At 43.6% G+C, this 72,089-nt stretch overlaps 1 long non-coding RNA gene across 1 annotated transcript; it reads right to left on the bottom strand.

The window, feature by feature from the left end:
- Nucleotides 1-50,643: 50,643 nt before the first annotated feature.
- On the bottom strand, nucleotides 50,644-51,583 carry LOC123114272 (uncharacterized). Its single transcript, XR_006456479.1, has 2 exons — nucleotides 51,353-51,583; nucleotides 50,644-51,259 (listed from the first exon to the last, which is right to left on the bottom strand). It is a non-coding gene; the product is annotated as an uncharacterized lncRNA (long non-coding RNA).
- Between the last annotated feature and the right edge of the window lie 20,506 nt (nucleotides 51,584-72,089).

Raw genomic sequence — 72,089 nt, 5'->3', positions numbered from 1 at the left:
ATCCAATGTATGCATTCCTCGCTAACTGTCTCCAATTAATGTGTGTTTCATGCAGGTTTTTTTACTTCTCAAACATGTATAATGTGTTTCACACACACAACATATAGTGTAATCATGTTTAGACATTAATTGCATATAAACCATGCATTGTTTGTAATTAAAGAATCTATGGATCACCAATGTTGATAAACTATATAACATTACACGTGTGCCCAAATTCAAATGAATATGCATGTTTGATACACCAATTTGCGTTATGATATTATCAATGTCGTGATCTTCAGTTTAAATATTTGAACCCCCTTTAATCCAGATATTCGTCTCATATAGCTATCACTCATGTTTATATAGGACTATCTCTCTAGACCTATACGCGTTCATCGTCTCTCAGGTATCTCTCGTGCTACCTGTATGTCGACAATGATCTTTTATCTTTGTAACACACTGACGGTACTCTCTCCCTCGACCTTCATCACTCTATCTCTCTCTAAGCATATCTTGCTCCCTGCTATGTGTCTCTAACTATGATTCTCCATGTGGAATATCTTTCTCTCACACAAACACAAAACTTTGTCTCCCGGGGTCTCATTTCTCTCTACTATTCCCATGTGTGCCACTCGCACACCCCTCATACAGAGATGTCTTTCGCTCCTTAGATATGAGAACCTACGACTCTTCCTCTTAAATATCTCTTCCTCACACACAAACACAAACTCTGTCTCCCAGGGTCTCATATTTCTCCATTGTTCTCTTGTATGTCGCTCACACTCTCTCTCTCCCTAGAGATATCTTGTGTTCCCTCATATGTCTCTCTAGCTATCACTCTCTTTGTGAAATATCTTTCTCTCTCGCAGACACAAAACTCCATCTCTCGGGATCTCATTTCTCTCTGATATCTGTTTGTATGTGACTCACATGCACCCTCTCTCTATCTCTCTCACACCCACACACATAACTCAGCCTTCTGATCCACTCGACTCCTATCTCTAACGCACACTAGCTAGCATCTTTATCTTTCTATTTATCTGTTTCTCCATCAACCTTCTTTCTCGCCCTCACTCTTGATTCCTATCACGCACACTACATATGTTTCTCTCTACATGCAGTCAAGTGCCCTCTTTTTATTTTTCTCTCACACACACATATATAACTTCACCCTCTGAACCACCCGGCGGTCATCTCCAACACCCAAACTAGAGGATGTCCCTCTAGCTAGCATCTCCATCTCTATATCTATCTGTAGTTTCTCCGTCAACATTTCTTTCTCACACAGAGTCTTGCTTCCTATCACCCACACTATATATGTCTCTCCATACATATGCATTTATAGTTTGATCTCTTTTGCGCAATCGTTGTGCCTCACTCCCTCTGCTCGCCATAGATGCATGCTCCAGCCCACGCCACTATCTCTTAAAGACAAAAACACATGCTCAATTGTCGGGCTTTCTTCCCTGCATTCTCACATGCATGCATATTTTCATACTGATCCGTCTCTCCCATGTCGTTGATCTTACGACTTATGTCTTCTTTCTTTTATCTCGATCATGCCCGCGCACACACACATCCCACGTATACATGTATACCTCTGACACATGCATGTTTAAGGTCTCTATGTCTCCATACATAGTTAATTACCCTCAATCCTAAGGCCACATCGAATCATTCTCCTCTTGTGTGCACATAACTTCCGCCTGGATGGGTAAAACACAGAATCACACTTAACAATCTCCTTCTAGCTACCCCCCCCCCCCCCCGCCTCTCACTCTTCCCCTATATCCCTGAAACCAATAAGACCATCTCTTTGTTTAATTCCCGCCTACATGCAGCATCGATATATAGTAGTCTTCCTTGGTGTCTCTTGAACAAACACGTTCTCTCGATGTCGACTCCTCTCACGCGCACACACCTTCTCTTCCCTCTCTACGGGCATTTTCTCTCTCGCACCCCATCGTAGGTGGCCTCTGCCATACACATCACCTCTCTATGATGAAGCCATGCACACTTAAATTACATCTGCCACCGAGGACCCCGCGACACACACACACACACAAACACACACACACACACACACGCATGCACACCCACCCACTCCCCCCCACACACACACTAAGACTCCATCTCTCTCACACACACACACACACACGCATGCACGCACGCACACCCACCCCCCCACACACACTAAGACTCCATCTCTCTCTCTCTCTCTCTCACACACACACGCACTAAGACTCCATCTCTCTCTCTCTCACACACACACACTAAGACTCCATCTCACACACACATGCTCTAGACGGAGCATTTGTTCCTACCACCCTTCATCCAACCTTACCCGTATGATAAACAATCACCTTAATTTACTTGCATAACATGGACAAATTCCACTTTACTTTAGTAGTCAGCAAATTTATCATCTGTACCCTTATAAAAAACGAGTTGGCGATGATGGTGTGCCTGCCATCTTGTAATACAGACCGTCTGATCTATATCTGACGTATAGAAAGCAAACTATGATAATTTTACAAAAGATACCTGCACCTCTCTCCACATCCTTATCTCCCACAACCTCATTGCTCGGAAATTTAAAAAGGAAGTCTCTGGAAAAATCTAGCATGGTTGCCGCTGCCGCCTGCTGGCGCCGTCCATCCCCATGCCTCCGCCCATTCCAACCACCAGTCACCACCACGCTCCACTCATCCTCACCTTATCTCTCATCTTTCATTTTTTCGATGACATTCTCGAGATACCAGTTTTCTGATAAAATTCTCGAGATATCATTAGTTTTTACACATGGGATTACTCCTGCATGGGTCAATCACAACAGGTGTTTTGTAAAAAAATGCATATTGATGTTCCATGCAATGCACAAGCATCTTTCTTGTAATTATATAATGCAAATCACGAGCAGGAAGTGACTTTTTTTACACAACCACGTTAACATGGCCACGTAAATCACTAGCTAAAGTAAATACCATTATACTTATATCCCGATGCAAAAGGTTGAGTACATGTCCAAAGAGTAGAGTCGCACACATGCACTCTGTCTCTCAGAATCTCTCTCTCTCTCTCACACCAGTTACGTGACGCCCACTTAAGCAGACATGTATGTTACAATTTGTACACCCGTGGGTACATGTGATGCTGCGCATGTATTTAAGCCGGAAGGCGAACCCAAACAACAGCTGCATCCATTCCCCTCCCGCCGCCTCTTCTCTGGTCACCGTCGCCCGGTATCCATGGCCCGGCCGAAGGTAACAACATACGCCATACTCCCGCCGCAGCGGCACTTTAATATGGAAATTTTAGTGGTCATGCATGCATCTTTTTGTGCTAGCACTCCTATATAAGGGTTGACCGGTCGCTTCCCACAGACGTGCGCGGGCGGTGGAAGAGGAAGGAGAAGGGAAGTGGGCTGTCGTAACTTTTTTACCACAATTTCTTAGGAAACTGAGCGCAATAATTGAGTAGTTTTGCAAACTACCAGTACTACACCTGAAACGGTTCAAAACCTATACTCCCTTGCCAGCGCACGCTTCCCGTGTGAAACGGTCAGCATCTCCCTGGAGCGTTAGTGCCGCATTAATGCCCGGCCAGAGCGGAGGCGACCTCTCATAGGTGTCGGCTTTGAAGTGGCGCGACGGCCGAGAGAGCGCCGCTTCTTGATGCACGCGACTGCTCCACATCGAGACTGGCCATAGGCCCTGTTTGATCCATGGATTAGAGTTAGTTTGAGCTAGCTGGGGCTCAAATAGCCCTAAAGTATCCAAGCATGAGGGTTTAAATTGGAGCAAGTTGCACCGAACCCACGAAAAAAAAAACTATCCCACCCAAGAGGTGCTAACTGGAGATAATTCTCATTGGGACCACTGAAAAATCACTTTTCTCTCTCCATCAAGTGCATTTATTGTCAATCTAACCCTGTCACCCAAACACCTCTTTGGCTACAGTTAGTTCAGGGTTAGTCATGAGTTAGTCTAACCACTAGCTAAGTTAGAGTATCAAACAGGAGCAGTATAGGACAGGCAAGTTGCTCAAAGCATACAGTCAAATTCGTACGTGAAAGGATTTTTTTTCTTTTTAAAAACGGAACATGAAAGGAATTTTTTTTAAATTATCTTGGCATGTCGCTAACATGTGATGAGTTAACCGACCTCAATTATGGAGTAGACAGCAAAAACGCCAGCCCGACGCACTTTGAGAGAGATGAGGAGGGAGAAGCAATACAGGCTGCTGGATTACTAGATATAGGTGTCGCACGAAAGCCAAGAAATATGGTGATAGCGTGGGTTAGCCATGTACTAGTATGATTTAACTACACTAGGCTGTCGTGTTTCATACTCTTGCAGTCCACTGTGGAGATGATTGGTTGATTTTATATTGCTGAATAATATTAAATATTATGAGTGCAGACGCTCCACCACGAGGTTCCTTGCTCCTTCTCGGTCGTCTGGAATCTATGTTCTTCCACTTTTTTTACGTGAGCTTTGTTCATCCTTTTGCCAACACGCGAGACATCTAGCATCAAGGTGCACGTGTTATGCAAGGATCGTTCCATCTATATGAAGAACACGTGGGACTGGAACTACGAGACGGACATGTACCCAGGAGTGGATGTACGAACCTGAGTAATGTAGCGCAGTAAGTGAAGTAGAAAGGCACAAATGGTATGAACATGCATGGCATATAGGGTGTGTTTGGTTGTGTTCTCGTCTCAGCATAGTTGTTCCCTTTTCATGCATGCTCAACTCAACACCCCTCTTCATGCATGCTCTCTTCATGCATGCATGCTTCTAGTGTATTTGTGCTAAACTAGTGTGGACTCATGCACCCTCCATACACTCTACGAGCATCTCCAATAGCATGTGTATATTTGAATGTCTATATATTCATATAGACAATGGTCTAAAAAGATTCCCTCATATACACGTTCAGTTTTGCATCAGAACGTCTATATATAGGGACCATGACAGGTGAGCCGTCGCTGGGGAGAGGAAGAAATCATGATTGCAGCTGAATTTAGACGACGCCTTCACATTGTCCAGGCGTGGACATTTTTGAGGTCGATTTAGAGGATGTGTATATTTGGACGACCATATAGACAAGCTGTTGGACGCCTATTTTGGGCTCACATCGTGGAAATCGAGTATAGACATCCATATAGACAAGCTATTGGAGATGCTCTACCAAACACCCAAAAGTAGGTCGAGAAGGGAACTCTTGGGTGGCATTTGTCTCTTACTACGTACTACCACTAAATGTTGTACGTGCAATGCATGGTAATGTTATGGAGTAAGTGCCTAAGTACTCTACTACTACTATATTAGTTGGAGGCACATATTAACTTTTATATTTGTTTAAGTGTATGCCCCGAGACCTTCCAACTAGATGTGTCTTTCTCTCCAGGTTGCACTTCATATCGTTCATACCACTAAGTACTACTACGTGTGGTCTCCGACCCAGAAGTGGAAGAAGTGGAGACGCTCTACCATGCTGTTTTTTTGCGCTGGGCTCTACCATGCTGTTCATGTCCCACTCCTTTCGCTGACGTGTGGGACATCCAGCACGTGCCATGTTTGGCACTCTTCGTCGTAAGAGTTGAAACTCTAGCATTCATCAGAAACAAAAAATAATTATAAATCAGCAGTGATACTATTTTTGTGAGAACCAATTAGCAGTGATACTATACCACGCGGTTTCCTTGCTCCTCGATATCGGAAAGAATACTTCCGTTCGCCAACATGTGGGACGTCGACCATCCTGGTCCACTTGCCATGCACACGGAACTCCAAGGGAGAGTCACCCCGGTCGTCGCACTGCAGTAACAATAACTAATAAGCCGTCAAATCACAGGCCCACTTTGCACTTTGAAGTTGCTCGGAGGAAAGAACCATCATGACTTCATTGAATTCCGATTCTTGAAGAAAACTACTGTACCAGTAGTACTGCTAGCTACAGTAGTTACTCCAACAGAGGCCTCCTTTCGTTCATAGGATAGGAATTTTATAGGAATATGAAAATCATAGGAAGTGAGATGACATGCATCTCAATTCATATAGAGAAAGAGATGCCATTTGATGCATAGGATAGGAATTTTTCCATTTAGTCTAGGATAATGTACTGGTAATTTGCTCTAAAAACTACAGTAGTAACTAGTAGTACTGGTACATGCTTGTACTCAGACACAGACACACACACTAACTACTAGTACTACTACTTCTCACATGCTGGCCAGACGCCGTCGTTCTCCTTCCCGACTTTGTCGGCGACACCCCACCGTGCTTGGATCTCCGCCGACCTCTCTACAGCAGCGCGTGCGTCCTTTTCTTTCTTGCGGCGGCAGGCCTCTATTTTCTTAAGTGCTTTCTGACTTTTCCGCTCCCTCTGTGCGGCTTTGGCCGCCTCTTGCTCTACCGCCCATTCGGCCTTGGCATCTTCAAATTCCTCCCACATAGTTGTGAGGTCGCGAGCGGCGATGAACTCGGCACGGCGGGATGCCATCACTTCCCTACCATTTTGTGTACGGTCGTGGGCGGCGAGGAACTCGGCGCGGCGGGATGCCATTGCTGCCTTACCGGTTAGTGTGCGGCGTGGTGGCATGAACGACGCTTGGTGAGAGATCTGGGGTGGAGTGGCCGAACAACCGTATAGTGCATTGGTTTGTCAAGAGCTCAAGGACAGAAGACAAAGGAAATTTGGATTCCCCTTCAATCCTGGTCATTTATTACCGAGTAAAATGCATTGGCGGTCATCGAACTTATCTTGATAGCTCACTTTGATCATTGTATACAAGATATAGTGATTATACGGTCACTGGCTCAGCGTATAGCTCCGTATTTGTCTGGTTGACAAGTCAAACAGTCTGCATGCGCCTCATCATCTCGTGTTCTTTATCTATCTACGCGGTCCTACCTGCCAATGGAGAAAGAAATACTGCAAAAACCAAAATAATGCGTATGTGGGGAATCAAACCACGGCTTGTCGCTGCAACGCGTCCTCGTCAGCCAAATGAAAATGAAATACTTCGCGTCAGACACTCACGCTCACATTGTCAAAGCATGCTAATGCATGCACGTCGCCCTCTAAATCAAAGTCCTACTCATGGCGCAACGCAAACGGCGATCCCATCACCTTCTCGCCCCGGCGGTGCCTGACATTACTGTTTAGACGTTTGATGGAGGCCTACGCGAACGCCGAGCATGTATTCACCTGTCTCAACACCAATGGTCATACTCGGAGCCTTGCTCATGTATATCGTCCATCAAAACGACAATCTATAAAACAGCCTTGCTAGAGATGGTACTATGGTAGTATGGTACGGAGTATGTACTATCGTGAGCGACCGATCTTAGTGCCACTTCACACGAGTGTTTGTCTGATTGATTCGTCCATTATTCGTAAGTTATGCATGGTTGTGTGGTGTCTATGGTGGTCGTTGAAGGCTAGCTAGCGACAAGAGTGGTTGTCAATACGTGTCGCATATGCTTCAAAGGCTCGTCATCCATGAGTTCACACTTTACCACCACGCCAGTGTCTGACCACCCTAGCCTACTGAAACCCCTTCCATCGCTAGCGCGCGCTTCCCGCCTGAAACAGTCACCGTCTCTCCAGAACGTCAATGCCGCATTCACCAGACTTAACTGCAGGTGCAATTGGTGTGTCACTGACATGCGGGCCAGATGCCCGTTGGGCCCACATGTTAGTAACCCAACGCATCTGCAGTTAAGTCACTGAAGCAGCGTCCACATTCACGCCCGACGAACCTACTCTGGTGCCATTTGTCCATCCGTCTGCCACGGCTCATTGCCATTCGCCCGCTATATTAACTTGAGCCCCAGCTCCCAGCCATAGCCAAAGACCCACACTTATTCTCCTCCGGTCCCTTCCTTCTATCGGCACCACTCCAACCATGGCCTCCTGGCACTTCGAAGCTCTCTTGGACGTACAGTCGCAGGAGCAGACGAGGGACATCGGCGGCTCTGCTCCGGGCGCGCTCCAAAGCTCTCTTCGATGTACTGTCGCAGGAGCAAACAAAGGAGACCGCCAGCACCCCCCCCCCCGGCCTCCCTCCGCCACCATGACCACAAAGCCGGCGCGCGTGCGCGGGCACAGCCGGCAGCGAGGAAGAGTAGTACACGGTAGGTCGCCGCCGCTCTGGTCCCAAGAAGGACACCGCTACTCCACTCAGTCGATGCCAAGCTTGGTGGGGTAAACATCGGTGGCCGATTAGCCGCTTGACGGCGACATGGAGGCAGAAATCTTCAGAACCTTGTGCTCCGGAGGAGGAGGTTATCGAGGCGGATGAGGAGGAGGCAAAGGCAATGACCGGCTTTCTTGGGTTCATGGCCGGACATGGTGGTCGGGCACTGGCGATCATTTAGATTAGGTTTACAGTAGGTTTTAGTACGGTTTGTGCAGAATATGTAATGAATTTTGTCCAGTTTGTAGGAAAAGTTTTTGAAATGTAATGAATTTCATCCGGTTAATTTGAAATTTGCTTTGTTTGCATGAATTTCGTCCGGTTAGTTTATATAGTTGTCGAAAGGTATGCAGGCAGCATCGGATGGCATCCATCAGTGTCCTCGGACAGATGACGGTGTAAATTTGTGGGCCAGCGCTGGAGATGCCCTAACTATCATGCTATAATCACTAACAGTCCTCCATTATTTGGCAGGGAACAGTTATCCCTCGATCAAAATCAGATCCGCGGTGTTTCGCACTCCTCCCGCGTAAGAGTGTAAACTCTTGCTTACATAGAAATGGAGCAAGTGGACGGCACTGTAGCACGTCATATCACTCAAACTAGCCCGCCTAACGAGCGGGAAAGCACCGCCCTCGTCATTTTGTTCTAGATTTCTATCGATCGATCACGCGAAAATGTTACGCTTCGCAAGTTCTAAAGGAAAAGGCGGCACATTTACGACTCGTACGCGTCGCACCCCCGACAGTCCGGCTCGCACGCCGCTCACCAGAGGGGACACGCGTTGTCTTGCAATTTCACTGACATGTGGGAGTGTAATTGAATAAACCGTTGATAGACGAAATCTAATTGCTCGGCGGGCGTCGGCTGAGAAGAGAGAAACGGGGGAGGGAGAAGAGATCGCCCGCCCGCCGCGCACGGACTCCAAGAAATATATGGTGATAATGTGAGGTGGGCCATGCTGGAGTCCGGACCGCTTCTGGAGCCCGCTCTGGCCACCCTGGCCCCTCAAGATGCCAGCTGCCCGCTGCGTGCATGCATAGCAAGTACTAAAAAACTGGGCTATAAGCCCGCTTATGTGGAGGAGAGGGAGGCATTGACAAAGTCAAGGAGTGGGCTCTACAAGAGGCTGTATCTACACGTGCTCCTAGGTATAAAAAATAATTCTAAAAAAAGGCATAAAAAACAATGGTGTCTAAAAAAAGAAAGGTAAAAAACATTTGAGAGGAAATAGATAGAGAGAAAGTGAGAAAAAGTTGTAACCTTATAGCCAACCTTATAGTCAACAGTATGGTAGCATTACATGAGGAAGGAGGGAGTGGTGCACATGCCAAGTTCACTGGGCTGCCGTGTTTCACAATCCTCCGTCATAACAGTGGAGACAATAGCTTTCATCAAAAATAAACAATGAATACTCGTTGCTTGTCCTCTATATCGGAAAGAATACTTTCATTCGCCGACATGTGGGACGTCGACCATCCTGGTCCACCTGCCATGCACAGAATTATCCTGGTCTACCCCGGTCGTATCGCAGGCCCAACCTTTCCCACTGTAAGTTGTTCGGATGAAGGAACCATCATGACTTTGTTGAATTCCGCTTCTTCAAGAAAACTTACTATACACGCAATACTACTACCACACGCGAAGACTGGACGGCACTATACCACGTCATATCACTAAAACCCACTAGGCCAAACTAGCCCGCCTAGGTCATCTATTTTGGAACGGAGGGAGTACGTCTCTGCACTGCTATGATTTTGTGTTGTACGTCTCTGTACTTTTGCTACGATTTTCCTACCCTATGAACCAAATGAGGCCTGAATGTATCTATGTCGACTATTGTCTGATCGATCACTAAGCCTACAATTTTAGGAGCTAGGCTATTGGTCGATCAACGACGGATAAGTATAAGCGTACCACGAGCTCATCAGCCCCAACGTTTCTCTCGGGCAATGACCACAGCACGGACATCGGCATGGGAATCGTTCTCTTGGGCGATGTCCACAAGACTGACCGCGACATCGGAATCGATCTCTGGGGCGATGTCCACGGGATGGACAGCGGCATCGGAATCGATCTCCGGGGCAATGCCAATAGGACGGGCCGCGACATCGGAATCATCAAGGATGTCCACCGGCACCTGTACAACCCTAACATATTAGCAAGCACATTGCAAATAATCGAAAACCACAACTATGGTAATAAGCCATTATTTTTTACCTTGTGCAGCTCACTGGGGGATCTCATCCCTCCGAGGGCCATCTCCTCGTCCTCGATGGGGGCCATCACCTTGCCAGGGGAATACTGCTTCTCAACGGTGACTATCTCCTCAAACTCGGCCTTGAGCCTCGCATAGGTGGCCATCAGAGTTTCTGGGGTAGGCACGGTGGGGCCCTTGCTGTTCTTCCAACTTTCTTTGAGGAGTTCGTCCGCCAACATCGTCAACTCTTTGGCCAGTGCTTGTTTCTTGGAGTTCTTCGTCTCCATGGCTTGGCCCGCCAACATGGTCAACTCATTGGTCGGTGCTCGCTTCCTGGAGATCGCTGTCTCCAGTGGGTTGTCCGCCCACAACTCTTTGCCTAGTGCTCCAGGATCCATCAATGAACTGACAAACAAAAAGCAATAGAAAGGAAACCACAAGCGCAATGAAAATGGGAAAAGAATAGGATGTGATAATCGGTCGGTGCTTCACAAAAAGAAGATTCTTGGAATGAAAATATAGCAGCATAACTAATTCGCCCACCTTTCCTTTGTCGGTACAGAAGAAAAATGGTAGAAGTGAGTAGCCTGGAGTGAGGTTTTCTTCAACAAAGGGAAGAAAAGGCTTCAACGAGCGTTCCAGTGAAATGATGGTTGCTTCGTCCAGTCCAACTTGGATGCCACCTTACCACTACTGGTAAAGGTGTGGGTTTTATGATATGTCGGGTCATGACGGCCACACCGGGGTGACAGGTGAGTCTCGACTGTAGCACCTCGCTGTGATTTGGTGGATGGCACGCCGGCCTAGATGCTTTGATGTCCCACATGTAGATAGAGCGGCTAGTCATATAGGAGTGCTCAATATTGTGCACCGCGACCAAGGCAGAGAGGAAAACGAGATAACTACGTAATTAATGCATGAGTTTAATTAGGGTAGTTTTGTAAAGTACGAGATACATTCCTCCAATTGCAAAATGCCTTGGTTCATGAGATTTGAGATTTGAGCCCTATAAACCAGAAGGGAGGGAGTACTGCACGCGGTGTAGTCTAGTCACTTGTTGAAATCTCTAGAAAGGCAAATACTCCTTTCCGGTTTACAGGGCTATACTACTCCCTCCGTCTAGGTGTGTAAGTCATCTTACGAAAACCAAATAGTCCCAAAACACTTAGGCACGGTGCATTAACATCTACCTTGTTTCTTGTTTCTTGACATATCAACCAATAAGAGATGAGAGGTGTGCATGCTTTTAATGACTTGCAGTGGCTAGTTCATTGCATGCAATGCTATTAATTAGCAAATAAACATTAGTCACCCCAGGAGGAAACGGTGCTAAGCGCGTGGACCTATGCAGAATGAGTATCAACCAATGGATGACGGAGTTTAATTGTTAAACAATTCAATGAGGGAAGCTTAGCTACAAAATCAATGACTTACTCACCTAGACGGAGGGAGTAGCAAGTACTAGTACTACAATAGTGGGCTCAAATAGCAACTTTGTCTCATGCAAGAGCCTGGCTACTATATGCATGCTCCAAGACACTGCACCATGCGAGCGTTAGCAACTGCCACGTTCGGGTTGCGCTTGGCTCTTCGCCTCTTCGAGAAGACAAACAATGATGTTACTCCTACTTGTACAGTATCGAATCCACTGTTGCATGTCTGTCCACCTCATGCAGGAGGGATAGCGTGTAGCGAAAGCTTCTACTTACTGCTCCTACCTTTGCATCTATGACAGGTGGGCCCAACAGGTGGTTGGCCCTCCTGTCATGCAGCCAAAGGCAGGTGCAGTTTAGGCACCGGAGCTCAGTCCGCGAGGGAGAGGTTGTTGTAGTAATCAAATTTCTCAGTCTTGTACGAGTTGACGCGACACATCAAAGCACTACACTCGATATAAGTCTTTTTACACATTTCAAATGGACTACAACATACGGATGTATGTAGACATATTCTGTTTCGTATGTGGTCTCTTGTTGCAATCTCAAAAAAGACCTACATTTGGAAATGGAGGGAGTACAACGCATGCATGCATACCGTGACTTTCCTTTTGATACTTGCATGTGTTGATTTGATGCACCTTGCCAAATTTCTACTATAAATTTATCTAACCAAATTTTCATGCATGTCGCAAAAAATTGCGGGGCTGTTTGGATTGTGACTATGTTTGTCTTATGTTGCCACATTATTTTTCCCACACTTGCCACACTTGCCTAACTTGAGTTGCTCAAATTGTTAGACACACTTTGGCTTGCCTAAGGGAATTTTGCCACAATATTTGTGTCTATGACATGTGGGGTTCACTGCTAATAAAAAATTCTTGTCTTAGGTGTGGCTAATAAAAAAGACTTATATTTAGGAATGGAGGGAGTAGAAAATATAAATAATAATGCATGTTGGGGCAACCCACGTTTCCGCTAATTTTAGCCGTGGGCTTGTTCACAATTTTTACGAGGGGGTGGTTGTTCATTTAATGGAGGGACTTGTAGTACCAGACTTGAATGATACTCCTACAAAGTGCGACCTGGCACACCGTAACACCACTTGGAACAAGCGGGTAGCTATCTCAAAAAACAATCAACAACTAAAAAAACCGCGACCTGGCATGTAGTACACAATTTTAAACGATTGTTTTGATGGAGTGAAAAAGGAAAACTACCCCACTACATATATATAGGCTGGAGCCTCTGCGCTTGCTTGCTAGGGTTGCTCTATTCGCACACTCTCATCTTCTCCAGATCTAAACAAGATAGGGGTGGTAAATTGTCTTTCTCCCTTCAAAAAACATTGTCTTTCTGTCCTCACCGCTGGTTACAGATCCGAACATATCCCCCTCCGCCGATGAAGGGGAGGAGGGGCAGCGTTTAGGCCATCGTCGACAGCGAGGGAGGAGACCCACTGTCGGCCACACCGTTATCTCTGGCCGAGCACCGGCGCGGGAGGTCCTCCGATCCCTTCGTCATCGCATGTGGGCGGATCCAGACTCCCGCCGCCCACCTATCCACATCCCGATGACCTTTAGGTATATCTTCGTTCGAAACCGCCTTAGCTCTACTTCCCCAGCACGCTATGTCGCTGCATGTGCATCATTTTCTACCTCTCAGCCCCTCTTGATCGGATGGTCCAACGTCACCTATTTTTTTCTTCTATTGTTAGAGGTAAAGCTACTTCATGGAGTCGAATCTTGTACTCCCTCCGTCCGTAAATACTTGTCATTGAAATGGATGTATCTAGATGTATTTTAGTTCTAGACACATCCATTTTGATGACAAGTAATTCCGAACGGAGGGAGTACTTGGTTCAAACAAGAAATAAAGTGGGGTGGGGGAATTTAGTATGTACTACATCGGATTTGGTACAAACAGGAAGGAAAGGGGGTGAAAGTAGTACAGACTGGTCATCCAACCAGTCTCTTGGTCGAAAAGGCAAATATAGTGGTAACGTTGTACATAGTGGTATGACCGGGACTAGATTTGCTATCCACACATAGGAGTAGGTGGCTAGAGTGAACAAAAATGGGACCAACCCAGATATGTTTCTTGGATGTTTGTTTCTCGGGGCAACAAACTATGAATCACCACTTTATGCCCCTGTTTACATACATGGTGTTGGACTGCTGGTGCACCCACTGTCCCATGCCCTTATACCAAATATTTAGCTGTTCTTAATCTAATGTCCCTGGTAAAAATGAAGCCATGACACTGTTATAAGCCATGACAAGTTTAGCCAAATGTTTTTGCCTGTAATTGTTTATGACTCTGACTGTTTCCTCTATACCTTTTTGTGCAAACAGGGATATCCAATTCACCTGGTTGCTGTTGTGACGTTTTGGTGCACTGCACAAAACTCTTCTTAAAAGAAGTGACTTTTGTGCTGTTTAACTGGAATGTCAGAATGGAACAGTTGGTTCATTTCGGTGGAACTGCACAAAGGGAGATTTGTGTTCCAATCCTCATCAACCATATTGGCGCCATAACCTTCCTTTAGGTAAGAATGATATTTAATGCATGTGTTCATCTCTATTTTCTGACTGCCATGAGAAAATAATGCTATTTTTTACTAGTACACTTGTACTCCCTCACTGACAGAACCAATTCTGAATTACAAGGCCAATCATGTACTTGGTTTCACCAACTGGTGAGGAGAAAGAGAAACAGAGCATGAAGAGGAGGAAGAAGAAGAATAAACAGTGCCAAGGCGATCTTGCTGAAGCCAGAGGCCTCAGTCGAGGCCATTCAAGGGCTCCGGCAAGGACTACCTTACATGTGAGATGATCCTCCAGGGAGCCCTTCCACTTCTACTGTCTCACTTAATTAATTAGGAGTACTTAAGTACCACTAATTTATTGCAGCCTAATTTTCCTGTCGGAGTTAAACAAATCTTTAGTAGGACCCTATGCTGAATCATGTACGTGTGTATGTTTGTCTATGGAGGTGAATCATGTGGTGGAGAAGGGAGGGAATATTATTAGTGTCATGACATAATAGTGCTATTGTTTTGCATGTCAATTTATTGCCATTGGTTCAATGAGGTGATGTTTTGCGTATTGTCCGTCATGAATTTGATGCTACTGTTCGAGTAATATGCTAATGTCTTCCTATCCTTTCTCACTAAGCTAATGAAGGTTTCACCTTGTTCTTACTTGTGCAAACAAGGATCATGTTGTGCCAATCATACATTTTAGTGGAACTACACAAGACAATACAATGAACTATATCCCAACCAGTGCTTTAACTCTGCTGGAAGTTCTTGATAATCTTTCGATATAATCTCAGCACTGGTAAAGAAGAGTGATTTCAACCATATATTTGAAGTGCACAAAAATATATACTATTGAGTGATTCCAGTGAGTGCTTTATCATCTCTTATGGGACTACATGAATAAGCTTTTTTTCTCAGGTTGGTACGGGCCTAAGGCCTTCATCCATATTAGTTTGTTGTCATCTCTATTTGTATCGTGCTACTGTCATGAGAAACTCCTTTATCTTTGCATGTTAAAGTTTTGCAACCTATGATAAATGGCAATGCTTTGAGTGTTGAGCTAATTGGCACTAATTAAATAAACTAATACCTCTCTTTAAGAAAGACTATTATGTTGCTAACTTTACCCATTAAGATAATGAGGGTGCTTCTATTTGTTAGTGTATGTTCCATCAACTAGTCCCACTATTACAGTAATCTCACTCTCTCAATATATGTGCCAACAGGGATGCTCGATTTTGGTGGAACTACACAAAAACCTTGGGTGCTTCATTGCCTCGACAGCTTCCGTCCTTTCCTGTCAGTCGCTAATCTCGGCTTGCTTTCTTCCTTCGATGTCAGTCGCTTCGCTTATCTTGGCTTCCAGTCAAAGAAAATAGTAATTGATATGCTACCTCACACAGGTTGGTACTGGTCTTTATCCTGATTATTGTGCTTGTCATGTATTGATAATTTGGTATTGTGCTACTGTTTGCCGATTTTATAAAGGAGTAACTTGGAGCCTGAACTCGCAGGCAAATCATTGCATTGGGTGATTTCAGTAGAACTGCACAAAATGATCAGATGGACAGATACTTATGTTGCTGCCATGTACTCCAAAGTTCACTCATACAAGCATCGATGTTGACAAGAAGTGCCTATATTCATTCGAGTATCAACCGACGTCAACCAGTTGTCAAACTCCCAAGTATTAGGAGAGTGAACGCCAAAAATATTGCTTGGCGCATAGCCCAGAAGAACATAGTCCAGTCTTTGGTCCCAACTTGTGCCTTTTGGTTATCAGCTGATATGGTAACGAACTGTATGGCATGGAATCTAAAGATTCCAGACAAGTTGGTTGACGCGTATATTCATCTGGCACTTAATAAGGCTACACGCCAAGGATGCTCCATTTCAGTTGAACTGCACAAAAAATTTGGGTGGTTCATTTTCTCAACCGCCTCCTTTCTCGTCTGCAATGTAGAATTCTGACGAGCTACAGCACCAAGATGAGCCAGTAAACTAGTTGGATGAAAGTAGTGGCCAAGTTGCTCAAACCTCGCTCGGCACGAGGCCACTATTTGAGGATAAACCTACAAGCAAAGTTCAGATTGTCTGTGCTGCCTCTTATGTACTCGAAAGTTTACTCGTACAAGAGCTAATTTTAGCAAGAAGTACCTCCGACAGAACACCATTTACCAGTCTGTACCCTAGGTAATTAAAGTTCATCCATGGATCATATTGGCTGTGATCTCAATCATTTGGATGCATAAACATACTGAACATGTGTATATCTGAATCTTTTTGTGAATTATGTATGAATATTGTCGTGTGATCTATCAATCATTTGGATGCATAGATATGCTGAGCTTGTGTATATATGAATCTTTTGAGTTGTTGATAGTAATGTTGGCTATGAATATGGACGTGTCTTGTGAACCTGAGTTTGGTATGAATGTTTACCTTTTCTGTTGTATTTGTGTGTGAACTTGTTAGTATGCCTATTGTGGGGTATGTGATGTGTGGGTGTCAACGGCACACCTTCCCGAGAAGAATTGCACCTGTTTTGTGAGGGTAGCAACGGTGCATCAGCTCTTTTTAATCTTTTTATTACTTTGTCTTCCCCTCTGCCCCGCTCAACCCCCGCTATAATGTTTTCGGCCTCAAAACAAACATAGTACTGCGTTGTTTTTGGGGCTTGATGAAAAATCGATTGCTGGTTTCTGTAGGTTGGCCCGCCCAGCAAATGGGCTGCTGGTCCACCATGATGGACTGGGAGGCTAAAAATACAAGTTGTATGGTGCAGAGGCAAGTAAAAAAACGCTATCGAGAGCCATCCACTGAAGAAGAAAAATCGCTCCTGATGTGCTTGTTTAGTCGTGCCGCCGGCCCCCTCTTTAATCCAGTTCGCTCGGGGATCTGGTATCATTTTTTTCCAGAGGGCGAACAAGTATCAGCTAGGCCTAGGTTTTGTATTTTAACATGTGTAGCCCACAACATACGGAGATAGTGGTTTCAACTTATTTTTTGATGTCCATACCGTCCTATGGGCTTTTTCTTAAAGATCGGCAGCCCAATGTATTTTTTTAATAAAACCCAGGTCTCTGTTCTATTTATCTATATATAAGAGTAATAATGTTGTGTCCAATTTATGTTTTCCCTTCTAACCACATTATATATATTTATATTATTACTATTATCATATATTTTATAGAGACTTATATATACATTATAAAAACATCCCACGTGTTATTAACTTATAAAAGTAAATTTTTAACATAAGTTGGCAAGGAAAATCCTGGTTGTTTTTGTCCCACAGGCAAGGAAAATCCTGGTGATTGCGTACAAAAGCTTGCGAAGATTTTAAGGACCAATTTAATAATAACGTGCTCATTTTTATTTTGAGCAATAGCTCGCTAATTTGTTAATTATATATATATATATAATGTGCCTCTCCGGTTTATTCTTTGATATTAATTGCTCCTTCTAACATAACATTATATATATAACGAGCCCATCTAATTCGTGTATTTCAAGGAAGTGCAAATGGACTGAGATTTCATAGAAATATAAATGGGCCTGATTGACATGAAATTATTTGTTCACCCAGCCCAGCAAATGGACTGTATATTCTAGAAAACATGGGTTAAATATATGCCACATTTTTGCAGGCTGACATGTAGGCAAATAGGTTGAAGCCTACGCAGGGCATTGTCAACTTGGTCAACAAATGATTGTGACATCCACAGCCATTGGATTTATATCCAACGGCCAACATGCACCTTCAATCTCTCATCCTCTTCCTCCAGCGTCGCCGAGACCGCCTGGTCCGGCCTCTGGCGGCTAGCGGCTCTGTTTAGCATGCATTGCTGCGAAGCGCTACCCCACCGCTGGCCAGGCTATCCCTCCACCCCTCGACACCTCCTGTTATTCTCCACAGACTGCAGCCCCACGCTGCAACAGAACCAGTTATAACCCTTCTCCTCCTCTCAATCTGCGACTCCACTGCCGCGTCTTCCCATCTCCGAGTCATTCCCGTCCATGGCCTTGTCGTCGTCCACCACCTCGCTGCGCTCGGTGCGTCAACAAATGAGAGTCATCGGAAGAGGACTGTACGTGGAGAGCCTAATGATACATCTCCAACATATCTATAATTTTTGATTGTTCCATGCTATTATATTACCCCTTTCGGATGTTTATGGGCTTTATTTTACACATTTATATCATTTTTGGGACTAACCTACTAACCAGAGGCCCGGCCCATATTGGTGTTTTTTTTGCCTATTTCAGTATTTCGAAGAAAAGGAATATCAAACGGAGTCCAAACGGAATGAAACCTTCGGGAGCGTGATTTTTGGAACGAACCTGATCCAGAGGACTTGGAGTGCAAGTCAAGAAGCAGCCGAGGCTCCCACGAGATAGGAGGGCGCGCCCCCTGTCTCGTGGGCCCCTCGAGCGGCCACCGACGTAATTCTTCCTCCTATATATACCTACGTACCCCGAAAACATCCAGGAGGAGGATGAAACACAATTTCCATCACCATAACCTTCTGTATCCGCGAGATCCCATCTTGGAGCCTTCGCCGGCGTTCTGCCGGAGGGGGAATCGACCATGGAGGGCTTCTACATCAACATGCTTGCCCCTATGATGAGTTGTGAGTAGTTTACCGTAGACCTACGGGTCCATAGTTATTAGCTAGATGGCTTCTTCTCTCTTTTTGGATCTCAATACAATGTTCTCCCCCTCTCTTGTGGAGATCTATCCGATGTAAACTCTTTTTGCGATGTGTTTGTCGAGATCCGATGAATTGTGGGTTTATGATCAAGTTTATCTATGAATAATATTTGAATCTTCTCTGAATTCTTTTATGTATGATTGAGTTATCTTTGCAAGTCTCTTCGAATTATCAGTTTGGTTTGGCCTACTAGATTGATCTTTCTTGCCATGGAAGTAGTGCTTAGCTTTGGGTTCAATCTTGCGGTGTCCTTACCCAGTGACAGAAAGGGTTGCATGGCACGTATTGTATTGTTGCCATCGAGGATAACAAGATGGGGTTTATATCATATTGCTTGAGTTTATCCCTCTACATCAAGTCATCTTGCTTAATGTGATACTCTGTTCTTATGAACTTAATACTCTAGATGCAAGCAGGAGTCGGTCGATGTGTGGAGTAACAGTAGTAGATGCAGGCAGGTGTCGGTCTACTTCTTACGGACGTGATGCCTATATACATGATCATGCCTAGATAATCTCATAATTATGCGCTTTTCTATCAATTGCTCGACAGTAATTGGTTCACCCACCGTAATACTTATGCTATCTTGAGAGAAGCCACTAGTGAAACCTATGGCCCCCGGGCCTATCTCTTATCATATTTGCTTTCAATCTACTTTTATTTGCATCTTTACTTTTTGCATCTATATTATAAAATACCAAAAATATATTTATCTTATCATACTATCTTTATTAGATCTCACTTTCGCAAGTGGTCGTGAAGGGATTGACAACCCCTTTATTGCATTGGTTGTGAGTTCTTTGTTTGTTTGTGTAGGTGCGTGGGACTTTTGAGGAGCCTCCTACTGGATTGATACCTCAGTTCTCAAAAACTGAGGGAAATACTTACGCTACTATTGCTGCATCACCCTCTCCTCTTGGAGAAAAACCAACGCAAGCTCAAGACGTAGCAAGAAGGATTTCTAGCGCCGTTGTCGGGGAGGTCTTCGCTCATGTTAAGACATACCAAGTACCCATCACAAACCCATCTCCCTCGCATTTACATTATTTGCCATTTGCCTCTCGTTTTCCTCTCCCCCACTTCACCCTTGCCGTTTTATTCGCCCTCTCTTTCCCAATCTCCTCCTCTCTTTCGCTTGCTTTCTCCCCCCTTGTTTTTGTTTTCTGTTATGTCTGAAATTGGGGAGATTATCATCGATATGGACAACCATGATAACATGGAAAATTCTGATGCTCCGGCTGAAGAACCCCCTATCTTGCATACTAAAAAGTTTTGAATCGGTAGTGGTAATATAATTGGAAAGGGTGTTATTCAAGATTTCTTTACTTGTGTCGGTGCTTTACCTTCCATGGGTGGTTCCGTTCTTCATAAAACTAGTAGTCTTGGGGATGCCATTGCTATGCTAGTGGTTGAACTTGAAAGACAATTTATGCATATGCATCCTTGCATACAAAGATTTTTTCTAGAATTTTCCAATATTAAGCACTCTTCTGTTAAACGCGATGTTACTATCTTTTTGGCTCACGAGTTTAGGTTTATCATAAGAGAGGCCAATGAAATCTTTGCGCACTATAGGGTGGACGACGGTCGTCCTCCCATAGAGGCGGTCCTCTATGATCAAGAGGAATTTAGGCGTTTTCAATCTTCGGACTGTGTTGCTTTTAATGAAAACCTTAGAAAAAAGGTTCCTACCAATGTCTTGGTTGATTGCATTAACGAGCATAATAATGATTTTTCCCTTCGAAACAATGAGCTAGGATACTCTCTTGAGTATAGGCTCACAAGATTTTGCCAAAAGAATGCTTTTAGTGATGAAATAGTTGTGCACTATGAAGGGCCAAGGGAGGAACCTGTTCCTCCTGAGATTGATCTTGGGGACTTTTGTCCCACTAAATTTAGCCCTTTTGATGACTTTTGCTTGCCTCAAAGAAAACTTTCTGCCGAACGTAGAGAATATGAGATGAGCTTTCAAGATCTATCTTATTATTATGGCACTACTTAGATCTATCTTTGCTTTTATGCCTAGCTAGGGGCGTTAAACGATAGCGCTAGTTGGGAGGCAACCCAATTTTCTTTGCGTTTTTTGTTTTTGCTCCTGTTTAGTAATAAATCTTGCATCTACCTTCTGTTTAGATATGTTTTTATATTTTAATTAGTGTTTGTGCCAAGTAGAACCTTTAGGATAACCTATGATGATAGTTGATTTGATTCTGCTGAAAAACAGAAACTTTGCGCGCACGAATATAATTTTTTTAAATCACAGGAACGTGATTTTGCGTCGATTCTTTTTGCTGATGATCAATAAACAAATTTTCCAGGACTTCCTATTTTGGTAGGATTTTTCGAGTTCCATAAGTTTGCGTTAGTTACAGATTGCTACAGACTGTTCTGTTTTTGACAGATTCTGTTTTTCGTGTATTGTTTGCTTATTTTGATGCATCTATGGCTAGTAAAATAGTTTATAAACCATAGAAAAGTTGGAATACATTAGGTTTAACACCAAAATAAAGAAAGAATGAGTTCATTACAGTACATTATGTGGTGGTTTTCTTTTCTTTCACTAACGGAGCTTATAAGATTTCCTGTTGAGTTTTGTGTTGTAAAGTTTTCAAGTTTTGGGTACAGCTTTTATGGACTATGAAATAAAGGGTGGCAAGAGCCTAAGATTGGGGATGCCCATGGCACCCCAAGATATTCAATAATAGCCAAAAGACTAAGCTTGGGGATGCCCCGGGAAGGCATCCCCTCTTTCGTCTTCGTTCATTGGTAACTTTACTTGGAGCTATATTTTTATTCGCCACATGATAAGTGTTTTGCTTGGAGCGTCGTGTATTATATTAGTCTTTGCTTTTTAGTTTACCACAATCATCCTTGCTGTACACACCTTTTGGGAGAAGCCTATTTGATTAGAATTTGCTAGAATACTCTATGTGCTTCACTTATATCTTTTGAGCTTGATAGTTTTTGCTCTAGTGCTTCACTTATATTTTTTAGAGCACGGTGGTGTCTTAATTTTGAAGAAATTTCTAGTCTCTCATGCTTCACTTATATTATTTTGAGAGTCTTTTAGAACATCATGGTATTTGCTATGGTCATAAAGTTGGTCCTAGAATGATGAGCATCCAAGTTGGGTATATAAAAACTATCATAGAAAGTGAATTGGATGCTATGATCAATTTGATGCTTGATAATTGTTTTGAGATATGGAGGTAGTGATATTAAAGTCATGCTAGTTGGGTGATTATGAATTTAAAGAATGTTGTGTTGAAGTTTGTGATTCCCGTAGCATGCACGTATGGTGAACCGCTTTGTGATGAAGTTGGAGCACAATTTTATTTATTGAGTGTCTTCCTTATGAGTGGCGGTCGGGGATGAGCGATGGTCTTTTCCTACCAATCTATCCCCCTAGGAGCATGTGCGTAGTGCTTTGGTTTTTGATGACTTCTAAGTTTTTGCAACAAGTATATGAGTTCTTTTGACTAATGTTGAGTCCATGGATTATACGCACCCTTTCACCCTTCCATCATTGCTAGCCTCTCTTGTACCATGCAACATTCGCCGATACCATACACACACCATATACCTTCCTCAAAACAGCCACCATACCTACCTATTATGGCATTTCCATAGCCATTCCGAGATATATTTCCATGCAACTTTCCACCATTCCGTTCATATGACACGCATTACTTTTGTCATATTACTCTTTGCATGATCATGTAGTTGACATTGTATTTGTGGCAAGGACACCTTCATAATTTTCATACATGTCACTCTTGATTCATTGCATATCCCGGTACACCGTCGGAGGCACTCATATAGAGTCATATCTTGTTCTAGCATTGAGTTGTAATTCTTGAGTTGTAAATCCATAAAAGTGTGATGATTTTCATTATTAGAGCATTGTCCTAGTGAGGAAAGGATGATGAAGACTATGATTCCCCCACAAGTCGGGATGAGACTTCAGACTTTACAAAAAGAAAAAAAGAGAAAGGCCAAAAAGAAAAAGAAAAAGGCCAAAGAAAAAAAAGAAAAAAAAAGGAAAAAATATGAGAGAAAAAGAGAGAAGGGACAATGCTACTATCTCCTTTTCCACACTTGTGCTTCAAAGTAGCACCATGATCTTCATCATAGAGAGTCTCATATGTTGTCACTTTCATATACTAGTGGGAATTTTTCATTATAGAACTTGGCTTGTATATTCCAATGATGGGCTTCCTCAAAAATGCCCTAGGTCTTCGTGAGCAAGCGAGTTGGATGCACACCCACTTAGTTTATTTTGTTGAGCTTTCATATATTTATAGCTCTAGTGCATCCGTTGCATGGCAATCCCTACTCACTCACATTGATATCTATTAATGGGCATCTCCATAGCCCGTTGATACGCCTAGTTGATGTGAGACTATCTTCTCTTGTTTTTTTCTTCTCCACAACCACCATTCTATTCCACATATAGTGCTATGTCCATGGCTCACGCTCATGTATTGCATGAAAGTTGAAAAAGTTTGAGATTATTAAAGTATGAAACAATTGCTTGGCTTGTCATTGGGGTTGTGCATGATTAAATACTTTGTGTGATGCAGATAGAGCAACAGCCAGACTATATGATTTTGTAGGGATAACTTTGTTTGGCCATGTTATTTTGAGAAGGCATGATTACTTTGATTAGTATGCTTGAAGTATTACTATTTCTTATGTCAATATGAAATTTTATTTTGTATCATTTGGATCTGAACATTCATGCCACAATAAAGAAAATTCATTGAGAATTATGCTAGGTAGCATTCCACATCAAAAATTTCTTTTTTATCATTTACCTAGTCGAGGACGAGTAGGAATTAAGCTTGGGGATGCTTGATACGTCTCCAACATATCTATAATTTTTGATTGTTCTATCCTATTATATTACCCCTTTCGGATGTTTACGGGCTTTATTTTACACATTTATATCATTTTTGGGACTAACCTACTAACCGGAGGCCCAGCCCATATTGCTGTTTTTTTTGCCTATTTCAGTATTTCGAAGAAAAGGAATATCAAACGGAGTCCAAAGGGAATGAAACCTTCGGGAGCGTGATTTTCGGAACGAACCTGATCCAGAGGACTTTGGAGTGCAAGTCAAGAAGCAGCCGAGGCTCCCACGAGATAGGAGGGCGCGCCCCCTGTCTCGTGGGCCCCTCGGGCGGCCACCGACGTACTTCTTCCTCCTATACCTACGTACCCCGAAAACATCCAGGAGGAGGATGAAACACAATTTCCACCACCGTAACCTTCTGTATCCGCGAGATCCCATCTTGGAGCCTTCGCCGGCGTTCTGCCGGAGGGGGAATCGACCATGGAGGGCTTCTATATCAACATGCTTGCCCCTCTGATGAGTTATGAGTAGTTTACCGTAGACCTACGGGTCCATAGTTATTAGCTAGATGGCTTCTTATCTCTTTTTGGATCTCAATACAATGTTCTCCCCCTCTCTTGTGGAGATCTATTCGGTGTAAACTCTTTTTGTGGTGTGTTTGTCGAGATCCGATGAATTGTGGGTTTATGATCAAGTTTATCTATGAATAATATTTGAATCTTCTCTGAATTCTTTTATGTATGATTGAGTTATCTTTGCAAGTCTCTTCAAATTATCAGTTTGGTTTGGCCTACTAGATTGATCTTTCTTGCCATGGGAGAAGTGCTTAGCTTTGGGTTCAATCTTGCGGTGTCCTTACCCAGTGATAGAAAGGGTTGCAAGGCACGTATTGTATTGTTGCCATCAAGGATAACAAGATGGGGTTTATATCATATTGCTTGAGTTTATCCCTCTACATCATGTCATCTTGCTTAATGCGTTACTATATTCTTATGAACTTAATACTCTAGATGCAGGCAGGAGTCGGTCGATGTGTGGAGTAATAGTAGTAGATGCAGGCAGGAGTCCTTCTACTTGTTACGGACGTGATGCCTATATACATGATCATGCCTAGATAATCTCATAACTATGCGCTTTTCTATCAATTGCTCGACAGTAATTTGTTCACCCACTATAATACTTATGCTATCTTGAGAGAAGCCACTAGTGAAACCTATGGCCCCGGGGTCTATCTCTTATCATATTTGCTTTCAATCTACTTTTATTTGCATCTTTACTTTTTGCATCTATATTATAAAATATCAAAAATATATTTATCTTATCATACTATCTTTATTAGATCTCACTTTCGCAAGTGGCCATGAAGGGATTGACAACCCTTTATTTTGTTGGTTGCGAGTTCTTTTTTTGTTTGTGTAGGTGCGTGGGACTTTTGAGGAGCCTCCTACTAGATTGATACCTTGGTTCTCAAAAACTGAGGAAAATACTTACGCTACTATTGTTGCATCACCCTCTCCTCTTCGAGGAAAACCAACGCAAGCTCAAGACGTAGCACCTGACGGCTGGGACCCACGAGGTCCATGGTCGCACGCAAGGAAAGTTCCTCCTTATTAAGCTGAAAAAATGTTTCCTCCACCTGACAGCTGGGACCCACCAGTTGTATCTTCGCACGGAAGGAAGTGCCTCCTTGTTTTGTGAAAAAAAATATTCATCCCGTTGACAACTGGGACCCGTCAGATTTGGTGGCTGACTTGTGGGCCTACTAAGCGGACGTGTACGGACGGCTTTGTCAACTTAATCAACAAATGATTCTAGCAGCTGGACCGTTGGATGTTAATCCAACATCCGTGCTCCTTCTTCAACCTCTGTTCTTGCTCCTGTCTCCCGTGGGCGGCATCGCGGCTGTGCTGCCGCGCACCCGAACCAGTCAAGTTTCCCACTCCTCTCCATCTGCGACTCCACTACCCGGTCTTCCCCATCTCCGGTTCGTTCCAGTCTGGGGCCTCGCCGTCGTCCACCGGCCTTGGTGCACTTGGCACGGTGTGGTCAACATGGTCAACAACCGAGAGTCATCAAAAGATGACTGTACGTGAGAGGCTGACAGTGGGGATGCACCACGCCCATGGACGCATGCATGCAATGGAACGCGACGTGGTCAACGTGGTCAAGGAACGACTTCCATCGAAAGTGTACTGTACACGGAGAGGCTGACAGCTGGGTCCACGGCCGCAGCAAGGAAGTGCCTCCTTATTACGCGGAAAATAATGATTCCTCCACTTGACAGCAGGGACCCACTGGACGGGCCACCGTATTTTGCAAAAAAAACGTTTCCCCCTGACTGCTGGGACCCACCTGACGGGCCACCGTATTTCACGAAAAAAACGTTCCCCCGCTATTAGCTCGGACCCACCGGAAGTGCCTCCTTATTAAGCAGAAAAAATGAATACTCCCATGCTAGCTGGGACCCACCTTGGTGGGAGGCTGACTTGTGGGCCCACTAAGTTGACGGGGACGGAGGGCTTTTTCAACTTCATCAATATGAACGATTCTAGCTCAAGTGACCGTACGATGTCCATCCAACGGTCGTAGTGCTTCTTAAACCTCTGGTTTCTTGCTCCAGCCGCCCAATGCAACGCCGGTCGTGTTGCGTGCTCCTGCCTCCCGTGGCCTGCTGTGATGCCGTGGAGGCCTCACCACTCCCTACTACTCCCGCCGCTGGCCAAGCCATCTCTCTACTTAACCGCACCCCCTATTATTCTGCGGCGACGGCAGCCTCACACCGCAGCAGAACGAGTGAACCCTCATACTCCTCTACGCGTGGGCATCCACTACCGCGTCTTCCCCGGCTCCACGTCGTCCCCTTCCTTCCTAGGCCTCGCCGTCGTCCACCGCCCTGGTGCTCTCGGCGCGGTGTGGTCAATGTGGTCAAGGAACAACTTCCATCAGAAGAGTACTGTACGTGGAGAGGCTGACAGCTGGGTCCATGGCGGCCGCAAGGAAGTGCCTCCTTATTACGTGGAGAATAATGATTTCTCCACCTGACAGCAGGGACCCACTGGACGGGCCATCGTATTTCGTGAAAAAAACATTTCCCCCCTGACTGCTGGGACCCACCAGATACATCTTCGCACGCAAGGAAGTGCGTCCGGGCAAAAAAAACGATTCACCCCCCTGACTGCTAGGACCCACCAGCTACATCTTCACAGGCAAGGAAGTTCCTCCGGGCAAAAAATAAAAAAACGATTCGCCCCCCTGACTGCTAGGACCCACCATCTACATCTTCGCACGCAAGGAAGTGCCTGACAGTCGGGACCCATCTGGTCGAAGCATACGTAGCGTTGTCATTCTGGTCGCGAACATGTACGTACATATATACTGGTGGATGTAGAGGCGCGCACATGTCGTAGTAGAGGCGCGCACGTAGCATGTACACATACATACAGCGGCCAGTGTGCAAGAAACAAAATACGACCACGTATGTGTACATACGGGCGGGGTCTCGAACGCCTACTCGCGCATACGTACGGCCATGGCTCGTGTACATGGTTGGGTCGGAATGGAGAAACAACGTCATCGTCGTGTTCATGGGGAGCCAACCGGCTGGGTCAGAACGGAATGCGTCGTCATGTTCATCGGGAGGGCTTGGACGGAACAGGCGATGGAAACGAGGCCTGGCGTACCGCAGAACGAAGGAAACGGCGTTGTGTTTGACCGACCATGTTCGAAACGGGATCCTGTTCATCGGGAGGGGTCTGGCGTACCGCAAAATGGAGGAAATGGACCTCCTACGGTCGAAACGGGGGTCCTGTTGATTGGCAGGGGTGTGGTGTACCGCAAAACGGATGAAACGGACTTGTGTTGGACCGCTACAGTCGAAACGGGGGTCATGTTCATCGGGAGGGGTGTGGCGTACCGCAAAACGGGACTCCATGGGATACTGTTCATCTCCACCATCGACCTCCTCCAGCCTCCACGGGCTACTGTCGACCTCCTCCAGCCTCCACGGACTCCTGTTCATCCACCCTCCACCGCGCGCTACTCCATGGGCTACAGTTCAACCACCCCTCCACGGGCACCCCTCCACCGTCTACTGTTCATCCAGCCCTCCACGGGGTCGTCTTGTTCATCCAGCCCTCCATGGGGTCCTGTTCATCCAGCCCCAACCAGCTGGATCGATCGGGGTCCTGTTCATCCAGAGGCAACGCCACAGGGTCCTGTTCATCCACCCCCACCGCTCACTATTCATCCACCCCCCCCCCCTCGCAACGCTCACTGTTCATCCAGATGCAGCATCGATCGGCTTCAGTTAGCAGCAGTAGCGAAGGAATCGCTCGATCGGGTTCAGTTAACAACCATCGATCGATCGCTCGGGTTCAATAATGCGTAGCCTGCAGTGCAATCGCTCGGGTTCAGTTAGAGCCCAACGCCTCGCTTGGGTTCAATTAGAGCCAACGCCTCGCACACACGCACGTACGTGTACGAGAGAAACGCGCATCGCTCGGCCCCCGACCACCCACCGTAACCGGGAACTCCCCGAAATTTTCCTCGCCCTCGCTTCTACCACGGTTTTTTCTGTCATGGAAGGCCCAAAGAATGTCATGCAGCTGCGTCTCCGGCCCGCCCAGGACGAAAAGCCCATTTTCTGTCATGATTTTTTGTCATAGAAGTAGGAGCCCACCACATCTATGATGATACCGGGTTTTGTCACAGTTATCATCATAGAAGTGTCATAAGCATGACAGAATTTTTTTTGTTTGGCCCAAAATGTCACGGATGTGTCTTTTTTTGTAGTGTCCCTTGCCGTCCTTCTTGAAGTTCTTCTTTCCCTTTCCTCTCTTGAAACTAGTGGTCTTATTCACCATCAACACTTGATGTTCCTTTTTGATCTCCACCTCCACTGATTTCAACATTGAATATAACTCAAGAATGGACTTCTCCATCCCTTGCATATTGTAGTTCATCACAAAGCTGTTGTAGCTAGGTGGAAGCGACTGGAGGATTCTGTCAATGACCGAGTCATCTGGAAGATTAACTCCCAGTAGAGACAAGCGGTTGTGCAACCCATACACTTTGAGTACATGCTCGCTGACAGATTTGTTTTCCTCCATCTTACAACTGTAGAACTTGTCGGAGACTTCATATCTCTCGACCCGGGCATGAGCTTGGAAAACCATTTTCAGCTCTTGGAACATCTCATATGCTCCATGTTTCTCAAAACACTTTTGGAGCCCCGATTCTAAGCTGTAAAGCATGCCGCACTAAACTAGGGAGTAATCATCACTACGCGACTGCCAGGCGTTCATAACGTCTTGAGTTGCTGGGAAATTTGGTGCGTCACCTAGCGGTGCTTCAAGGACATATGCTTTCTTGGCAGCTATGAGGATGGTCCTCAAGTTGGGACCCAGTCCGTATAGTTGCTTCCATCGTCTTTCAGCTTGGTTATCTCTAGGAACACGTTGAAGTTGAGGGCAACATTTGCGTGGGCCATTGGATCTATAGGATAGATTGTAAAGACAATTTTAGACTAAGTTCATGATAATTAAGTTCATCTAATCAAATTATTTAATGAACTCCCACTCAGATAGACATCCCTCCAGTCATCTAAGTGATACATGATCCGAATCGACTAGGCCGTGTCCGATCATCAAGACGGACTAGTCATCAATGGTGAACATCTCCATGTTGATCGCATCAACCATACGACTCATGTTTGACCTTTCGGTCTCTCATGTTTTGAGGCCATGTCTATACATGTTAGGCTCATCAAGTCAACCTAAGTGTTTCACATTTGTAAATCTGGCTTACACCCGTTGTATGCCAACGTTAGAATCTATCACACCCGATCATCACGTGGTGCTTCGAAACAACGAACCTTCGCAACGGTGCATAGTTTGGGGGGACACATTTCTTGAAATTTTAGTGAGGGATCATCTTATTTATGCTACCAACGTTCTAAGCAAATAAGATGTAAACATGACAAACATCACATGCGAATCATAAAGAGACATGATATGGCCAATATCATCTTGCGCCTTTGATCTCCATATTCGTGGTGCGGCATGATCACCATTGTCACCGGCATGACACCATGATCTCCATCATTGTGTCTTCATGAGGTTGTCTCACCAACTATTACTTCTACTACTATGACTAACGGTTACCAATAAAGTAAAGTAATTAGATGGCGCTTATATTGACTAGCAGGTCATACAATAAATTAAGACAACTCCTATGGCTCCTGCCGCTTGTCATAGTCATCAACATGTAAGTCGTGATACCTATTATAAGAACATGATCAATCTCATACATCACCTATATAATTCATCACATCCTTTTGGCCATATCACATCACATAGCATACCCTGCAAAAACAAGTTAGACGTCCTCTAATTGTTGTTGCATGTTTTATGTGGCTGCTATGGGTTTCTAGCAAGAACATTTCTTACCTATGCAAAAGCCACAACGGTGATATGCAAATTGCTATTTACCCTTCATAAGCTCCCTCTTCATCGAATCCGATCTGACTAAAGTGGGAGAGACAGACACCCGCTAGCCACCTTATGCAACAAGTGCATGTCAGTCGGTGAAACCTGTCTCACGTAAGCGAACGTGTAAGGTCGGTCTGGGCCGCTTCATCCCATAATGCCGCTGAATCAAGATAAGACTAGTAACGGTAAGCAAATTGACCAAATCATCGCCCAGAACTACTTGTGTTCTACTCATGCATAGAATCTACGCATAGACCTAGCTCATGATGCCACTGTTGGGGAATGTAGTAATAATTCACAAAATTTCCTACATGTCACCAAGATCAATCTAGGACATTTTAGAAACAAGAGAGAAGGAGTGCATCTTCATAACCTTGAAAATCACTAAGCGGAAGCGTTACAAGAACGCAGTTGATGGAGTCGTACTCGCGGCAATTCAAATCGCGAAAGATCCGATCCAAGCGCCGAACGGACGATGCCTCCGTGACACATATAGCCCAGGGACATCTCCTCCTTCTTGATCTAGAAAGAGGGAAGGAGAAGTTGAGGGAGAACTCCGGCAGCATGACGGCGTGGTGGTGGAGCTTGTGGTTCTCCGGCAGAGCTTCGCCAAGCTCAACGGAGGAGGAGGAGGTGTAGGAGGGGGAGGGCTGCACCAGGGGAAGGGGTGCAGCTGCCCTCCCACCCCCCTCTATTTATAGGGTGAATGGGAGAGGGGGCTGACCCCCCTACATGCATCTACAGGGGGTGGCGGCCAGGGGGGTGCTTGCCCCCAAGTTCGTGGGAGGCGCCCCCACCCCCTAGGGTTTCCAACCCTAGGCGCATTGGGCCCTTGGGGGCGGACCAGCCCACCAGGGGCTGGTTCCCACCCATATTCAGCCTACTTGGTCCCTGGGGTAGGTGGCCCCACCCGGTGGACCCCCGGACACCTTTCAGTGGTCCCGGTACAATACAGATAACCCTTGAAACCTTTCTGGCGACTGAAACTTGACTTACCATATATAAATCCTCACCTCCGGACCATTCTGGAACTCCTTGTGACATCCGGGTTCTCATCCGGGACTCCGGACAACTTTCGGTAACCACATACAATTTCCCATTACAACTCTAGCATCACCGAACCTTAAGTGTGTAGACCCTACGTTTTCGAGAACCATGCAGACATGACCGAGACATCTCACCGGCCAATAACCAATAGCGGGATCTGGATACCCATATTGGCTCCCACATGTTCCACAATGATCTCATCGGAGGAACCACGATGTCGGGGATTCAATCAATCCCATATACAATTCCCTTTGTCCATCGGTATGTTACTTGCCCGAGATTCGATCGTCGGTATCCCCGTACCTCGTTCGATCTTGTTACCTGCAAGTCTCTTTACTCGTTCCATAATGCATGATCCCGTGGCTAACTCCTTAGTCACATTGAGCTCATTATGATGATGCATTACCGAGTGGGCCCAGAGATACCTCTCCGTCATACGGAGTGACAAATTCCAGTCTCGATTCATGCCAACCCAACAGACACTTTCGGAGATACCTGTAGTGCACCTTTATGGTCACCCAGTTATGTTGTGAGGTTTGATACACCCAAAGCATTCCTACAACATCCGGGAGTTGCACAATCTCATCGTCTAAGGAAAGATACTTGACATTAGAAAAGCTCGAGCAAACGAACTACACGATCTTGTGCTATGCTTAGGATTGGGTCTTGTCCATCACATCATTCTCCTAATGATGTGATCTCATTATCAATGACATCCAATGTCCATGGTCAGGAAACTATAACCATCTATTGATCAACGAGCTAGTCAACTAGAGGCTTACTAGGGACACGTTGTGGTCTATGTATTCACACATGTATTATGGTTTCCAGTTAATACAATTATAGCATGAACAATAGACAATTACCATGAACAAGGAAATATAATAATAACCATTTTATTATTGCCTCTAGGGCATATTTCCAACAATCTATGCATAGGGGTTGATGCACGTTCTTGTTTTTGTTTCTCCGATAGAAATCTTGGGGCACTCTTTGAGGTTCTTTGTGTTGGGTTGAGTATTATGAATCTGAAATTATTTGGTGTTATTTTAATACAAACTCTTGGATAGATCAATCAGAAAGAATAGCTTTGAGGTGGTTTCATACCCTACAAACCATTTCTTCTTATGTTCTCCGCTAGATAGGAACTTTGGAGTGATTTTTCGTTGCACGTTGAGGGATGGTTATATGATCCAATTATATTAGCATTGTTGAGAGATTGCACTAGCGAAAGTATGGACCCTAGGCCTCATTTTCAAGCATTGCAATACCGTTTTTGTGCCCATTTACTATTTGCTACCTTGATGTTTTTTATTTATTCAGATTATAAAAATATATTTCTACCATCAATATTACACTTTTATCACCATCTACTCGCCGAACTAGTGCACCTATACAATTTGCCATTGTATTGGGTGTGTTGAGGACACAAGAGATTTCTTATATTTGGTTGCAGGGTTGTTCGAGAGATACCATCTTCATCCTACACCTCCCACGGATTGATAATCCTTAGGTCATCCACTTGAGGGAAAATTGCTACTATCCTACAAAACTCTGCGCTTGGAGGCCCAACACGTGTCTACAAGAATAAAGTTGCATAGTAGACATCACTACCTTGCTGCTTTTTATTGTTCTTATTACAAAAATCAATATCTACTATCCATATTACACTTGTATCACCATCCCTTCGCCAAACTAGTGCACCTATAAAAATTACCATTGTATTTGGTGTGTTGGGGACACAAGAGACTTTTTATTATTTGGTTGCAGGGTTGTTTGAGAGAGACCATCTTCATCCTACGCCTCCTATGGATTGATAAACCTTAGGTCATCCACTTGAGGGAAAATTGCTACTGTCCTACAAAACTCTGCTCTTGGAGGCCCAACACGTGTCTACAAGAATAAAGTTACCTAGTAGACATCAATCGTCATGAACATATATAGAGAGAAGTAACTTCTCTTTCTCCGTGCTTGGTCGAACAACAAGTTTTCATATATCTATCTGACGCTACTACATATATACAATATAACATCTCTTACAATACCTAACATCATCTACCTAAGATCCACTTGCAATTCTATATGGTATTCTCCGTGTTTAGGTATGATGTGGTCAAGAAAGAATCCTGCCAATTCCTCTTGAATTGCTCGTATGCGATCATGTGGTAGGAGTTCATCCCGCATCTGCTAGATCTAATTTAAAGAAGTGGGTCAATACATATATATGAATGAAACTCAACACAATTAATGGTAATAAAAACAAATTGTGAATATTGTTTACGTACTTCTAATTGTTTTGAAGTTATGCCCCGCTCAAGGGTTGAGTTGCGAATGAACTCGCAAACATAGTATCCACATAAATCAGTCTCGGGTGCCTGCCACAAGCACTTTACGAGAATAGGGTTCAATCAAACTGATAATCAAGCATGATAATGGTATTGATGACACTAGAATCAATGAGAAATGCATGGAACTAGCTAGTACTACTTACTTTAGGGTGTGTAAATCGTAGGTCCTTCTTTAGACCAAGGACCATTCTGGTGAACTTTTTCCAAACCCTGCCCGGCAAAGAAAATGATTACTTGATATTAGGAAATGAATGAAAGTTGCCGATATGGTGCAATAATGATTGAACTTACATCTGGAGCATTTCACTCATGTCCACCCACTCCTTTTGCTCTTTATGTCTCGAGTCTAAGATAGTTACTAATGCCCCGTCAAGCTTAATGGATAGCAGAATAAAGTGGAACCTGTGCATGCATAACTCATCAATTACACTTAACCTCGAGTAAGCAAAACCAAATATGCACAAGACAGTAACACTCATTGGAAGTTGTAAGGAAAGAGTATTTCCCTTTTGTTTTGATGTTGATTTTTAGCAAGTTATCCTCAGTATATTTGGCTCTGTTTTGTACCACCCATTCATTTATGATATTTGGGCTAATGAACCCAATGTCATAGATTTGTCCTCTTTTGCATTCGACGATCTTCAATCTGCATAATATAGTGAGGATAATTATATATGCATGCAATGAACGAGTTGAGCTAGAAACTTAATTACAGAAATAATACTTACAAACAGTAGCAAGTCATGAGTTGTTTGTCGAGGGCCTGTTGATTGAATAACTGAAATAATTCCACAAATTCAACAGGCATCAAGTCGACTCCAATGAAGTCGTGCTCATCTTTAATTCCCAGCATCATACTGCTGGTCCCAGACTTCCTACAGGTTTCCAAGGACCACTCATATGCAATCTTTGCATCATCATTGGTAGATGCGGGAGCTGATCAGGTTTGGCGAGAGGCTTCCCATGCTCGCATCTATAGACCTGTACTACATTAGCCATTTCAAAATGTACATGACCGCCCATGTAATCACCAAGAATGGTACCGGGCGCTAGCCCCGGATGATTAGCGATATCGCTAGACACCTTGAGCAGGGGGCATGATTGCTTCTCCTGTTCGCCGAGCTGGGGAATTTTTTCCCACTTAGTCTTGCAGCACTGGTAGTACTTCCCGACCACCATGCTTCATCATATGTCTTTCCAATATAGTGATCACAGTGTGATTGTGGCAGAGGCGGTGGTGGTTGCTTAAGGGCATCCAGAGTGCGCTTCGCTTTTACCGGATCTATTGTTTCCTTAGGAGGTGGACATTTTCGTTCAAAATGGGCCATCACTTCGGTATCCACAATGTCCTTGGTTTCCTCCTCAGTCCTCTCATATGGTAACTCTGGAGGAGCCTTGAGGCTTGGACCAGCTTTGAATTTCTTCCTGCCTATTCTCCGGCGGCTCTCTTCCGCCGTTGCTGAGGTGGTGGAGTCCGATGATGCGCCGGAGGAGGCAGAGTCCGCTGACGTGCCGGAGCAGGTGGAGGAGGAGGCGAAGTCCGCTGATGGGTCGTAGACAGCTGAGGCGGAAGAGGACTTTGCTGAGGGGCCTCCTCCGCCGGAGACGGCGATTGAGGCGGCAGAGACAGCTCACGCGCTGAAGACGACTCAGGCAGCTAAGATGGCTAAGCTGGACTGTGAGGAGTCTGCTGAGGGGCCTCCTCCAGCTGAGTCTGCTGAGGCGACATCCAGTTTGGAAGCTTGATGTTCTCCTTTCTCCATAGATAGGTACTCCTTAAGGCATTTTCCAGAAGAATCTCCCCTTCGACTGTAGGGTACTCAAGCTCCAGCCCCTCGAATCCCTCCATTATTTCATCCACCCCGACAATAGCAAAGCCATGTGAAATCGGACGGCAATGGAAAGTTCCCTCAGCTTGAGGAGGTAAGACAGAGCCGAGCGCCACGTTCAAGGTCAAGTTATGGCATTTCCCCATTAGCACACAATGTTCATTCTCCGTGATACTATCCACGGGGTAGCGAGGATCATGAAATCAGGTTGAACGAGCTCCGTGCAAGCCACGCCGCTTACCCACAGAACATAGCCTGATGTGCCTCGTGTTCGTCCAGGCTGTTCAGGATTCTCGAGGGCCTCTGGCAGCTCATCCTTCTCTCTATGGGATCCTGGTGTGCATAGGAGGTGAGAGCTGAGCAGCGCACACCTCCCACACGCCGCCAGGCCAAAGAACAGAGGAGTGAGCGAGCAGGGGCGAGCATATATATAGGCATCTCTTTAGTCCCGGTTGGTGGCTAGAACCGGGACAGAAGCCTGCTCTTTAGTCCCGGTTCTAGCCACCAACTGGGACTAAAGTGGTTGCGCCAAGAGTGAGGCCCTTTGGTCCAGGTTCGTGTCTAGAACCAGGACCAAAGGGGTCAGACGAACTGGGACCTATGGCCCCCGAGGCCCGGCCAGCGCCTTGGCCTCACGAACCGGGATAGATGCACCCATTGGTCCTGGTTCGTAAGAGAACCGAGATTAATGCTCTTATCTGTCCTGGACCAAAGCCCTGTTTTCTACTAGTGCTAGTATCGGACATGCAACTCCTCCCTCCTCTCCTACCGCCTACTAACAAATAAAAAATGCATGTTATCGTCGTTTGTGTGGCATGTAATTGTTGTCGGGTGTGTAGGCATGCAGTTCTAGCCGAGGATGACACTTGCAATTGCAAGACTACTATCGGGCATGCAATTGCCCCTTCCCCCATCTCCAACAAAAACACAAGGCCAGTTGTAGTTGAGGGTGGCGCTTGCAGTTGCAAGTCTGGTATCACACATGCAACTCCCCCTCCCTCTCCCACCGCCCACTTACAAAAATAAATGTTAGTTGTAGTCGAGTGTGTGGGCATGCAGTTGTAGTCGGGGTGACACTTGCAGTTGGATGCCTAGTGACAGAACTACGAGTGCCCTTCTCTCGACAAAATACTAATAAATTACAGTCAGTGGTGATAATAAAGTTGTTATTTTATATTTCCTTATTCATGATAAAGATTTATTATTCATGCTAGAATTGTATTGATCAGAAACTTAAATAATGTGTGAATACATAAACAAATACCGTTTCCCTAGTGAGCCTCTACTAGACTAGCTCGTTGATGAAAGATGGTTAAGGTTTCCTAACCATGGACATGTGTTATCATTTGATAACGGGATCACATCATTAGGAGAATGATGTGATGGAAAATACCCATCTGTTAGCTTAGCATAATGATCGTTCAGTTTATTCTTATTGCATTCTTCGTGTCAAATACATGTTCCTTCAACTATGAGATTATGCAACTCCCGGATACCGGAGGAATACCTAGTGTGCTATCAAACGTCACAATGCAACTGGGTGATTATAAAGATGCTCTATAGGTATCTCGGAAGATGTTTTTTGGGTTGGCATATATCAAGATTAGGATTTGTCACTCTGAGTATCGGAGAGGTATCTCTGGGCCCTCTCGGTAATACACATCATAAGCTTGCAAGCAAACGACTAAGGAGTTAGTCACGAGGTGATGTATTATGAAACGAGTAATGAGACTTGCCGGTAACGAGATTGAACTAGGTATAGAGATACCGACGATCGAATCTCAGGCAAGTAACATACCAATGGACAAAGGGAATTACGTATGTCATCGTCGGTTCGACCGACAAAGATCTTTGTAGAATATGTAGGAGACAATAAGGGCATCCAGGTTCCGCTATTGATTATTGATCGGAGATGTGTCTCGGTCATGTTTTCGGACCCATAGGGTCTGCACGCTTAACGTTCGATGATGATTTAGTATTATATGAGTTGTGTGGTTTGATGACCGAATGTTGTTCGGAGTCCCGGATGGGATCACGGACATGAAGAGGAGCTTCGGAATGGTCCAGAGGTAAAGATTGATATATATATATAGGATGATGCTATTTGCTCTTAGGAATGGTTTTGGAATGCACCGGAAAATTATCGGAATACCGGAAGTGGTTCCGGAGGCACCGCGAGTGTATTGTGCCTTGTTGGGCCATGTAGAGGGGAACACACCAGCCCACATGGGCTGGTGCACAGGTCTGCCACACCTAATACATGGTAAAAGGGGGGCGCCACCCCCTCTTACCATATCCCAGAGAAGGGAGGAAGGAAAGAAGGGGGCGCCTCCCCCTTTCTTTCCCCATTGTGCTATTATTTGGCGGGGGGGTGATACGTCCATTTTGCATCATGCTTTTATATCAATATTTGTTGCATTATGGGCCGTTATTACACATTATATCTCAATACCTATGGCTATTCTCTCTTATTTTACAAGGTTTACCATGAAGAGGGGGAATGCCGGCAGCTGGAATTCTGGCTGGAAAAGGAGCAAACATTGGAAACCTATTCTGCACTGCTCCAAAAATCTTGAAACTCCATGAAACTTATTTTTGGAATTAATAAGAATTATTGAGCAGAAGAAACACCTCAGGGGGCCCACACCTTGCCCAGGAGGGTGGGGGGGCGCCCACCCCTACTGGGTGCGCCCCATGTCTCCTGGGCCCCCTGGTGGCCCCCCGGTGTCCATCTTCTGCTATATGAAGGCTCTTACCTTGGAAAAAATCGGGGGCAAGCTTACGAGATGAAACTCCGCTGCCACAAGGTGGAACCTTGGCGGAACCAATCTAGAGCTCCGGCAGAGCTGTTCTACCGGGGGCACTTCCCTCCGGGAGGGGGAAATCATCACCATCGGCATCACCAACGATCCTCTCATCAGGAGGAGGTCAATCCCCATCAACATCTTCACCAGCACCATCTCCTCTCAAAACCCTAGTTCATCTCTTGTATCCAATCTTGTATCAAAACCACAAATTGGTACCTGTGGGTTGCTAGTAGTGTTGATTACTCCTTGTAGTTGATGCTAATTGGTTTACTTGGTGGAAGATCATATGTTCAGATCCTTAATGCATATTATTACTCCTTTGATTATGAACATGAATATGCTTTGTGAGTAGTTACGTTCGTTCCTGAGGACATGGGTGAAGTCTTGCTATTAGTAGTCATGTGAATTTGGTATTCGTTCGATATTTTGATGAGATGTATGTTGTCTTTTCCTCTAGTGGTGTTATGTGAACGTCGACTACATGACACTTCACCATTATTTGGGCCTAGAGGAAGGCATTGGGAAGTAATAAGTAGATGATGGGTTGCTAGAGTGACACAAGCTTAAACCCTAGTTTATGCGTTGCTTCGTTAGGGGCTAATTTGGATCCATATGTTTAATGTTGTGTTTAGGTTTACCTTAATACTTCTTTTGTAGTTGCGGATGCTTGCAATAGGTGTTAATCATAAGTGGGATGCTTGTCCAAGTAAGGGTAGTACCCAAGCACCGGTCCACCCACGTACCAAATTATCAAAGTACCGAACGCGAATCATATGAGCGTGATGAAAACTAGCTTGACGATAATTCCCATGTGTCCTCGGGAGCTCTTTTCTCATTATAAGAAATTGTCCAGGCTTATCCTTTGCTACAAAAGGATTGGGCCACCTTCCTGCACTTTATTTACTTTCATTGCTTGTTACTCGTTACAATTTATCTTATCACAAAACTATCTATCACCTACAATTTCAGTGCTTGCAGAGAAAACCTTACTGAAAACCGCTTATCATTTCCTTCTGCTCCTTGTTGGGTTCGACACTCTTACTTATCAAAAGGAATATGATAGATCCCCTACACTTGTGGGTCATCAAGACTCTTTTCTGGCGCCGTTGCCGGGGAATGTAGCGCTTTTAGTGAGTGGAACTTGGTAAGGAAACATTTATATAGTGTGCTGAAATTTTTTGTTACTTGTCACTATGGAAACTAATCCTTTGAGGGGCTTGTTCGGGGTATCTTCACCCCAACCAGAAGAGCAAAGAGTTTCTCCTCAACCTACTGAACTTTTTGAAAATATTTACTTTGAGATTCCTTTGGGTATGATAGAGAAACTGCTAGCTAATCCATTTGCAGGAGATGGAACATTGCATCCCGATTTACACCTTATCTTTGTGGATGAAGTTTGTGGATTATTTAAGCTTGCAGGTATTCCAGATGATGTTGTCAAAAGGAAGGTCTCCCCTTTATCTTTGAAGGGAGATGCATTGACATGGTATAGGCTATGTGATGATACGAGATCTTGGAATTATAAACGATTGAAGTTGGAGTTTCACCAGAAGTTCTATCCTATGCATCTTGTTCAATGTGATCGTAATTACATATATAATTTCTGGCCTCGCGAAGGAGAAAGCATCACTCAGGCTTGGGGGAGGCTCAAATCAATGTTATATTCATGCCCCTATCACGAGCTCTCCAGAGAAATGATTATTCAAAAAATTTAAAACGATCGCAACCTGCTCGATACTTCCTGTGCTGGTTCTTATATGCTGAAGACTATTGATTTCAAATGGGACTTATTGGAAAGAATTAAACGCAACTTTGAAGATTGGGGTTCCGACGATGGTAAGGAGTCAGGTATGACACCTAAATTAGAATGTGTTAAATCTTTTATGGATACCGATGCTTTTCGTGGATTTAGCGCTAAATATGGACTTGACTCTGAGATAGTAACTTCTTTCTATGAATCTTTTGCTACTCACGTTGATCTCCCTAAGGAGAAGTGGTTTAAATATAGTCCTCCCATTGAAGTAAAAGTAGTTGCACCTATTACAGTTGAAGAAAATACTGTCACTTATAGTGATCCTATTGTTCCTACTACTTATGTTGAGAAACCTCCTTTTCCTGTTAGGATAAAGGATCATGCTAAAACTTCGACTGCTGTTCGTAAGAGTAATCATAGGACTTATACACCTCCTGAGAAAATCAAAGTTGAACCTAGTATTGCTATGGTTAAAGATCTCTTGGATGATGATTTAGATGGGCATGTTATTTATTTTTGGGGTGAGACTGCTAACATTGTTAGACCAGATACTAAGATACATAGACCTTTGGTAGGCATGCCTGTTATTTCTGTTAATATAAGAGATCGTTGTTATCATGGCTTATGTGTTATGGGTGCTAGTTCTAGTGCAATACCCTATGACTTATATAAATAAATTATGCATGATATTGCACCCGTTGAGTTGGAAGGTATTGATGTTACTATCAAGCTTGCCAATAGAGATACTATTTCACCAGTTGGGATTGTTAGAGATGTTGAAGTCTTGTGTGTGAAGGTTAAATACCCTGCTGATTTTCTTGTTCTTAGTTCCCCACAAGATGACTTTTGTCCCATTATTTTTGGTAGACCCTTCTTGAATACTGTTAATGCTAAGATTGATTGTGAAAAGGATACTGTCACAATTGGCTTAGATGGTATGTCTCATGAGTTTAATTTTGCTAAGTTTCATAGACAACCTCATGATAGAGAATCACCTAGTAAGGATGAGATTATTGGTCTTGCTTCTATTACCGTGCCTCCTACTGATCCGTTAGAACAATATTTTCTTGACCATGAAAATGATATGTTTATGAAGGAAAGAAGGGAAATAGATGAAGTGTTCCTTAAACAGGAACCTATGCTGAAACACAACCTTCCCGTTGAAATTCTTGGGGATCCCCCTCCACCCAAGGGTGATCCTGTGTTTGAACTCAAACCATTACCTGATAATCTTAAGTATGCTTATCTTGATGAAAAGAAAATATATCTTGTTATTATTAGTGCTAACCTTTCAGAGCAAGAAGAAGAAAGATTATTGAAAACTCTGAAGAAGCACCGCGCTGCTATTGGATATACTCTGGATGATCTTAAGGGCATTAGTCCCACGTTATGCCAACACAAAATTAATTTGGAGGCCGATGCTAAACCAGTTAGAGATCCTCAACGATGACTGAATCCCAAGATGAAAGAAGTGGTAAGAAAGGAGATACTAAAGCTCCTTGAGGCAGGTATAATTTATCGCGTTGCTGATAGTGAATGGGTAAGCCATGTCCATTGTGTTCCTAAAAAGGGAGGTATTACCGTTGTTCCTAATGATAAAGATGAATCGACCCCACAAAGAATTATTACAGGTTATAGGATGGTAACTGATTTCCGTAAATTAAATAAAGCTACTAAGAAAGATCATTACCCTTTAGCCTTTTTTGATCAAATGCTAGAAAGACTATCCAAACACACTCATTTCTGCTTTCTAGATGGTTATTCTGGTTTCTCTCAAATACCTGTGTCAGCGAAGGATCAATCTGAAACTACTTTTACTTGCCCTTTCAGTACTTTTGCTTATAGAAGTATGCCTTTTGGTTTAGTAACGCACCTGCTACCTTTCAAAGATGTATGATGGCTATATTCTCTGACTTTTGTGAAAAGATTTGTGAGGTATTCATGGATGATTTCTCCGTTTATGGATCCTCTTTTGATGATTGCTTAAGCAACCTTGATCGAGTTTTGCAGAGATGCGAAGACACTAGTCTCGTCTTGAATTGAGAAAAGTGTCATTTTATGGTTAATGAAGGCATTGTTTTGGGGCATAAGATTTCCGAGAGAGGTACTGAAGTTGATAAAGCTAAAGTTGATGCTATTGAAAAGATGTCATGTCCCAAGGACATAAAAGGTATAAGAAGTTTCCTTGGTCATGCCGGTTTTTATAGGAGGCTCATTAAGGACTTTTCTAAAATCTCTAGGTCTCTGACTAACTTATTGCAAAAATATATTCCTTTTGTCTTTGATGATGATTGTGTAGAAGCATTTGAAATACTTAAGAAAGCTTTGATCACTGCACCTATTGTTCAGCCACCTGATTGGAATTTACCCTTTGAAATTATGTGTGATGCTAGTGATTATGCTGTAGGTGTTGTTCTAGGGCAAAGAGTGGATAAGAAATTGAATGTTATCCAGTATGCTAGTAAGACTCTTGATACTGCCCAGAGAAATTATGCTACTACTGAAAAAGAATTCTTAGCAGTTGTGTTTGCATGTGATAAGTTTAGATCTTATATTGTTGATTCCAAAGTTACTATTCACACTGATCATGCTGCTATTAAATATCTTATGGAAAAGAAAGATGCTAAGCCTAGACTCATTAGATGGGTTATCTTGCTCCAAGAATTTGATTTGCATATTATTGATAGAAAGGGAGCTGAGAACCCTGGTGCAGACGACTTGTCTAGGTTAGAGAATGTTCTTGATGACCCATTGCCTATTGATGATAGCTTTCCTGATGAACAATTAGCGGTTGTCAATGCTTCCCGTACTGCTCCTTGGTATGCTGATTATGCTAATTACATTGTTGCTAAGTTTATACCTCCTAGTTTCACATACCAGCAAAAAAAGGTCTTTTATGATTTAAGACATTACTTCTGGGATGACTCACACCTTTATAAAGAAGGAGTAGATGGTGTTATTAGACGTTGTGTACCTGAGCATGAATAGGAACAGATCCTACGCAAGTGTCACTCTGAATCATATGGAGGACACCACGCTGGAGATAGAACTGCACATAAGGTACTGCAATCTGGTTTTTATTGGCCTACTCTCTTCAAAGGTGCTCGTAACTTTGTCTTATCTTGTGATGAATGTCAAAGAATTGGTAATATTAGTAGACGTCAAGAAATGCCTATGAATTATTCTCTTGTTATTGAACCGTTTGATGTTTGGGCTTTGATTTTATGGGACTCTTTCCTGCCTCTAATGGTTACACTCATATTTTAGTTGCTGTTGATTACGTTACTAAGTGGGTAGAAGCTATTCCAACTAGTAGTGCTGATCATAACACTTCTATTAAAATGCTTAAAGAAGTTATTTTTCCGAGGTTTGGAGTCCCTAGATATTTTATGACTGATAGTGGTTCACATTTTATTCATGGTGCTTTCCGTAAAATGCTTGCTAAGTATGATGTTAATCATAGAATCGCATCTCCTTATCATCCGCAGTCTAGTGGTCAAGTAGAGTTGAGTAATAGAGAGCTTAAATTAATTTTGCAAAAGACTGTCAATAGATCTAGAAAGAATTCGTCCAAAAGACTTGATGATGCATTATGGGCCTATAGAACTGCATACAAAAATCCTCTGGGTATGTCTCCATATAAGATGATTTATGGAAAAGCGTGTCATTTACCTATAGAACTTGAACATAAAGCATATTGGGTTGTTAAAGAGCTCAAATATGACATCAAACTTGCCGGTGAGAAAAGGTTGTTTGACATTAGCTCACTTGATGAATGGAGAACTCAAGCCTATGAGAATGCCCAGCTATTCAAAGAAAAAGTCAAACGCTGGCATGACAAAAGGATATAAAAGCGTGAGTTTAACATAGGAGATTATGTGTTATTATTCAACTCTCATTTAAGATTTTTTGAGGAAAACTTCTCTCTAAATGGGAAGGTCCTTACGTTATCGAGGAGTTCTATCGTTCTGGTGCCATAAAAATCAACAACTTCGAAGGCACAAGTCCGAGGGTAGTGAACGGTCAAAGAATCTATCTATCTATTATATAATTATTAAGACGTAAGTCAAACAAGCCACCACGTTAATCCATATATGCTAAAAATTTATTATCCGTTGATTCTAATCAAAACGGTCAAGATTGAAGGATGAAAAAAGTTACGTACAACATCTATTAGGTACAATTCTTCTTTGACACGTACAAAGGGGTTCGTCATCGGAAAAGAGAAGTTCTTTCTTTCTTTGGCAAGTATATCATAGTCACGTGTAGAACCAGGTCATGTCATAGAAGGAAATACTTTTTAACTTCTAATAATCTCTCGGTTAGATTACACATGTACGTGGAGGAACCATAACGTGCTCATGAACTCAAACATCAACACAGACCGTGAAGGAAATTTGGCTCTGAGCACACGAACCAGTCATCTCAATTGAATAGAGGCTTGCCTTCAAACCCTAGGAATACGATCGATCAGGGACGAAGTCTTCGCGTCCTGAAATCAGCGGGTGGTAGCAAAGGTAAGAGTACCAAGCAGCCATCCCATGGCCGACATGGAGGCATCGAAGAAGCAGCGGCGGCGAACAGAGATGACGACGATGATGAGGTAACCCTACAGCCGTCTCCTTGAAGCTAGCACTTGAAGCCTGGCCGACATGGACGTAGATCAGGGTGGGAATGAGTCGGCCCGGACCTGGCCTTGGACCCGGCCCTGTTGGCCTTGAGGCCAATTTGAGAGGCCACGGGTCGACCCAATTCAAAAAAGTCAATGGCCTCACCGGCCCAATGGGTACTTTGGGTCGACCCAAATTTTATTTTCTTATACAATATTTGGTTGTGGTACATAGGATATTCTCAAAAATATGTTATTACAAGTAAAACAAAATTATGATCTAAACATGCATGATTGAAATAATAAAAGTTTACAAATGAACCACAATATACAGTTTCAGCTCTTTCCACGTCCAGTTTATAAAGGAGGATTGAGTTAATGGATTCCAGTACGTGTACAAATGTTAGCTAGTTAATGTTTCGGCTAATTAGTACACTATAATTAGCTGATGTTAGTTGTACTAGCAAATATGCCCGTGCGTTGCAACGGAAGAAAAAATTACACGTTGGTCAATATCCGACATATGAATGTCCTCTATTTTAACACGATGGCTCACCATGTTGCCAATTATCTTTCTTCTCACTCTCGTTGATGACGGATGCAATATCCACGTGATCGCAATGCATTCAACGTGGTAAAAAATGGGCTTGTCACTGTACGACACACTTGTCATTGTCTCGCGCAAGGGAATGTTTTGAACTTTGAAAACAAATCTCATCGACCATGGACTACTCGCCAACCCCAAGACATATAAAGAATTTCCAAAATTAATCAAATCCTAGATATAAAATACATCTGAATAGGAAGAGTTTTTTGAATCGACAAACATTCTTTTTAAATTTAGACATTTTTTTAAATTCACAAACATTTGTTTTTTAGACGAACATTTATTGAAATGCATGAATAGTTTTTGATTTCATGATGACTCAGATTCACAAATATGTTTTGAATACACGATCATTTTATCAAGATCATGAACTTGATTTTATTTAACGACATTTCTTTCCAAATTATTTTTATAATTTGCAAATATTTTTGTAAAATCAGTAACATTTTTTGAAACCACGAAAATTTTATGATTTCCTGAACTTTTTTGAATTCACACACATTTTATAATTTCTCAAACAGCTTTTTCAAACTCGCAACTTTTTAATACTTCAAAATCTCAAATTGATTTAAAGAAGGAGAAAACAAAAACAGAAGTGAGAAAAGAGAAGACCAGAAAAAAGAAAAAAAAAACAGGGCATTAAGTCCGCTGGCTGGCCCATGTAGTCCTAAAGTAGGTGGGAATAAGTCATGAGAAAAAGGTGGAGGAAAATATTGGTAGAAGCTGGGGTTCGAACCCTGGTCTACAGGGCAGAAGACAATGCATCGAGCCACCGCACTGCTACTGCGTCACTGATATTTGTTGGATATTAACTGTATACAAACTCTGGAAACGACGGCGACTTTGAAAAGAAAAATCGAATCGTTTTCTTCACTTACGGGTGGCATCGCGGGTAATTTCTAGCAACTTCGGGGGGCGATTTTTGTGACGTACGGGCAGAAGCAATATCTGCTTTATTAATAGGTATAGATATAGATATAGATATAGATATAAAGGTATAGATATAGATATAGATATAGATATAGAGGTATAGATATAGATATAGAGGTATAGATATAGATATAGATATAGATATAGATATAGAGGTATAGATATAGATATAGAGGTATAGATATAGATATAGATAAGCTAAGCTAGTAAGATGGATTTGGCGATACCGATTGACTCCAGTACTCTCGGAGGTGGGTCGGCCCCGCTGACCCGATGGGCACTCCGTGCCGGCTCTACTGGCCCGATTTTTGTATGAGGCCGACCCGACTGACCCATTGGCCTTGTTTTTTTGGGTCGGGCCAAAGACCCGGTGGGTCGACCCGGCCCATTCCCACCTTGAGACGTAGACGTCGAAGAAGCAGCGGTGGCGGCAGAGATGACGACGATGATGAGGTAACCCTACAGCCGTCTCCTTGAAGCTAGCAATTGAAGCCTGGGATTTCAAAATTTAAATATAGTGTCACTTACAGTTACAAATAGATGAATTTGGTTGCAAAGCTAATTTCTTTGTGGTCGCTGAAGTCTTCACATAGCATCACCACCCATGGTGAGTACAGCGTGCAGGACTTGAACGCATCAACACAGATGAGCAAATTAGTTACTTCTTGGAGTTCTTAATGCACGGAGATGATTTGGATGTTTAAAGCTCCAAGCACAGGAACCATGTCATCTCCTAATTGAATAGAGGCTTGCCTTCAATTCCTAGGTATATGATCCAATCAGGGACAGGAACCGTGTCTCACGGATGGAAAACATCAGGAATGTGACAGAGGGAGCAGAAGCCGCCATCCAATGGCTGCGTGACGCAGGCGTCGAAGAAGCGGCTGCGGCAGCAAAGACGACGCCGACGATGAGGTAAACCTACAGCCATGTCATTGAACCTAGCAAGCTCCACTGCTCCAGTCAAGGCAATAGACAAATGAAGTCTTCCTCTGAATTCACCCTGCAGATGCCATCTAAATTTTCTTTGAATTGTTCCCAAATTTTCCCTCCCCTAGAATTTAATTTATTAGGTCTTCATCTATTTGTAACTGTAAGTGACACTATAAAGCAGTCATCCTGGACAAGTTTTGAGTTCATCGCCTGCCGCTGATTCCCAAACTCAACAGGCAAGTAATCCCAAACACAACTTAAATGATTTGTTCCCCAGAACATCAAATTTCATATAGAACCTCGCCAGATCGCCTTGATTAACTTTTAGTCTTCTACATTTTCTAACCATCTAGATGCATACATTATTTATACTGTAATGTATTCATTCTCCTCCCTTTCTAATTCTTTTCGAAACATTTCTTGCCAATATTTCCTTGCAAGTCCAAGCTCAGATGGGCTAACTCCCCACCTATAATATGTCAGAAGACACTAAGGTGGTGCTTGAAATTTGTAAGTTTTCTTACTTTCTAAGAATATATAGTTACCTCTATATTACTGTACTTTGAATATAATTAACATTGTTCTATAAACAGGCATAGCTGTTGCTATGATAGCCGAGACATAATATTGACGGCTAGCTTTCAAGGCCTTTAGTTATTCAAGAAGGAATAAAGTTCTTCATATCGGTTATCTCTGCCATGGGAAATAGTTATACAACTTACAAGGAAATATGCATGATGCCAATATATGCACTAATTAATGGTATACTTATCCAATGATTCAATGTAGTTTAATCCTTCGATTCATGTACCTTTTCAAGCTAGACTATCCACCTGTTGCATCTTCGGTTATACTACCTTTCAATCACAATTTAGAAGTTTTCCTTGCCAATGTCAATTTAAAATGATTGTAGTTATCAAGAGAAACTACTTCCTTTACATTCTTTCTGTTTCTGTTTCCCTGAAGACGCGGCAAGGAGTTTTGTTTTACAATATTTATACGTAAGAAAGAATGTTGTGCAAGACTACTTTTTAATTCTTAGAGCCTCCACTTCTCTGGTACGTAACAAACAAATTAGTTACTTCTTGGAGTTCTTAATGCGTGGAGATGATTTGGATGTTTGAAGTTGTTTCTTCCAAATATGAAGTATAAATCTATGATTATCTACATGGTATATCTAAGTCATAAATCAACTGATTGGGTGCACGGATTCACTTGAGAGTCTGTAGACCATTGCCAATCTACAGAACTCACTTCTGTTTATTATGCACAGTTGGTAATATAACATTTGATAGATGATATTTGACGATACATTACTATATTCTTGCCTATAGGTTACTGGTCTGAATTCCAAATCTTCCAAAATATTTTTAAGACTTCAGGGAAAATGAATTATTTAGTTAGAGGGGTGCTTTATTTTATATCAAAAGAAATCGTTATCTATAACCAATCTTCGTACATCAAAGGACATGTAAATAGAAACCTGTAGAACTCAAGTAGTCTATCTATCATATATTATACACTATTAGACATGGTCTAGAGAAATATGGGGAAGTTTTATGCTACGTGAAATAGTTAGGTAATGTTTACACAGAAAGATGTCAATATTTAATGGCAATTATAAATGAACATCATTTGTGCTTATGGATGAGATATGATTTCCAATCTTACGTGATGAAATTCAATTGGGGCATAGTTTCCCATCTGCAAATAGACATGCTTTCAAATGTGTTGTAATCACTCTTCTGTTATCTACTTACCAGATCTAGACAACTAGAGTACTGGAATTCTGAATTCTCCTAAGTTTTATCATATGAATACGAGGTTCTGGATTGGTCAATAAATATAGCAGATATAGTGTGTCAATGTTGTCATATGTATCTGTTGGTTATATTGTCAAATTAAACAATATATATGACCATGCTTCTGTTATTTTTATATAATCTTGACTTGCTAAATTAAAAGAGATTCCCTAATTTTCCCTCTGCACACAACACTATACTGATGGGTGAAGCTACAAATGCATGCTTGAGATAATGATTACATGATGTTAAAACAGTCGCCTCCAAGACATATATATTATGCTCAATTATATGTTACCCACAATTTTAGTTAGTACTGTAAAGAAAAAAAAATACTAAAAAGTTACCCGTCATAAGGACATAGCGTCTCTATTGACAAAGCGTGTCTCCGCGGAAAGAAAAAGGTCAGGAGCATGAGACATAAGTATAAGAAACTAGAAACAGGAAAAAGAAGTTTGCATTGTTAACTAATCATATGAGACGTGCATTCCCTCAAAACAAAAGAAAAAGGAACTGATGATATCACATACTGCAAGGAAGCCAGAAAATTTTACCCTCAATTGGAATCCCTTCCAGTTCCAATTACATGATAAACTGAAACTTGCTTCTGCCTAGCTCTCACACATGATCTCTTCACCGTTTCTATTTTGTAGCAAAACATTAACCACTTTTCTTTAACTAAAACAATACATTTGATGTCAAACAGTAATACAGTTTATGGCTATGCATTGATTACTTGCGTACAAGCCAACTATACAAATTGTAAGTGTGCATGAAAAGCGACACATTTTCCGTTCCACAACATTGACCACCTGAGAGTGTTTAAGCACTGGCAAGTTGGGCTGGCATTCGCATGTGTCATACCAATGGATAACTTCCGTAGTATGTATGCGTGCTAAAATATATGCATCACTTAATGGGTGGTTGGTATAGGATATAACAATGTCGTTGAATTTTTTTATAGAAGTTCGTAATAGGTACCAGTAGATGATTAAATAGTGTAACATGAAAAGAAAAAGGCTCTATTTATATGTGTATTTCGAAAAAAAAATAGAAGGAAACCAACATTTGGTTTCATGTAAACTCTGTATGAAGTAAAAAAATTGAGTTTCTGAATTCTTTCAATAAAATTCAATAAAAATTACTAATCATGTTAATATAGGAAATTCAACCTAACCAGCAAACACATTTGGTCAGTGGCGGAGCGTAGGCGGGACAATACCAGGCCTTGGCCCCCCCTTCCCAGAGGAAATTTTACTATGCTTATATTTATGCTAATCGTTGTACTAATTCTCCGGCGTCTCTGATCACCCTAGGCGTTTTTATGTCATACACTTACTTTGGCCCCTCCTAATATCAACGAGTGGAATAGAAATGAGGGCCGTCATCTATCTTACGCAGCAGCGACAAGACGTGTAAATAGACTAATCATTTTAGGTCAATTAACACATGAACCAAATTTCAATTAATAAATGAAATCCTTCTTATATTTAGAGAAAAGGCACAGGCATGCCCTATATATATTAAGCAAACGAACCACAACTGCTCATCTGCTGGGGATCACCGGCTTTACAATCATGGAGATAAATGAAAGCTTTCTTACTAACACATAGGAACAACAACTAAAAAAATATCAACCCGTAAAAAAAAACTAAAAAACATACTCAATAGTGATATGGAGGAACCACAATGGAAGATTGCATACCATTAGCTGGTACTTCACATTTTGTAGGAGCCATGCCGTCCCCAGAAGCCACTAACATCTTGCTGCTATTTGATTATCCAACGGTCTCCTTATATGCATCTTGCCTCTGTTACCCCCATACCTCCCATGGACCATCGCAGCAGGCCATCCTCTGTCCATCCAGCCATTCTTCAGCATCCTCCATCCGAACAACCATTCTTTTTGGGACATTTGTTGCGCTGACATTGTTGCCTTGCCACCAACAAACTTAGACCGAATCGCATGATTTCGTCCAGAAAATCCGTGAACCGGTGCTCCCTCACCGCCTCCTCGGTGCCACCAACCTCCAGCATCTCCACCACAGCCACTAGCCGCCGGTTCAGCAGCGCGCCGCGCTCGCAATGGCCCTCCCTGCCGCTCCGCTAGACTCAACGAGGTTGGCGTGGATTCACACCTTACGGACTCATGGACTCACCCGCCCACCTGCGCAACCAGAAAAAGAAATTCGAAGAAAATTAGTGACAAGTAGATCCAGTATAGCCTGGGGTTTGATTTCCTGATGGCCAGCGGTCATACCTTTCTTCACCGGCGGCAAATCGGAAGAAATGGCTCATGTGGGTCGGCGGCTCGGGAGTTCTGTGGGGATCGAACGAGGCCTAAGGATAAGTTCAGAACCTGTAGACCCTATGAGCTACGTATTTTATTACGTACTTTTTTTCTTGAGAAGAAAAGAAATACGAGCTTTTTTAGGGGTGAAAAGAAATACGAGCTATGTTTTTATAACTTGGATTAGAAAAGAAAATCATACAGAGAGGTGACCTTAACTCTGTGGGCTATGCACAATTGGGTTCAGCTTTTTTTTACTGCAACCTATACGATAATATGAATCCAATTTTCCTAAACAAAATAAGGATTCAGTTACTTATCGTATCTAATATGCCGACCCAGTCATACGTAAAAAGAAAAATCCAAGACTTAAGTGCTCCTAAATAGCTGAAACATACACATAGTACTAAAACTAAGAAATGCAAACGGTATTAATATAAAATCTAAACTGCAAACTAAAGGTTATTCGAAATATATAAAACCGAAGGTTTCTAGAAAGATTAGCTATACTGGAGTTGAAGACAAAAAAATCAAAAGGAAGGTCAATGTAAAGTCATATAATATTATAACCTTTATTTTCTAATAAAATATGTATACAAATTTAGCCGTCAAAATGCACAGCTCTCAATAAAGAATCTGAATAGATGGACATATATAAGTAGATGACAAATAACTGAGTAAAAAAATGGTTGCACAAGTACGTGCAATGGACGAAAAAATTCTGAGAATGCAAAAATTCTGAGAATGCGTCTAATATATGAAAGAATATAGAATTTAAAATATATGAACCGAATCAAAATTTGGGGCGACAAAAATATGAAAATAAAAATATATCGATGGCAAGTCAAAACTCTATAACCAGTATATTGCAAGCAAAAATATATGTGTGTGTATATATATATTTTTTAAATTATTACAACATTTGATACCAATTTGTTGTTGCTCTCATGGATTAGGACCATTTAGTGGATAGGCAAGAAAGGGAACAAAAAAATTGATAAACCTAAAAAAAAGATGGCGATAACTAGAACTCAAATAACCATGAGAAGCTAAGAAAAATGCATGGAGGACATCAATACAAATACAATTTTTGCTTTGTCAAAAAACAATCAAAGTCTAGCCGCGCAAATGCGCGGGCGCACCCGCTAGTTAACATTATATTTCAGGTAATCCTATCAATGTTGAAACTAATATTATCGAAACTGTAACCCCGGAGAAATACATAAGGGACATTTTCCAGAACGTTCTAGACTTTGAAAAGGAATAGGTATGTGGTACGATAACTAAATCGACTCCAAAACAACTCCAAAACAACTCCAATGGCAATTTTTATCAGTTTTGAAATATTTAAGAATTTTAGGAAAAAGAAGTAGTCCGAGAAGGACACGAGGCCTCCACAAGGGTGGAGGGCGCACCCACCCTTACTGGGCGCGCCCCCCTGTCTCGTGGACACCCCGTGTGCCTCCCGGACTCCGTTTTCTTGCATGTTACATATTTTGGTCGGTAAAAGTTCATTATATAAACTCACGAAGGTTTTGACCACCGCATCACACAAATATCCTTTGTTTTCGTTTCGAGCTGTTCCTGTTGCAGATTAAGAGCAAGATGTCTTCTCAAAAGTCAGTCAGGGAGAGTCGGGTGTCTCACCCAACACCAGGTCCAGGAGAAAATAGCAATGCTTATCACTTTGGACCATCAACGGAGGATGAGATTGAGGCCGACTTGAAAAGAATAGATGCCATGGAGGAAGATCAAGAAGTCACCTCTCGTCTCCAAGCAGAATTCATGATGGGGGAACTACAGAGCTCGGCTATTCCAAACTCGGTCATCCCTTCCAACTTTAGATTTCTTTCTTATGAAAATATGAAAAAGAGCGTCACTTGTTCTTCAGAAGCTATGCAGCATCCTTGGGTAAAGGGAGCTTTAGCCGTTACGGGCAAGCTCTGCAAAGAAGTTATGGACCTCAAACAACAAATCAATAACACTACAAAAAATACACTTCCGTGATGACACGTGTTTGTCACAGTAGGTCGCGTTTTTTGTCATGCATGTACGTCCATGACGATTTTATGACAGAATCAAGATAGTCATACATGTGCTATCATAGAAGTGTTCCATGACATTACCAAAATTATCATCACGGAAGTGTCCACTTCCATGACGATAAATCGCGCGTCACAGAAATGCTTTCGTCAAGAGTGACCGACACGTGGCATCCACCGTAACGGAACGTTGTTAAGCTATCGGGTCGGGTTTTGGATCCGATAACCCGTTAACAGCCCCGATCAATGGGGATTTTCCACGTGTAAAATCATCATTGGCTGGAGGAAACACGTGTCGGCTCACCGTTGGGACAAATGTCATCCGCTCATTGGACCGAAGGCGCCTATGATACGGTGACACATGGCACGGCCCAACAGAGGCCCATTCCTGTGAAAAGGCCGGCCCGTTTGACTTGGTCAAAAGGTGGCGGGCCGGCCCACGGAAAGCATGTTAACGGCTTGTTCGCATATAGCCCATTTATAGCCCGCTAACCAAGGGCCCGTTACGCCATATCCGAATTAGGCCCAGTAGCATCATCTGGGTCATCCAATATGATTCCAGCCCGTTTTAACTTCCGGCCCATGTGTGGCCCATGACTTATTTCGGCCCATATGAGGCCCTTTGTAACTCTTGGCCCATTAACGGCCCGTGGTAAAATTGCCCCGTAATGAACAGTGTATCACTTTATACCCATTAACGGCCCGTTATTCTATTAGGCCGTTTCCAGCCCAAGCTATCTTTCGGCCTTCTCAGGGCCCATTGATTCTTGGGCTCATTTGCAGCATTCGGTTACATACAGCCAGTTACTGTCATTTTCTGCTTGTGGGCCAAATTCAGCCCGTCGTTACAGTCGGCCCGTTTGCGGACCGTTAATACGTTGGGCCATTTTCATGTCAAAAAAAACCCGTTGGGCTGTTTTCATAGAGTTATCAAATACGGTCTATTAACGGCCCGTTATGGACCACAAATAGTACGACCCATGATTGGCGAAATGATGATACGCCCCGTAGAAGGCCCATGGATCCTACGGCCCATATGAGACCCATGGATTGTACGGCCCGTAGAAGGCCCATGGACCCTACGGCCCGTAGAAGGCCCATGGACCCTATGGCCCGTAGAAGGCCCATGAATCCTAAGGCCCGTATAGAAGGCCAATGGGTCCTACAGCCGGAAGAAGGCCCATGGATCATACGGCCTACAGGAGGCCCATGGTTACAACAGCCCATGTGTTGCCATGATTATTTTGGCCTAGTTACCAAAAATAGGCTATTGTGGCCACTAGAAAAACACAGAAAAAGAACTGCAGTGACCACAAGCAAACAACTAAACAAGACAATAAGGAAATAAATAAGCAAGCAATTAACGCTAGCCTATTACTGCTATTACACATATTACATCCACTAGGCATCAAAGTTCGCCACCAGTGCAAATATAGGGAACAAAGCAGCATATTACATACACTGGCCGTCAAAATTGGCCACCAGTGCAAATAAACACGGCAGCAAAACAAGAGCATAATTGAAACAACTTCAGAAGAGCTCAAGAAACGTTATCCTGGGTATCCACCATGCTGGCAATAAGCTTAGCAAGCTTATTAGCTTTGTCCTGTTTGGCGCTAAAATCCTCCAACGCTTACTGTTGCACCAGAAAGTATGCATCTGAATGCTCCAGGGACTTCCGCAGTCCTTCCGCTTCTTGTCGCAACACAGCTGATCGATGTCTTTCAGCTTATAGTTGAGACTCAAGAAACCAAACTGATTCAGACAGTGATTTTGAATAGCTTGTGCAAGTGGTAGTGGCCAGTAACTCGAACACTAAACCAAGACAGGACTTTGGGGTTGTCTCGCTGTCTTCAAGATAGTCATCCTTAGCTGTTTTATCAGCTTTGTTGGAGACCAACAAGGATGTGTCACTATCCTGAACCTCATCTGCATTACTTCCTTTACCATTGCTTAATAAGGCACTCTTCCCCAATATTCTTTCAGCATTCTAAAAGAAGAAACAAGCAGACACATAACAAGTTTAGCATGTACTAGTATATGAAACTCATGGTGAACCAGTTCATTAGTAAGGTGGACAGGATTAAACTACCAAGTCTTCTATTGCCAAGTACTAGTACATAGTAAAAGCATCAAACAAACATATATCTATGTCCTATGGTCACTGCATTGTCTTGCCAAATCAAAATAGAGACACGGTTCAAATCATATCAGTTCAAGACAAAGCAGCAGTGAAAGAATACAAAGCATGGGAAACTACACGGCATAAACAAGATTTCAGATGGGTACCACGGGTCTACATGTACAACAACACTATTGGCTCTGTTGTGATGCTAGTAATGTGCATGATATGAAAGTCAACTATATACACAATTGAAATTGAAATCAAAAGAGCTATTGATAAGAGCAAACCTGTTAAAGAAACATGTGTGAACATACATGTTGTGTCATTGGAGTTTTGATTGGATTCTTCAATTTAAAAATAAGTTTGTATGAGTAAATACAGTGATACAAGAGCAAAGCAAACATAGTTAAAAAAAGGCGCGCCTAAGCGAGCGCTTAAGCGTGCCTGGACTCTAGGCGTTGGCAAAACGCATTGCGCATAACTACGCTTAATCTGTGCATAACTGCGTATAAGCATGCGCTTTTGTCAGTAAAGCACAAGGCGGTGGCAAAACACACAATTAACGCCTAGCGCTTTTTTGAACTATGATAACAATGGAATCTTAAACTAGAACAATTGTTCTTCAGGTTTAGGCACTTGTTCTACATGAACAGAGTACAATAAGACGCAAGAATATAATACTTAAAAATAGAAAATGAGCTCATAGACCTTACCACATTCTTGGTTCGGGACCAGTACAGAACAAGGCGTTCCCAGTCATCGTCCAGTAAATGTGTCTTAGGAGAATGTAAGGGAATTTGATGAGCTTCTTTGCCGGTGAAGTACGTTTTCTTCAAGTAATTCTGATACTGCCACCAAGCATTCTTGAAGATAGCAGAGGTATTAGCACAGGTTACCTCATCCCGAGTTTCCAAATCGGTCCTTCTCTATAGAGAAAAATGGGAAAATTTGCTGTATTATAACCATCATGGAGGTAGGATGTATGGGACGAAGCAAAGTAATTGTCATGAACAACATTACTTACACATAACTCTTGGACAAACACCTGCAACTGGCATTTTGCTTCATCTTTAGTATAATATTTCCAAGATGGGAAGATACGCACATACGATTTAACAACATCAAATGTGATAGATGCTAAACTACGACTAGCTGGTTGTGCTTCCTCCACAGGAATAGGCGTACTAACTGGTGGAGTTGGGGTTCGCCGTGATAGTACTCGCCCTTTGGGCACTGGAGCTGCCTTACTAACTGCTCTTGTTTGGGAGCTCTGTGGTGGAGATGGTGATGTGTCAACGGGAACCGGGTTACTATCGGCTGGGGTTGGGGTTAGATTGGGTGAAGCTGGTTCTCGGTCCATCACAATAGGGGTACAATCTGCGAGAGTTTGGGTTATGTGTGGTAGGGCTGGTTCTTGTGCATGTACAACTAGGGTGCTACCTCCACCAAGAGATAGCACTATTTTATTTGAAGACCGTGTTTTTAGTCCGCTAGATACTGGCATCACCCGCTCCAATTCAAATGGCTGATAAACAGGAAACATAGTTGAATGTACAGACATTGTATTAGAGACAGATGCAATAGATAGTGTGGAAAAAAGAGGGCATGAAATAGTTGACATGTATATTGTTTAACTAAAACGGATAGCATGACATAATTTCACATATATGATGTCTATCTGAACTGGATAGCATAGCATAACATAATTCAAAGATATGATGAATAACTAAACAGGATCGCATGACATAATTCACCTACATGTTATCTAAGTAATCAGGATCGCATCATTTAATTCACATATGTGATTTATATGCTAAACAGAGGGTATTCGATATGATGTCTGAACTAAGAACATGGTGTTTAATATTGTGTATATGATGTCTAAACTATGCAATGCAAGACACCGTATGCATGATATAAGAAGTATAATCGTGCCAAGTTAGAGTATATACCTCACTGGGGGAATAGGACTGGTCATCCGTCTCTGAATCCATCTGTGAGGAGCTATCGGGACTCAACAAGAGATCTGCTTCGACAGGTAGCACTGTCTGCTCTGAAGGCCTTGTTTTCACTCCAGATTTTTCCATCTCCCACCCAAATGGCTGATTCACAGGAAGAGTAGTTTAATGTACAAACATTGTCGACAAATGGAAAGTAATGAAGAAAAGGATGGGCAAGATATCATTCAAATATATGATGCCTGGTTAAACAGGATGGCATTGCACATTTCACATATATTATGGCTGGCTAAAAGACATGAGACATCATAATTCCCATATATGATATAGAAACTAAACAGGTGGCATTACAAAACATGTCTAAACTAATCAGATGACATATATGATGTCAAAAGTAGGCACTGCAAGGCAACATATGCATGATATGACTAACATCATCATGCCAAGGTAGAGCAAACACCTTGGGGGGTAAATAGGGGTGGTCAGCGGCGTCTGAATCCGCCTCAGAACAGATATCTTCCTCTGGATTACAATCTGGAGAGGGGTGGGGAGGGTTTTCCATTGAACCCACCATGGAGCGATGTCTGCATGACATTGTATTACCACACAAAACTCTTATCTTTTTCTCTACATGTTCAGCATGACTGTGTACAATATCTGACATGCATATGAAAAAATATGGTGAGATTATGTAAGGAGAGCATGCAGAAATTTAGAGTGATGGTAACAACCAGTGGATGGATCCAAAAATAATGATAGCAGGCTGATGATTGCTTTAAACTAATAAAAAGAGAGATGATAATTGCTTTACTATTTGTTTCCCACCCAAGATGAACAATTTAGGCATACCCTAGGTGAACTAGATATTAGACAGACATACTATTCATTACTGCCTCAATATGTGCCCCGCAACTAATTTAGAACTCAAGTTTGAACATTAATTTGGACCTGACTTGGGAGTCCAAGAGCTGAACAGGATGATAAAGTAGTAGGTAAGTTTAAGCAATGCATAACATAAGCAGAAACAAAAGAGTGTGACCTCTCTTGTGGACCTGTGTACTCCTCAGGTTCATTTGCTGAGTCGATGATGGCGATGTCGTTGCGGTGGGTGCCGGTGGCAGGGAAGGCGAACTGAGGCGGTGAAAGACGGTTAGGAGTCGTGATGTCTGGTTTGGTGGATGCTTCTGTCGATGGAGCAGCTCAGGTGAGGTGGACGACGTCGCGGCAGGAGAAGGACAAATCACACAAAGTTCCCTTCGACACGTACCTGTAACTGAAGTAATTCTGTAAGGGCTCATTTGGCTTGCATGGTTCTTAAAACGCAGGGATAGGAAAAACACTGGAATAGGATAGGAAAATGCACATGGTAAACAGAGCATTTGTAAATGCAGGATTTCTGTCAACTTGGGTGTTTGGTTTACAGGAATTGGAAGAGCAGAGGAATGCAAAGAAACATGGCCAAAATAAAGTGAAACCATATGAAAGCGTGTACAGTTAGAATGTTATTCTGGCACTAATGCACTTGGTCTTGTTTTCATGCATAGGATTTTGAAAAGTAGGTCCAGGTGGATGTTTTGCTTCATTCCTTTCAACAAAATGCATGAATAATTGAATAGTAGAGTGCCATTGGAAAATTCCCTATTGCTCTGTTTTTCCGTTGAACCAAAATAGCCCTAATGGATCGACGTGAATGTATAGTAATAAGTGATGCAATAAGTGTACAACCTCTTTGCCATAGCCGTGTCGACCTCAGCATCATTGGGTTGGTCGCTAAAGCAGTTGAGACAGAGGTGGCTGTCGGAGGTGTGGAGGAAAATCTGAGGAATCTGTAGACGGTGTCCAGGGCACTGCTCTGTTGTGATGGATCGTTCTGTGGTTGGAGCAGCTCCGGTGAGCCGTAAGACGTCAAGGCTGAAGCAGCACAAGACAGACATCGTCAATCTCAAGTGGGATTCTAATAGCATCTCCAATAGATGATGTAAAATGGATGTAAAATTAACATCACCAAAAACCACCTGACTACAACAGATGAGGTAAAAACTGTTGACTCTGAACTTAACTATCGAAACTGAAATTTATTGTGGAATCTGAATGCTACTGTTGAAACTGAACGCAATGGTAGCAGAGAGGCACTTGACATGTAGTTTAGGGAGGGCCTGCAGTTCATCATCAACCTGCACCCCCCTGATCCGCCAGCCACCACCGGACGAACCGCCGGCCCCAGCGCCGCCTCGCCGCCCAGAAACAACTCGCCACCGCCGCCCCGGCCAACCCTCTAGGCCCCCGCCCCCACCCTGAACCCTAAGATAGATAGTGGGGTACCTCTCCGGCGAGCCCCCGTCCCCGCTGCGGGTGGTTCTTCCTTAACTCCGGTCAGCCCCCCCAACCCCTGAAAATTGACTAACCCAAAAGTCGATTTAGTCGACTGAAGTGTGGCTTAATCGGAGCAGAGCAGCAGCACGAGCGAGGGGGAGAGCAGCAGCAGCAGCTGGGCGAGCGAGCGATCGAGCGAGAGCTAGAGCATCAGCAGCATCGTGAGCGAGCGAGCGAGGGCAGCTGGAGGGAGTTTTCGCGCGCATTGTAATTTCGGGATAGCAAGGCGCGGGTTGTGAAGGCGCCAGTTTTGGGAGCACGATATCTGAATTTTCGGGATATAACAAGACGCGGGTTGAATTTTAGGGACAATCCTAACGTGTAGTAATATTGTACTTGTACATACCAAATCAATTCGCACTTCCCTCAACCAAAAAGAAAACGAAAAAAAACTATTCACACCACACAAAGAGAGAGTCTTGCCCCGTTTTACTATACAAATGCTATTCAAAGCTACTCCCTCCTTCCATCTATATAGGGCCTAATACGTTTTTTGATGCTAACTTTGAGCAAATATTAGAACAATGATATATGACATGCAACTTACACAAAGCACACCATTAAATTCGTCTGTGAAAGGTTCTTTCAATGATATAATTTTCATATTGTGCATGTCATGTACTATTAATCTTGTCAATAGTCAAAGGCGGTCTTAAAAATCTCATTAAGCCCTATATAGATGGAAGGAAGGAGTATGAATCCATGTTATGTCCGATTAAATTTTTTCGCTTGTTGTATAATGCATGTAACCTACTCATACCAACATTTTAGTGCATTCCAAATGTCTATACTACCGCTGCAATTCGAACTAAATTTGAATTCGTTTCTCTATTTCAATAAGAATCTACAATCATGATTGTTGCCAACTTCAACCATCATTCGTGTATTACCTTAATAACACACCACATGATTACTATAGAGATAGATATGAACTATGTGTACTACATGAACTTGAATTCTATTTTTTGAATACACTTGATGTTGATTCCAAATAATAGTACATTTGATGTACTAACTATATATTCATAATCTAAACCATGTTCCATACGTACACCGTGTTTATCACACAAAGTATAGTGCCCCGCCCCCTACATTATGACAAGTATTTAGACCTGAGTTGCAAAAGCCACACATTAGCCCAAATTATAATCAGTGTTCTACATTATGATATCTTCTTCAAGTATCTGTATCCACTTCTTTATAATGAATTATGATCATTGTTCGTCTTTTACACCTTCACGATCCTCTTCTATTTGTAGCTAGCTGGCGCTAACTTTCTATCGTGCATGCACACGCCCGCCCCCCTCTCACACACCCTTAGCGTCCCCTCCATCGCGCACGTTCATTATTTCTCTTTAGGTCCTCCACCAGCGGTGTGTGTAGGCCCCCGGCTCCTTCTTTCCGGCACACACCGGTCGATATACCTCTCTAGCCAAGTGTGCCTCAACAAACACATATATACTTCCCCACTTCTCTTCTCACCGTCCATGCCCCCATATGTCCAATACGATTCCACGCAGGTGCACACTCCCGCCCCTCTTTTCATTGATCACATACTCGGACACTCCTCCCCCCTCGACATGGTAGGCCTCTCGCACCACCTCCTAGCCACACCCTCTCCCCTTGTCTGCCTCTCAAGACCTTATTTTCTTCTAACACATGCAGGCGTGTATATGAACTGATCTCCCTACATATAGCCAGGTCGACTGTAATTCGTTTTCACCAAGCACCGATACACTTACCTTGCTAGTTATGTCTCTCCTTTTCTCGGACACACGATGGTTGATCTTCCTATGTAGTTACGTATGCTTACCACAACCATATCTTCTCCCCTTATCATCCTTGAATACCTCCCGACCCGTCTCTCACACGCACGTGCATAGACAGACAGACATCCCCCGCCCTCTCTTATTGATATTGCACTCATACCCTCCGTTTGTCTAGTAGGCCTCTCCCACCTTTTGTGAGATACCACTCCACCACCAACCCTCCGATGCTCTACCTTTGTCTTTTTCCCAATCTTATTCCTCTGCTACACATATCCATGGATGTCGATCGATCTCCCTCAATACATAGCTAGGTCTCTCTCCTTCCCCACACATATACTAGTTGATCGGTCTCTACCCCCCCCCCCACACACACAAACCGATAGTCGAACGTTGTAGGTAGGTATCCATGCCACGGAGAAAAACTGCACCTCTGCCCTCTCAAATTCCAGTAGGCCAGCCGCCTTGTATCTTTGACGTGGGCAAACACAAATTCGATGGCACTCTTTATCGATCGTGCAGCCACACACTTCATCCCTGTTTTCAATTCTATCGATATCTCACATCCATGACTCTGTTTCACACACATTGCATATGTTACATTTTTCTGATTGAGATATCATCAACACATTGCCTCTGTTTCGCACAAAGCATCTCTCTCACACCCACCCACGTACGTACCTGCACCTAAAGAAGAAGTGCACGTAGGACGCACGTACTCACGTCTCGTTCCCGGCCACACCTGCGCGGGTACACAGTGGAGTTCGTTTCTGTACGAAAAAGGCAGCCCACGTGATAATTTGACGCGTGTAGAGGTTGTTTACTCGAAGGAGGGTCGGGTACCACGCCTAGACAGAACAAAGTTCGACTTGACGCATTAGCATTAAATAAAGTTATATACTCGTCAATGGCACGTACGGAATATAAAACGATTGCCGTGGGGAAAATGGAAAAATGGGTTTGTATCTCATCACACCATCTCACACAAGGCCACCGTGGCCTCTCTCTCTCAGCGTTGGTCAGTGATCCGGCCGCATCCCGTCCGCCGGCGGAAAGGGAGGATGTGCACCGTCTCTCTGTTCGACGGTGTTGAGGCAGCATGTCCCGATCTGCGGTACCCGCCGTTCTCTCTGACCAAGCTCTGGCGCGGTAGGGCCTTCGCCACTTGCTCGCTGCCGCAGTATGGGCAGATCTCGGCCGCCGGCGCACTCCTAGTAACATCCCGACGACCCTAAGGTATAGCTTCCTCTAGTCTTGTTCCACTGCCCATCTTCCCACATTGCTGCATGTGGATCTTCTTTAGTTGTTTGCTTAAATCGTATCTCGACCGGCGTACTTTCCATCTTGCAATCTCGTCCTCAAACCATTTTTGATAAACCACCATGTGCTATCTTTCCCTTATTACATGGAACATGCTTCTTTTTTGTCGGCGTATGTGTCTTCAACTCGTGTTATTAGGCAGTATGTTTCCTCTCGACCTCCTTTTGCAAATAGGGCTATCCATTTTCACCTTGTTGCTATTGCGACCTTTTGGTGAACTGCACAAATTACTTTTCTGAAGAGTGTTTTGTGCAGTTCCGCCAAAATGTCACACAGGCAACGTTTTTACATTTCTGTGGGACTGCGGAAAGATTGATTTTGCTATCCTCCTCATCCAACTCCGTGCCTAATCTTCTCCAACAAGAAGTTAGTCCTAAAGAGAGATCGTAGAGGTGATCGGCTTCTATTTATGTGTGTTATGTTTCATCATCTAGTTCCACTATTATTGTAATCACACTGACTGGATATCTTTGCAAACAGGGATGGTCCGCTCGATTTTAGTGGAGCTGCACAAAATGATCGGATTGTGGTGTCCTTCATACACCTCTTTTTTGGCTACAGAGCTAGGTGAAACTAGCTGCCAAGCAATGAACACTGTGCCAAGGAAATGGTGCCATGCCTACGAACAACATCGATCAATTATATTATTTTTATTTGTACACCTTCTCACAACTTTGTCTTCAGTTGTGATGTGAATATTGGCGCTGATCCGCGAACCATTGAGATGCATTAGCCATGGTAGTTTCATTTGTATTTGATGGAATGTTGTAACAAGATAATCTCGAGGCAAGACACATGAATCCTAAGTTGAAACTTTTTTTTCCTGCGGGAACCAAAGTTGAAACCTTCGTAGCATCACAGTACAATTTCATCAAAATTATGCGTACATATAAACATATCCTGAAGGATTGACAGCAATGCCAGAAACAATTCAACTTCATTTCGCCGACATGTTGGACATCCTTCATCCGTCTCCACCTGCCATGCAGCAATATTGAGTGCACAACACAACTTTAGGGAAAGATTCACCCCGGTCGTTGCACCGCAGTAGTAATGACTAGTGAGCAGTCAAATCATAGAGCCCCACCTTCGCCACAGTAAGTTGCTCGGACGAAGCAACCATCATTTCTCTGTTCCTTGAATCCGCTGGTACTCACATATTCCCACAATAATAAGTTGCTCGGGCGAATCAACCATCACTATATCCGCTCACATGTGATGACCACAGGAGTTATCCATTCAGATTGCATGTTAAAAAAATAAAGGTCGATAACTAATGCGGTAAACTTTCAAAAAAAACTAATGCGACACCTCGGGCCAACACGACCAGATCGCATTTTGCACGAGAAATTACACACCATGTTTCGTTGACATGTGGTCCCGTTCCAACATATCAGTGAGACGACGGCGAGTAGTAGTATTTCCAAACGGATGTGTAGGCCGGGCGCCTCTTCGTGAACCGTGGCAAACTGGCAACCGTCCACCGACTCTTTGCCTTTCCCTCTCGATTTGGAACTGATGTCGCACGCTCTTCCTCTCCCTCCTCCATTTTCCTTCAGCCCTTCACCCTTTCTTCTGAAATTGTTCGATCGTCTTCTCCATGGAGGGAACAGGCCGGAAACGACCCCGTTATTCTTGCCCCGATCTGAAAGATGACATTGTGGAGGAACTCATTGATCCGTGCGACGTCATCACCTCGGCTAGCATGGCAGGTTCGTTCAAGCCCATTCTCGACTCAACTAATAACATCATTACAAGGAACACAAGAGTCAAGGAGCGGTTTGATCTCCCCTATCTTCTTCACCGTGACCCTGATGACTACTGGCGCGGGGACGACGGAGGCCTCGCCGTGTGCAAGTTGATGCCGCTTGATAATGATATGTATGATGTTAAGATGCCATCGCTTGAGGGCAAGGCTTGGGCAGGTGCAAATGGAGATTGGGTTGTTTACATTGGGTCCAACTGCGAGTGGGAACTTGTGAATGTGTACACTCGTGACCGGGTTCCACTTCCAAAAATCTCAGCAGACTGCCCAGAGGTTGAGCACACCGGTATTGTACGCACGTTCAAATACGATCATGGTGATTGTCTTCTATGGAATATAGCAATTTGTCGAGTTCCCAACTACTCTTGGAATTACAACAACTATGAAGTTGTTGCTATCTTCGACAAGCTTGTTGTCGTCGTTTGTTGTTCGACTCGATGGATATTGCTCAAAAATCAGTTTCTATACACGGATGTGTACTGTGATGCAATTCAATACGAGGGTCTTGTGTTTGCTTCCACCGCTCATGGCACTATTTTTGCATGGGATCCTCGTAGTTTCGGTACATTTGTCTTCCACCATAATTATAATTGTTTCATCCACATGCATGAGGGTTAGCAAGTTTCCCTTTACTAATTAACCTTCTTCTTGTGTTTCCAAGGTCCTGTGAACATTCCACCACCTATACTTGAAAAAATTTATAACCAAGGGGGAGATGGCGATGGTGATGATCACGAGCATGAGGACGAGCAGAACATACATACTCAGTGGCGCCTAGAAACTAATTCCGATGGATCACCTCTTCTTGTGTGTATACAACCCACTGATGATGTTACTACTGAGGGAGCACGTGTTGTCTCCCATGGTCGCACTCTCCGGACCTATTACAACACCCGTTGTATGGTATTCGGGATGGATACTAGTGTGCTAGCGCCAACACCTTCTCCCTGGTACAGAATTGATAGTCTTGGAGAAAACTCGCCCTTCCTTGGACAAAACTATTCGATGATGGTGAAAGGCGATCCAACTGCTGTTGACACAACGTTACTAGTACCATTTATGAGAAGCAACTGTGTCTATACCTTGGACATTAGGGTGGTTCCCTACCCTGGTACTGATATAGTAGGCCGCTTCAGCCTGGATGATCATTCCTGCATTGGTCTCGAGATCGACAATAGATGGCCCGTCCCAGAGAATCACTTGTGGTTCAAAGTAAGTGTTTCCAACACCGAGGAATGGTTGAGTTGAAGTTCATTTCATTGCTTGTTTTTTGTTGTGTGGTGAAAACTTTAGTATTTATAATGTATCCTCGTTGTCGATGTGGGTTGATGACATGTTGTATGTAATAAAATGATATGCCTGTGATAAACTTACTAAATTTATGAATGGCTTTCGAGTTGCTTCTGTGAGTGAGTGGTGCGACGAGGCAAAAAAATATTTTCCGAATACATAATTGTACGTGCATTGCAACAGGTTATCGGATGAGGCCAATCAACAATAGTAGTACACTATTTGTACTAGCTTCACATGCTTCGCGCGTCGTGCGGGTGTTTTTACTGTAGCCATATTGTACGTAACTAGCACCTCGAATCCTCGATACTAGTACTATATAGTAAATAGTAGGAGTAGTAGGGTGGCATGGGCCAGAACAAGCATTCACGTCCAGGAGTACGGCACATGCCACCAGCACGACTTCCATCTGACACCATATTTCTTGGAGTCCGTGCTAGAGCAATCTCTTCAACCTCATCGTTTCTCTAAATCAGCCATCGCGCGGCGGGCGAGGTGGGGGTTTGCCGATAGTCGGTTTCCTCAACTACGGTCCCCACTTGTAAGGCCAACTCCTACGCTCTATCAATATATGGATGTACTCTTCTTCCCAATACAAAAACTTGCATCCATTCTACTCCCTCCGTTGCACAATATATGCCTTCTATTTGTCAAAATATATATGTATCTAGACATGTTTTAGTATATAGGTACATCCATTTTTGGACAAATGGAAGACAAGTATTTTGGAACGGAGGGAGTACACAATAATTTTTTTAAGTTAGCACAACTAGTCTAATCCGAGAGCACAACCGAAGATTTGGTCGGGTTCTTCCTCCTTTTGCCGACACGTGGGACATCCTGCATCCAGGTCGTGTCATGAAAGAAAATAGAGTGGTAGTTGAAGCCACGAGATGTGCATCTTGGGTTAAACTGTAAATAGTATCTTACTACTCTTGAGTAACTCCAAAAGCGGCCACCGAAGATCTTTATTAGATTTGTTTTTCATCACCAGCACGTCAAGGTGAAAGATGTGCAGGTTCAGTGGGTCCTCTTGCGTTTTCACTGACATGTGGGACTGCATGTGAGCAAACAAACGATGGGCTCCGCGCGTCCGCTGGCTGGCTGAGAAGAGAGATAGAGGAGGGCTGAGCACAGACTGCAGGAAATTTGTTCTACGTAACCAACACCTTGATATTCGCGTGTGGTTGTTTCTAGAATAAAAAAGGAGGTACCCCTACTTATGTTACTCCCACTACGCCTAGCCTAAGGTTAGTAGGTGACCTTGCACTTGGCTCTTCGTCTCTTCCGGAAGTCGATGGTTCTACAGTAGTGCTTCTGGCAATCTGACACCAAATGAACTTCTGCACGTCCACCGCTTGTAAGCAAAAGTTTCTCCTCGTGCTACGAGCCACCGCGCACGCATTGGCAAGGGAGAAGGCGTAATCAAGCTTCTCGTTGTTCTGCGAGTTGACGGGACACATCAAAGTTATTTACTAGTAGTATGTACTCTCTCCAAAAAAGGGCTGACCATGTCATTGCTACCATCCCGTGCTCCGTCGTTGAGTACATGCACTATTCACATGCCATCGAGGAGAAAAAATATTGCGTAGGTGCCATCGAAGTGCACGACTCACTTACTAAAAAGGGTTTCCCCCGCTTTCCCCCCCGTGACTCACTTACGCACTGCTTATCTGATTATCTCCATTTTCTGGCATGACACATGCACCTTGATGCTAGATGTCTCGTGTGTTGGGAAAAGGATGAACAAAGCTCACGTAAAGGAAAAGAGTTGAAGAGCATAGATTCCCGGCGACCGAGGAGGAGCAAGGAACCTCGCGGTGGAGCGTCTGCAAGGAACCTTGCGCGTTTCCCCTATTTTTTGCCGCCTGCCCACCTATAAACAAATAAAAGAACATGAACTTTTCACTAACCACTAGAAACGGTACATTAGGATGCTAAGTTGAAGATGTTTTATAGTCCCTCCGTTCCCAAATATAAGTCTTTTTAGATATTTCAATAAGGGACTACATACGAAACAAAATGAGTGAATCTACACTCTAAAATATGTCTACATACATCCGTGTGTTGTAGTCTATTTGAAATGGCTAGAAAGACTTATATTTAGGAATGGAGGGAGTAGTTTATATTGAATTATTGATAACCACGCAACAAGCCACGCATGTACAGGACGCATGCAGCCATGCATGTACACAAGCCAACACACTAACTCCATCCGATCCAACTCATGCACATACGCGCACAGCATGGAGCACACAACGCACGTACACAAGACGTGCATGCAGACACGCTCGGTCGCAGAATGCACGTGAATAACACATGTATGCGCACACACTCTGCTGTATGGAGGCATGCGCCATCCGCGGCGACGTCCGGTTCGGCGTGCTATGACGAAGCTCGCACGCAACGGTGCGTACGCATCTCTTGCAGCACCTCTTTGTCATCGTTGCTCAACTACTAGTCAGGGATGAAGACGACCGCAACCTTGGCCTTAGAGCTAGCACCGATGGAAAAACACGCACACTGCATGCACACGAGCACATACGGAGTGCCCACGGCGTGGTGGTGGTGCGTCCCCAGTTGCCTCTACTCCTTCTGCGCACGGTGTCTATCAAGGCGGCTGCATGCTAATGATGATGTGGGTGAGATCTTCTAGGACTCAGATGATGACGAGGAAAATTATGAGACACAAGGTGACGTACACCGTCAAGGTCCACGGTCAAGGGGGTGCTTGTAAGTGCTTAGATGTGCTTAGAGCAAGTACAATAGAGCTGAGTCAGCGGGCTATAAGGAATAAACTAGTATATTTCTGCTTAGTTGGAGGAAAGAGAAGAGGAGAGATAAGGTAAGCGGGCTCTTCGTGAAGAGCCAGCTCTAGCACGTGCTCCTAGGCACTTTGTGAGAATGAAAGGTGGGCCACAGAATAAAAAAGTAGTAGTACACTCTTTTGATCTACTATTGTACATGTTGACTATAAGATGGGCTGTAGATGACATGGCACTGGCTTATAGCCAGCAGCTGGCTATGCTACTAATGCTCTTTAGATGAGGTGCTAAGTGCATTAAATGGCTTAGTAACTCAAGTCTTCAATGCATAGGTGCTTAGTTTATTGGTGCCACATCATATTTTATGCCTACGTGGCAGGCTTAGCAGCTACACATGGTGGAGCACTGGGAGAGGCCAAGGCTGGTCATAGTGAGGAGTAACTTATACTGTAACATATTACTATGTTACTCTAAACATCTCTATAAACCGGAAACGAGGGAGTAGTAACATAGACTAGTGTCATTTTTTTAGGGCTCATAGACTAGTGTCATATGCAGAGTATGGGAGCACATGATATTTCCCCGTCTGGACCGATCCCAAGTTGGCTTCTCACCTTCTTAGCCCAACAAAAACCCCTTCCCCCTCCCCCGCGCGCTTCCTGCCCGGCGCCAGCTGAGCCCGCCGCTCCACATTGATGGCAAGTCATGGCGACGCGACCTCTCACTGCTTCCGCCGTTGAAGTGGCGCGCCGATCGAGGGCATCGCCCGCTGCACGCCTGACATTTCAGACTACACAGTGGATAGTAACTTTAGAGCAAGTACTACAATTAGATGACATAAGCAGGCTATAAGGATTTAAATATATTATTTGTGCTTAGTTGAAGGAGAGAGAAGAGGAGAGAGATGAGAAGCGGATTGTAAACGTGTAGCCGGTTGTATTCCAACATACTTTGTGAGACAAAAGGTGGGGCCATTATTAATGATATTGTATTTATACTAAAGGGACTAACGGATGCCTTAATTACTCCGTTTTTTAGACAAACCTTGGTGGGGCTATTATTGACTTTCTTTGAGCTATTGTTGACTTGGACGTGGGGTTTGGGGGCCAAAGGCCTACTATTATACTCGCACGACCGACCTGACATGCTCTACCCTAGTCGCCGTTGTATCATATGGTTTCGCACCGTTCCAGATCTTAGCGCCGCCACGCAATTCTTCTCCAGCCCTCCTTCCGGCATGCACCGCGAGAAGGAACAGCGGTCCTCCGAACCCCGCCTTTCGTGATCCTGTATGGGAGAGGGGCGATCAGGTTTTTGGGGAGCACACTCCTGTGACTGCTGCCAGCAACGACTTCCTCAACGACAGCCTTCTTCCCCGTCCTCGGTAACCTCTTCATCAACGACATGAGTGACAACATCAACCACATCGGTTCTGCTCCCGCTGTATAGTATGTGATTCTGTCCTCCTGGTTTAGTCCGCATCATTACTTTGATGTTTGCAATTGTCGTCATGATCTATTTACTGCCGATTCGGATTAAATCTCATACTAAATTGCTCATATATTCAACAATCCAATCTAAAAACCTGATTACAGGCAATTTACTCCAAGTGGTTTTGCTGCGCTTTTGAAGCCGCCTACTTTTAAGGGGGTGCAATATAAAAGGTGGCGCACAAGAGCAGTATATTGGTTTCAGATCATGTACTGCTATGACGCCACTAAGGGTAAGCCTGAGGGCGATCTTAATCCTACACAGTAGGAAGCTTTTCGGAACATGGATACCCTCTTCAAAGCCGCCCTGCTGAGTGTTCTTGACGATTCCATTGTGGATTCATATATGTCGTTTGACAGCGGCAAAGACATGTGGGCTGCGCTTGAGGCCACGTTTGGGCCCTCGGGCGCTGGCAACGAGTTGTACGTCATGGAGCAATTCTGTGACTACAAGATGACTGATGAGCGCTCTGTTGTTCAGCAGACTCATGAGATACAATCACTCTCTAAGGAACTTGAGTACTTTAAGTGTGTGTTGCCGGACAAATTTGTTCCTGGGACCATCATTGCCAAGCTTCCACCTTCGTGGAACGATTTTGCTACTTCTCTGAAAAACAAGAGACATGAGTTTTCTATTTTGGATCTCATTAGCACTCTTGATTTTGAGGAGAAGGCAAGAGCAAAAGACACATGTGCTTGGGTCGCTGAGGGAGCTTCTAGTGCCCACATGGTACATGAGAAGAACTTCCAGTCCAACCAGCCCCAAAACAACAAGAACAAATCTCAGGGGAAAGAAAAGTTTGATGTAAAGAACAAGCCGCCACATTCTACCAACTTCAAGAAGAATTCTCATAACGGGAAGGGATACAAACCTCCATTTTGGTAGCACTGCACAAAATTTATATGGCTGCATCTACCTGTTGTTGTCAGCTAACCTCATGGTGCTCCAGGTATTCCTACATTCGTAACTAGGTACAATGACCACCCAAGATTAAATTAGCTTATTCGTACGTTGACTTGCTGAATGCAGTGCGGAACGATCCTGTCATGTGTGGAGGAGCAAACAAGCAGTGCGGCCGAAGGTGGAAATCAACCAAGGACTTATGAAATTATATATAATGTTCCTCAGGCAGGTTAGTATCCCCTTCGTCTAGATGATCGTGTTTTGTCATGCCGAGCTATTGATATGTGCTACTATTTTACAACACCGTTTATCTTTCCAGATTCAGGACAAGGAATATGATTTCAGGGGAACTGCACAATATGGACCCATGTTGAGTGATCTCTATTGCCTCATGTGTTTGCTGTAAATGTGTCAGCATCAATTGCAAGATGAGGCAGCTAGCTAGCTGTGGAGTTGCCAACATGCTCAAATTGCTCGCAACATTGAGAAGAAACAAGCATGCCCAGGAAATTAATGCGTGCGCAGGGAGGCCCTTTGCTCAGAGAAGCATTGACCGATTTTCTTTATTTCCACACCTTCTCACAGCTTTGTATTGGTTATAGTATGGTGAATCATTGAGATGCATAGATATACTGAACTTTTGTTCTTCTGAATGTTAGTTTAATGTGAGTGTTTTCATCCAGTACCACATCCTCTAATTTGGTGGATGCACATAGAGAAAATAAATCTCCTTAATTTACTCCATAACCACCCTATTAAACAGGCCTAGTAACAAACCAGGCGCATGCAGTGGCTGGCGGGCACATGCATCCTGCATGCATGGCCAGTCAGCCAAGCCCATGCGCCAGCTCCAATGCAGCAACGCAAAAGAAGAGAGCGGTTCTTGGGAAAAAGCGAGTAGTTAGTGCA

The sequence above is a fragment of the Triticum aestivum genome, chromosome 1B (genome assembly GCF_018294505.1).
Source record: "Triticum aestivum cultivar Chinese Spring chromosome 1B, IWGSC CS RefSeq v2.1, whole genome shotgun sequence".
NCBI classification, from domain to species: domain Eukaryota; kingdom Viridiplantae; phylum Streptophyta; class Magnoliopsida; order Poales; family Poaceae; genus Triticum; species Triticum aestivum.
The sequence above is the reverse complement of the archived record's forward strand: the minus strand, read 5'-3'. Positions and strand labels throughout refer to the sequence as shown.